This window comes from Pinus tabuliformis, chromosome J (assembly GCF_031772625.1).
Source record: "Pinus tabuliformis cultivar Carrire ecotype Pingquan chromosome J, CPIR1, whole genome shotgun sequence".
Classification (NCBI taxonomy): domain Eukaryota; kingdom Viridiplantae; phylum Streptophyta; class Pinopsida; order Pinales; family Pinaceae; genus Pinus; species Pinus tabuliformis.
The window spans coordinates 138811066-138883154 of NC_142295.1; positions in this window are offsets into that span (position 1 = coordinate 138811066).

Sequence of the window (72089 nt, forward strand, 5' to 3'; positions counted from 1 at the left end):
TGGGTACTCCTTAGATGAGGAATTAAATTTTTCATCCAACGAGTGCTTCCACACGAGATTTGAGTAACACCATCAGGAGATAAGTTGAAAATTCAAGTTGAAAAAGTAGTTTTTTCTTTTTTACCTGTAAAATTTGATAATGTAATGTAATCTTATTTTATTATTACCACTATTATTTTATAATATTCCTTAGGAGGCCCATTTTAGACCTCAAATTTTTGTAATGAAACCACTTGTTTACATGAAATCAATATTTCTAGGTGTAATAAAATTTTCTACTTAAATAAAATAAGGGTACTTCATATAAGATGCTAACCTTTCATTTCTAGAGAGATCACTCTTCTTGAGACTAATGGATGATGCATGATTCTTTTAATAAAGCAACTCCCCTTCATCCAATGCTCTCTTATTTTTTTTGATCTCCTGAATCTGACTTCTTTCTTTTGTTTAGGGACTAATCCTATAGACCTGATTTAACTTTGTGCCTCTTATTACTCCATATTTATGTTGCAACTCCTCTTCTTCTCACAACATAAAATGTTCTTATGTACTCCCTCTGGCACCATGATGCCTGCACTTTAATCTCTCTTGTAATGATGATACATTAGAAATAAATAAATTCATTGTTTGAATTGACAAGGGGACTCATTATTACCTCCATCATTCAGATGCATCTTTCTATATAATATTTCTTGATACCTACATATGATTTATTCGGCTTCACTTGAAGCCATTATCTTCTTTAATGAAGAGAAAAGGAGGATATAGCCCCCCTAAGTATATTGTTTTCCTTTTTATTCCAAATATTCATAGTTTGAGCCTTGATAGGAACATTTCTTTTGAACTTGTTATTTACCCTTGTTAGGGATTTATCTTGGCTACACACAGTGAGAAGGAACTTCTCCTTTCTTTCCTCTTTCTTCACCCAAATCTTCTTGCTGCCTTTTCCCTTTTATTTTAAAGGGAGAATTACCTGGGATATCATTGTTTTTTCTTGCCTAAATATTATGATTAATACAATCGATACTTGTATAGGGTCTACCACGGGGTTAAGAGGATCATTCTTGTTTATTCTCTTCTGATTTTTCTTAACTGAAAAATAAGACCTCATCTGATTTATTTCTTATGTTTTTAGCATGTCACCTTTATACAAAGTGTTGAAGACAAAATCACATTCCTTTTCTCTATTATTTATTTTCATCTTCAAAGGCCGAGTTGCTACATATATTCCAAGAAGCATGCTTTTCCCTGCTATGCTTATAATTTGCATACTTGTGCCTACAATTGGCACAATTTTAGCATTCAATATGGCTTAGGAATGGGGAAAATGATTACTATACTTGAAAACATTCTTTTCAAAACTTTATTGCTGCCAACATACTTATTCCAAGGAATCTCATGCATTCTTGGATTATAGCTACTCAACATATATTTCTTTCTTACATTCCATTTACATTCTATGTCTTTATGCCCATAATTGTTGCAAGAAAAGTAGCGACCATGGAACCAACTTCCACACCTAGGAAGGTTTCGCATTTGATGACCATGTCCTTGAGGGATCAAGGACTTTTGTTGGTTATTCATTCTCTTATTGTGGTTGTTTGAATTGCCACCTTGAGAAGTTCTATGTTGTTTCTGCCTCTTCTTACCATTCATCCTTTTTTCTCATTATTGTTGCTCCTTAGGGATGTTACCCTCTTGCCTTTGTTGTTGTTTAAAATTTTGCTGCTTCTTTTTCTTCAAAAAATGCATGTGAACATCTAGAATATAAGTGACCTATTTATTTACATTTGCAGCAACATAATAGCTTACCTTCTGAACTACATGGCATTTCTTTTGAATCTTCTTCTTCACCTTCGGAGTGAAGTTTAGGATCTTTCACCTTGGGAATAAGTTCTTCAATATTTCGAGTATCTTTTTCTCTGGGATGCCTTCTTCTTTATCCTTCTTCTTTTCTTGTCTTTATCCACAACAACAAATTCTACAATGTATGGTTCACTACTTGAGTAGCAAGGTACATCAACCTTCCCTTGAGCCTCATTGCTCTTACCTCCATATATATAATGGAGCTTCTCCCACATTTCTCTAGACTTGCAATTATTCACTTTATTAGAGTATGAATCTGATAGACCCTTCAAGATAATCCTTCTTTCTTCACTATCATTCTCATTATTTACTCCATTCACTATATAGCGCTATGCATCCAAATCAACATCCATCCATTAGGCTTCCATTCTAAACTTTAGCAACACATAATTTGATCCATTAAAAAATGGTACTCCTTATGGTGTTAGCCAACTCTGGTTAGCCATGTTTCCTTTTGATCTAACTTGAAGTGTTCAAGTTGTTCCTGACGGATCCAACTCTGATACTAATTATTCAAAACAATGTTTATTTCGAGAGGGAGGTGAATGAATATTGGGCTAATATTAATTTTAAGGAAAATTTATATTTTCATTTAATATTGGAAATAATTCATGTGACCCATTAACAATGTAACTTGTAGAAACAATAGAAATCAACACATGAACACACATAAACCATAAGCACCATACACATGAGACACACAGGTTTAACATGGAAACCCTTATGGGAGAAAAACCACCAAAGCTTTGTTTGTATTATGATGTAAAATATGAGCTCCTACTCTATTTACATCATATGTCTTTGTGAGAACCCACTCACGTGAAGCACCAAATCCCTTATATTTTTTGGTATAACCCACTAGCAGGAAGCAACAACTCCCTCTTCTGTAGACACCTAATTATCTTACCAAAAGCACCAACTTCTTGGATTTATTGGTAGCATCTACTTGTAGGAGGCACCAATATCTAAGCTATCTCAGACATCACCTAAGATGGAAGTACCAAGTCCCTAATTTTCAGGATCCAACCCACAGTCCATAAGGAATTAATACTCTATGTTATTAGCTCTCACTCAACATAATTTCAGATCCTTGTATTTTCCAAATCTTTTTCCTATGTTTTCCTTAGCAACATACTATTTTACACAACCCAATTTCTCTCTTCCTTCTCCTCTACAACATCATGATCATACATATCTCACTCTTCAGGAGCATATACTTAGTTCTTAGCCCTCATACACTCTTCATACCATCTCATGACCTTAGCTAATCCATAGGATCTCTTAGCCTTTCTCAACAGTGTGCTCTCACACATATCTCTCCACACTCAATTTTGTCGCATTCCTGCACCTATATAATTGAAATCCTCAGTTGTGCTCAACTGTTACATAGGGATCGATGTTGGAACTATCAACTCCTAACTCTCCAAAGTATTACTTCTAGCATAGTTGATTGTCTCATTCACTACCTAAGTATGGTATCCATTACCAACTAGTATGGAACTACAAGGTCTTTTGAACATGCCTTCAACATTCATGAATTATTTGGAACGACATCTCATGCCTGGCATCTTATTTACTGTACAAAGACTATGTTGAGGGATGGTTCACCATATTGTGGACATAGTCTCCATTCCTATTCAGGTTCTCATTTAACTCTTCATGGTGTAAGGGACACTTAGGTATGAATTCATTTTTTTGAGCCAGGAAGTTCAATTCTATGTCTTTCGTTTTGTTCTAGATTCAATTTCTACCTTTGCAAATCGCAGTCCTCACACTATTAATTTCCCTATTTGTTGGGTGCAACCCAGCTTGGCCTATATTTTAGCAAAAAACTCTGCATTTTGTGGGGAGAAGCGCGTAGTAGAATGCATAGTGGAGTAGTAGAGCACATTTTGAGGAATTAAATATACCATGCGGTGTCGTAAGGGCTTTGCGGTGGGTCAAATCCCCTCCTTTTTGTAAAAATACATGATTTTATAAGGGATCTGGGTTTTGGGAGCCATAGTTGCCTATTTTAGGGGGTCCATGGTATTTGGACCATGATATTTTTCTAATGTAACTCTACAATGTAAGAATATATATAGGGTAAAATAACAAGAAAATAAAATAGGAGAAACAATCATTGTTATGGATGAATTATTGCAATCTATAATTTAGCAACAAAGGAGAGGCTCTGAAACTAAGTGCGCAGAGGCCTGGGGAAGACTCTGCATATGAGTACATAGATAGCCTACAACTTAGTGCACAAACCAAGAAATATTTGGTTTTCAAAGATTCATTATATGTAGCAAATATACACATGTTTTGATGTGTATATTTTCTTATTATCTGTTGGAGAGTAGCAATTATTGCAGTTGCATTTTTCTTGAGCACAGTGATGGATTATGGTTTTATTTGGAATGTTTAAGTCATTAATATAATGCAGTGAAGTGGTTTATAAATGCTAAGAATAAGATAACATAATAATACCACATCTCATAATCCTTCAAGGCTGCAGAAACCTGGTTTTGCATCCTCCCATAGTCATTTCAGGTGAGACTGCGATCTACTTGGATATCATTACCACAAGGGCCAGTGATAAAGGGTTTTGTTGGCGGGCAGTATAGATTGAACCTAGGTCAGCCCAAATCATCCCAAAAAATGGTTCCATTGATAGGACCAAGATCTGTTTGAGGGATATGTGGATGTGGTACCCGTCCAAGAAGGAAATTCAAGAATGGATAGACCTGAAAGAGACATATTTATGGATCAGGAAAATAGAAACCCTCATCTAACATCCCAAGCTTGGTTACAGAAGTATATTTTTATAGATTCATACGAGATTTTCTTCACTCCTTTTATTGTTGAGCTGTATGAGTGCATATCGAGGTTGATTGAAAGGAAGAAATGTTTTAAGGGTGCAGAACCTACGTGGACTCTTCGACTAATACAATGATTTAAAAGCACCGACAATAGGATTTCAAGGGCTATCAATTTCTGGATTGATAACATCTTGGGAGGATTCATTACTAAGTTCTATATAAATTCGATCATGTCCTACAAAAAAGTGAAATCACAATGAGAACGCAAGATAAATACCTAAAATCTATGAAACTTTGAATTAAGATGCTTCTATTTGAAAAGGGAGTTTTATGGATGCAATCAAATTGCTAGTTTACTTATGTTTGAAAGAAGAGAGAATAAATCAAAGATTGTTGTAACATGAAATGGAAAGAGATATAGGTTAGATACCATAAATATATATTGGGGAGAAGACCCAAAGACCTTTGTAGAGACTAAGTATAGTCCTCTTTTGAGTGGATCTGAAAGTGAAAGAAAAGAAAGCCACCCTGATAACTCCCAAGTAACTTCACAGTATTCACCCTCCCAACCAAAGAGTTTGAAGAATCTAGAGTTCAGTAATAGCCGAGGTGTTTTTGGCTTTCCCCCTCCCCCTACCCCTCCTACCCCCCATCCCCACCCCCCAAGAAGAAGTATGGTTGAAAATATTAAGCTACCTATTTTTAAATGAACTAGATTGGAGGATCCAAAACAATTTTAGTTTTTATGTGAGGCTGTATGGACGACGAAGAAGATCAACGATGAAAATATAAAGAAATTGCATCTTGTTACGATGCTTCAAGATAGAGCATTGACATGGTATATGAAGTATTCAAATAATCATAACAGAATGTTTGCAGGTATTAAAATAGCTCTGATAAGAGAGTTTAAGAAGCCAAAGTCTGAGTCGTAGTGCATCACCAAGTTGAGAGAGATCAAACATAAACCTACTGAGTTTGTTTTGGAGTTCGATCAGAGATTTAAGGTGTTATTGGATCAAGTAAGCTTCAACATAGCTCTGTAGCAGCATCACCACCCGCATCAACATCATCACGCATGTAGGAGAGATCTGCACATAAGAAAATGACTAGAGAGGTGAAAACAAAGAAGAAACAGGAAATTCGACCTATTGAGCCTTATAAAGAGCCCGAACAGGTGAGAGATATTGAGGAAGAAGTGAAAATGGAAACAGATGGTGCAACGTTTCTATCACCTCTACCACCATATATTTAAGCAAGGAAACTAGATGCAAAACCAGTGAACGAGTTGAAGGACGCAAAGTATGACACCTTCACACCTTTATTGTTGGAGTAAGCGCAATTTACTAGAGAAAACCTTGGAAAGATACCACAGTTGAAGTTCACGGACAATGATTTCAATGAAAGAAATAAATAGATCCACAGTTCACACCAGACAAGTATTATAAAAATGTACTATCTTGAGAGTGGTATGACAAGGTTAGAATTGTAGCACTGGGTGACTATATTGGTGTAGTCCGGCTTGTTGAATATGTCAAATGTGTTGCACTTCGGCAAAAGTCTAGGAAGCATAGCTTGTGTGAGACAACTGCTCATGTTGGTGCATGACGGGTGCTTGTATATGGGCAAGAGGATCCCTATCAACCCAGTGTTAATAACAATGTAAACTTTGAAACGGGAACTATAAACTAAAAACGAGAACTCTGTCCAAAAAACCCCAAAAAAGCATGAAATACAGTGCTAAAAATGAAAAGTGTGTATACTAGAACGATGGTTTTTTTTAGGGTCAATTTTGAACATGTTTTAAAAATGGCAGTGAGAACGAATTTTTTGTGCACAAATTGTGCAAAAACCAGCCTGAAAAATGAAAAGTGCTAATAATGGGATGATGGCTTTTTTTTTTAAGGGATAATTTTCAACATTTTAAAAAAATGCCAGTAAAACCGAATTTTTACGTGCAAAAATTGTGCAAAAAACACCCTCAAAACGAAAAGTGTTGATGCTCCAATAAAACCTTTTTTTTTTTTGGGTAAATTTTCAATATTTTGAAATAATGGTGTAAAAGATTTTGTTATGACTCCCAAAAACATTAAAATTTCAAAAAAAACAATGAAAACATAAAATTAAAAATAAAAACAATGAAAAAAAAACAAAAAAAAAGTTAAAAAAAAAAATACTAAAACGTAAATAAAAATATATATATTAAAAAAGAAAAATAAAAAGAAAAAAACAATCACAAAAATGTGAAAAAAAAAATACAAAATTAACCTATCATATATAAGAATTAAAAAATTAAAAAAAATTTAAAGAAATAAATAATAAGGAAAACATATTTTCAAAAAAAAAACATTTTTTTTTAATGTGGTAAACCATAAAAAAATTTGGAAAGAAAAAAATAAATAAAAGCTATAAAATTAAGTAAAAATAGGAAATTTTAAAAAATCATTAATAAAACTAAAAATATAAAATAAAATAAAAAATGAACTAGATTAAAAAAAAAATAGAAAAATAACCAAAAACGAAAAAAAAAAATACAAAAATACAAAAATTAAGATTAAAAACATTTTCAAAAAACCCTAAAAAACAAAAATATGCAGAAATTAAAAATAAAATAAAAACCTGAAAAACAATTAAAATTAAAAAAATACACATTTTAAGATTAAACATCATTTTCAAAAAACATTAAAATTAAGAAAAGATAAATATATTTTTGATATTTTTTTAAAAACCATTTAAAATATTTAAAATATATATATTTTACAAATATATATAAAGTTTAAAAAAAATAATTAAAATATATCTATATATATATACAATAAACATATTTAACAAAATTTATTTTTTATTACAAAAAAAAACAATTTTATCGACCACCACCCCCATGGGCGGCCGGGCAGTGGCTATTCGATTCTCTACAGTGGCTATTCGATTCCAAGTGGCTATTCGATTCCAAGAATCGAATAGCCACTTCCCGGCTACCCCCAAAGGCGGTTGGGCGGTGGCTATACGATTTTCGAAATCGAATAGCCAACACTCAACCACCTGTGGGGGTGGCCGGGTGGTGGTTATCTGATTCTCAAAATCGGATGGCCACCCGGGGGCGGTCGAGTGGTGGCTATCCGATTCTGAGACTCAGATAACCACCACCTGGCCACCCCCACAGGCGGCTAAGAGGTGGCTAGGGGCGGCCGAGCGGTGGATATCCGATTCTGAGAATCGGATATCCACTTCAAGTGCGGTCAGCGGGTGGTTATCTGATTTTGAGAATCGGATAGCCACCGACTGACCACCGGTGGGGGTGGTTATCTAATTCTCAGAATCGAATAGCCATCTCTCGACCACTCGTGGGGGTAGCTATTCGATTCTCGGAATTGAATAGCCATCACCGAATGCCCATGGGGTTGGCTATCCAATTTTCAGAATCGAATAGCCATTACCCAGTTGCCCATGGGGGTGGCTATCCGATTCTCAGAATTGGATAGTGACCGCCCAGCCACCCGTGGGGGTGGTTGGGCATTGGCTATCTGATTCTCAGAATTAGATGGCCACCGCTTGGCCGTCCATGGGGGTGGTCGGGCAGTGGCTATCCGATTCCAAGAATCGCATAACCACCCCCATGGGCAATCGGGCAGTGGTTATTCGATTCTAATTACGGGAACTGATACTGCTATGCATTCAATATTTGTAATATGTGTTTTTCGCATTAATTTTTAAGTTAATCATTATTTTTTTAGAAAAAAGTGGTTATTATTATTTTTTTGACATGAAATTCATAAAAAAACTATTATTTAGCAATTTTTAGTTAAAATTTTCGTATAAAAATTGTGATTTTGACATGTCAATTCTAGCAAAAAATTATCAAAATGTATAGTTTTTAAATTATATTTATGTTAAAAATGGTTATTTTTATGTCCATTGTTAAAAAATATTGTTTTTAGAAACAATTATTTGATGTGGATTGAAAAATTAAGTAATGATGTATAAATATGTAGAATATCGAAAATTCAAAATATCGACCTTCTAATTTAAAAATGCAAAACAATAAAAACTTCACTACAAAAAAATTAAAATTAAAATAAAAACAAGAAAATATGAAGAAAACGGCCACTTCAAAAATTGTTAAATTTACAAAATAATTATTTACATTTCATACATTAGAAAATTTAAAGTCAAAAAATTGGTCTTTTAAAAAAAGGGTCTGATGCAGAATTACCACTTTTTTAAATCAACATGAAAATCACTACCATTCTAAAACACAATGTACATAAAAAAAATTAAAGTGCCAAAAACTATGCTCTAAAAAAAACATGTGTGTTCTGCATCACCCCTTTTCAAAATCAAGTCACTTTTTTGCTATCTCTACGAAACGGGTAACATTATCAGTTCCCGTTTCAAAGTTTACATTGTTTAATATGGAGAATCACAATACTTCCTTGTTAAGGGTTCAATCCCGCGGACGATTTTGTTGGGAAAGATCAGGAAAAATCCATAATAGACAACATGGAGAAGAGGTTTGGACTAACGAAAGGGAAGCAAGGTTATGATATGAAATAGATCAATGACCAGGGAGTTTGCTTTGTAACGCATATATTGGCTGGAAAAATCATGAGGAAGTGTCGGGCTAATGAAGTCCCTGCACCACTGGTTTAATTAGTTGAGCAGTGCGCTAATGGGTTTTAGTACAATTGGGCCACATATCTATGCCAAGAGTTTCTGGATGATTACTGTGACGCTCAGGAGAAAGGTACTTTGTTACACTACGCATGGTTAATTTTGATAATTTCTAAGCTTGCATGGAGAGAGTCAAAAGATTCACAGTTACCTTTGATAGCCTCATATGTTTGTGAAGTCGCATGATATGTCTCACTGTGTTATACCACTAAACCGACGTGATAACAGGATAATAAAATGTTTTTTGTTTGCTACCATATGGACTTACACATGTTGGTGAACTAGCACCCCCTCCTTTCACGAAGCCTATACAAGCAGTATAGCTCTATCACAAATTTTAAGGCTGACTTCCAGAATATTTACATATAGGCACGCAGGGACAGAAAGAAGACATGGCATCCCCTGATGTATCTAGTGGCAGAAGACAATCTCCTAGCACAGATATAATAGTGGCTTGCAGAGTGGATCACTATGCTAGAGACACAAATAGAGGATACTCTGACAGAGGAGGACACAATATATGCTGGGGGAAGTGAGTGGGAAGGATAACGATGAGAAACAGTTAGAATAAGAGGAGAAGTCTGACAAGGGTCACTAGGATCCTCCAGAAGGTGATGAGCATAAAAGAGAGTCTGAAAAGACAGAGACAAACCCAATTGTCATAGAGAAGAGGAGGGCACACGCTGAAGCTGCCACAAGAATAAAAAATAAGCAGAAGGCAAGCATTAAAAATGACATAATGCCATTGGTCCTCACTTATGCGGACTTAGACCAGATTGGTGACAAAATTTAGGAAGCAACAACAAAATTATGGAAAAAGCTATAAGATCACTATGCCACACTTTTAACCAGTGTCATGGAGCGTATTTCATAACTGAAGACATTGGCACAAATAGTTAGACAACCAGTGCACGTAGAGGAGAAGCATGGAGAGGAAAGACTAGTAGAGGCTACACTTGGGGTGTGGAGAACACTGATACCTATTGGAGCCCTGTAGTTTGACTCTGTTGAGATACAACAACATGACAAAGATTGGAGGCATGTGAATATGAACATCTCAATAGTGCCACTACAAATATTACACAAGATGCATCAAAAAATCATAGATGAGTTGAAGCAGCGCGAACAACTCATTTCGAAGTTAAACATTCAGGTAGAGAGAGAGCGAGATTCACTAAAGTAGAAGCTCAACCATGTGATCTGGGAGAGGGGTCAGGAAGTACAACAACAACAGAAGCTGAAGGAGGTGTTTGAAGCAACATGCCGCGAGGTTCTAGAAATTGAATTTTTCGAGAAGAGGAACCAGTGGAGGACAAGGTCGTGAAGCTCGACCTTCTAGTAAAAGGATACAATGGTAAGACCACAGACATTCAATTTACATATGATATGAATATCAACAAGCTAAAGATGAAGCTACAACCAACCAAACCAAAGGAATTGTGAGAGCAGAGGGAGGCCGACATGAAGGTTGCAGTGGCCAGCATCTCTGCGACAGTGGCAAATTATGGGAAGCTATTGGATGAGAGCTTATAGATTTAGATTTCACTATAGGGAGATCTAAATACGTAGAAACTACAAGAGGATATTCAACAAAAGCAGCATTAGCACGAAGGTTAGAGGCAAATCAGCTGAGTGACTCGGTACGAGTCACATGTGAGTGTTGGGGACCTACTGGGCGCAACCCAACTTGGCCTAGATTTTGGAAAAGGATCCTCATTTTGTGGGGTGGAGCACACAGTGGAGCACATTTTGAGGAATTAAATATACCGCACGGTGTCGTAAGGGATTCATGTGGGTCAAAACCCCTCCTTTTTGTAAAAACATGTGATTTTGTAAGGGATCAAGGGTTTTTCGGGCCATAGTTGCTTGTTTTATGGAGTCCATAGTATTTTGATGATTTAACCCTACAATGTAATAGTATATATAGGGAAAAATAATAAGAAGATAAAATAGGAGAAACAATCAGTGTTATGGATGAATTATTGTGATTTGTAATTTGGTAACAAAGGAGAGGTTCTACAACTGAGTGCACAGAGGCCTGATGAAGAGTGTACAGCTGAGTGCGAAAAGAATTAGCAATTTAGTGCGCAAGCCAAAAACTGTTTGGTTTTCAAAGATTCAATATATTAAGCAACTATTCTTGTGGACGTAGCCTACACTAGGGTGAACCACGTTAATTTTTTGCTTTGATGTGTATAATTTCTTATTATGTGTTGTAGAGTAGCAGTTATTACAATTGCATTTTTCTTTAGCACAATGATCGTTTATGGTTTTATATGGCATCTTTAAGTGATTAATTTAATGCACAGAAGTGATTTATAAATGCTAAGAGTAAGATAGCATAATAATACCACATATCCTAATCCATCAAGGCTGCAAAAACCTAGTTCTGCATCCTCCCATAGTCACTTAAGGTGAGACTTTAATATTCTTGTAGGTTGTTGCCGAAGGGAAAAAAATTAAGTGTTTTGTTGGTGCGTAATATAGATTGAACCTAGTTCAATCCAAATCAACCCAACACTATTATGGATAAACTGCATTAACTACAACTATGCCTCTAGTTAACTAACTTATTTAGTGAAACCACCAAATATAACACATAGTGCTAAAATGGTTATTGACCCATTTATGTTGTTTTAACTCAAGATATAGTGAACTCCATAAATGGAATAATAGCCAAATATGGTGCATTATATGCTAAACAACTACCAACCCATTCATGTCCACAAGTACTAAGTTGGTTTGAATCTCATTCAGTCCATGTTAGACATATGTTTGTAGTGTTACAATATGCCTGCAACCCTTTTGAATCAAGGCTATAGATCAGTCTAGGCCCTCGATCACTTAACACATAAAAATGCCACATAACCTATCCCTAGGCGCACCTTTTGTCACTTGAAAAAGGAATTAAATCCTATCAAATTTTGTGTCATGTACTCTTTATCCTCATTGATTTCTTATGGTTTTCCTTCAATAACTTCAGAGGTATAACAATCGAGGTGATGTTCCCTATGGGGTCCTCACTCTAATGACTTGTGCCAATTCAAAATATCTTGGGGTTAGTGTTCCCTTGCCACCATGTCCCACTAGGTCCCTTGCTCTCTTCCTAGACCAATGAGAAAATCATTGGGGTGATGTGTCTTATGGGATCCCTTGCTCTGATGACTTGCGCTAATGAATTGTTGTGGTTCTCTACCACTGCACTTTTGATGTCATCTTGATGGCTCGTCACCCTAGAAATTTAAGTTGAGTCCCCTTCGAAAGTTTTAAGAAATAATTTTTAGGGTGATGTGTCACTGTGTGACTAGCCACTACATTCACGTGTCATCGTCCTAGTGTGCCACATGTCTCAGAGGATTCAGATGTTGACATCACGGTTTCATCATCCTAAATATTTGAGTTGCATACATCATGATGATGTCATTAAACCACCTTGGTTTCCACCTATGATCAATGTCATCTTAATCATAAAATAACAATGCACCAAGTTTCATCCCATGGTTGGTGTGTGTTATCAAATGTCGTAGTCCAGGATAGGAAATATGGTTGTAGTTAACGAGAATTTTCCTGTTTCCGTGACCTTGTTACCCCGAAAACAAAATTTGTGCCTCCTTTGGAAACTATCGGGGTTAGGTGTCCCATGTGGAACCATGTGTCATATTTCTTAAGCTTCCAATTAGTCCACTTTTGTGCCCACGTGGCTCATTTGACCACTTGCATGCCACATCCTTCCACTATAATTGTCCCTAACAATTTTAAACTTGGGTGCACTTGAAAAGTATTGATGTCGATCCACTAGGGTGATGTGTCCCTGGTGGACCCATGTGTTGTCTCTCCCGCTCTCCTGATTGATCCACCTCTGCACCACTTATATGTTGCCGATGTTGTGAGGTTTTTCCACCAAATTTAGGGAGACTCCAAACTACTGCTAGTTTTGGAGACCACCCAAACTATCACCAATCTCAGTTTGAACCTTTAACCCTTTTGGCTTGAAAACTTTAACTGGAAATGACTTCTGATCCAAGGGTTATTTTTTATACTTTATCATACTATTATAAATATCTTTCCAAGCAATATCTAACTGTTCCATTTCCAAGAGCATTTGAGCTAATATCCTAATGTAGAAATTCTTTCAAAGATATAACTCCCCCTTTGGATCTTGTCAAGGATCCAACTCCAAATGAACATGAAACACACCACATCAATGCATAAATTTTACCTCAATGGCAACACATTGATGCCATCTAGTATCTTATCAATTCTGGCAATCTAACAAATCCATTGACATAGATGATATTGGGATTTGAACATTTAGTGCACTTGATTGTGCCATTGCACTCTAGTGCCTATTTTTAAGTAATTTTTTCATTCCATTAGGGTTTCTCACTTTAGAGGTTTTACCTTTGCTACCTCTAATCTCAATTTCCTTCCCTTATGAGGTAAATATTATGAAGAGATCCTGAAAATTAAAGGTCATTGTTCCTAATGATTGTAACCTTTGGACCCCTAATACAACATCAACACCACCTATTTGTATTGAAATTATTGGATTTCCCAAAAAATACTTCCCCATATTTAGCTTAATAATATGGCACTTCCATGAAAAAATTATGATGCCTCCATTTGCAATTGTTACTTGAAACCGTGGTGCTGGATATATGAAACAACTAAAAAGTTTTGCTAATTTATAATTGATGAATTTATGGGTACTACCCGAATCAATCAACACTATTACATTTTTATTTTTTTATATATCCTTCTATATTGAGGTTTTGTACTTGTTTTCATAATTGAAACATATTCCCCTTTTTCTTCTTTCATCCATTTCTAGGGATTTAGCCTAGCTGGTTTAGGAGAGGGAGCATGATCTTTGTTGTTGTCATAGTTGAAACATAGCCCCTTTTCTCTTCTTTCATCCATTTCTAAGGATTCAACCTGGTTGGTTTAGGAGAGGGAGCATGATCTTTGCTATAGTTATTGGTTACCGACGTTAATGGCCATATTTTTACTTTCAACTTTCCTTGGTACACTAAAAGCATACTCTAGAGATTTAGGTTCAAAGAGATACACCTTATGTTAGATTATTTCCTTTAAAGTTCCAATAAACAGGTCTAAAAAATTATCCTTTAAAATATTCTTTACTCTGGCACTCAACTTTTGGAATTGTTGAATATGCTCTGTAACTAGACCTTTTTGTCAAATATTTACAAATTGACCAAAGAATTTGTTGCTGTTAATCTCCCCATAATGTTCTATCAATTCATCTATAAAAATGGACTAATATATAACAAAATCCTTTTTTCTTTCACAAAACCATTCATACCATATATGCTGGTCTTGTTTTAAAAACACAGATGCAATATTTACCTCTTGTAAGAATGTACTAGCTGTAAATCAAAGTAATTTTCCATTAGAAATATCCCTGTAATGGGATTAATACCATCAAATTTCCCAATATCAATATTCGGAAGGTAGTATTTCCTTGGTGTTGACTTGAATCCCTCATGATGTGGATTTTGGATTAAAAATTCATGTGTATGATTTTGTGATTCAATATTTCTGCTTTCCAATTGCGATTGAATACTCCCCATATGAAATTGATTCTCAACAACATGCTTCTCCTTACGTTCATGATTTCCTTGGGTCTCCACATCCCTTTTAGGAAGCCTCTCCAAGATAAAATATTTCATGGAAATCATGGGTTTTCACATTTCTTCCTTATTTTCATTCATCTTCTTTTCTATTCCTTCCTAATTTTCATTTATATTCTTTTTTATTCCTTCCTTATTTTCAATCACCTTCTTTTCCATTTCTCTTTTAAGTTTTTGTTGAGAACCTGATAAATCCACCTTTTTCAGCATACTACAATTCATTTCATTAACTTTCTTCTCTAATTGAGGTAACCTAAATTCCATGTTTTCACTTTCTTCATGATCTAAGGCTGATATTTCAATATGTTTAATTGGTATTAGCTTTCTTTCTAGACATGTTGGAAAATAATAATAGTACTCCACAACTTCTAGCAACCCCAAAAATAGGGATCTCCTAATCAAGAGTTATCTCACTAGTAAGTTGCATACCTTAATTTGGAGAAAAATAGAATGATTGAAGTTTTATTGATATATCTATGAGGTTTGAGCCTTTCTGGATCTGACCCTTTTTTTGTAATATGTATTTTCTAGAATTCAACAAGTGCGAATGGAAATTGATCCGTCAAGTGAAATTTAAGGTAACTTTCCCAAAACTTGCTTATTTTTGGCCTCTTTCCATGAGCACACTTGTATAGCATCCCACATGTCCAATTATTCAAATATAATTCTAATATTTGTAAAGGAGGTGCTTCTATATGTCTCCTAAATTTTCAAAATATTTCACAGTATGAAAATTCCTAGACAGGAAGATACAACAAAAACACCAAGTTGGCCTATTTAAAATTTATTTCAAGATTGTTCACAAACCCTAACTTCCATAAGGTATAAATATGAAAGTATAGTGAACCAAATTATAAAAATTGAACTAGATGTTCCCTATTACTTTATTTAATATGGTCAAAGTTACACTATCTAAAACATCAAAGAAAAAAGTTTATTGTGAAAATGGAAAATTGGCCTATTGGAAATTGATTTTAAAAGCATACAGGAACCTAGACTTATTTAGAGAATATATTTAAAATTTTAGTGAACCAATATTTAAAATTTCAACTAGATGTTCACCAAATTTTTTTCTCAATGGCATCTTAGTTTCACAATATCAAACCTCACCGAGAAAAAATTATAGTAAAAATTTTAAATTGACCTGTTTGAGAGAGATTTCAAGAACATTCAGAAACTGCAAACATTAGGGGAATTTTGAGGTCTCAAATGGGCCTCCTAAGAAAAATGTACAGCCAAAATAAACTTTATAAGAACCAATAGGATTCAAGATGATGATGTCAACCATGGGGGATGATTCACCATTTTTGGAGTAAAAAAGTAAAAAGATAAAAAAATTATAAAAACTACTTTTTCAACTCGTATTTTCAACTTATCTACCTAATGTTTTACTCAAATTTTGAGAGGGAATACTCATTGGATGAAAAATTTAATTCCTCATCCAATGAGTACCCATGTTGCATACTTTTGATGGACCCTGCTACGCAAAAAATTAGAAATACATGAAAAAAAGTGATTGCAATCACATTTTTCATGTATTTCTCATTTTTCGTGTAGCAAGGTCCATCAAAAGTATGCAACATGGGTAATCCTTAGATGATAAATCAAATTCTTCATCCAACGAATGTTTCTGCTTGAAATTGGAGTAAAACCATAATAAGGTAAGTTGAAAATACTAGTTGAAAAAATAATTTTTTTCTTTTTTCCCTCTAAACTTTGATCTTGTAATCTAATCTTATTTTATTATTTCCACTATTATTTTATAATTTCCTTAGGAGGCCCATTTTAGACCTCAAAATTCCCCTAATTTTCCTTCTAACAAATATATGAAAATATATCAAACCAATATTTGAAATTTGAATGAGATATTTCCTGAGATCCCTTCTTAGTATTCTCCAACTTTCATTATTTTAAACATCTCAAAAAAACTTATAACGAAAATTCCATGATGACCTATTTGAAGCAAAAAAACCCTAGGATCATGAGCTATGATACAAAATGTTATGATCCTTGCACCTTAAAAGTGATAAGAAAAAAATAATTATAGTCCTCTTCAAGGGGAAAACTATATTTTACAATGAATACAATTTATAAGACAATGTTTGATGATTCTACAATTAGGGGTCCTCAATATATATATAAGAGATAAGGGGTACAATTATAATAAAATTGGACCATAAGGGGTTCTATCCTACATAACAATATAACAATATAAATGTAATCACTCAATCTATATGGATTAAGAAAGGGTTTTAGGGTTAACATGGGCTTATATAGGGCTTAACATGTAATTATTAAACTTATTCATGAAGCTATTTCTAGGAACTCCTTACAAGGAATTGAAATAGCCAAAAACCAACACCTCTCTCACCTTCCTTTTGTAGATGACATCCTAATTTTCACAAAATGGCTCATTTGCATGCCTTACCAAACTGAAATCCATCCATAACCTTTTTTGTAGGGCCACTAATATATAGATTAACCCTGAAAAATATTGTTTAATTCCTCACGTCCTCGAAAATTTGGTCTCTTCCAATATTGACCCTCACTTCCCTTTCCCCCTTGCCCTATGGATTTTTGGTTTAAATACCTATTTTTATTCTCAAACCTATAGGATATCAATATTTTGATTGGATTTGGCTGTTACAAAAAAAAAAATCATGAATAAATTCCTAGGGAAACAAACTACTCTCTAAAGGTGGGAGGGTCATTTTGATCAGAGCAATATTGGAAATCATTCCTATTTATAGGTGATCCATTACTTTTATCCCAAAATGAATACTTACCAAAATTAACAATACATGCTTCAATTTTCTTTGGTAGGGCACAAAACACTTCGAAGGTATTCTGTTGATCAAATGGGAAAACAAATCTCTCCCCAAGTCTCTGGGAGGTTGGGGTTGGGGTTTCAAAAACATATATCTCTTCAGTAAATCACTTTTAGGCTGAAACATCTAGCACCTAGTTCACAACACATCCTTCTAGGATAGGTCCCTCAAAGAAAAATACCTCCTATCCATCTCTTTCATGGAATGGTCCCATCTCCTCAGGAAATCCCACAATCACTCTAATCTTTGGAAAGCACTCATCCTCGCCTTCCCCATTATAGGAGAATGAATAGTTTGGTGCATTGGAAATAGAAAATACGTGAAATTATGTTGAGACCCTTGATAGGATTTGGAAATGGATACACACCATCCAAAATTCTTTTAAAGCACCTGCACCAATTAGGTATGTACACACTTGTTAATGCTAAGGCACAAAATCCATAAGAATGGGGGTTAGTCGATTGGAAATCAACTACAAATTTAGGGCTTGAAGGGAAATACACTGATGATTGGGAAAACTATACTAATCTCCTAGCCACAAACTTCATAATATTTAAGGATGACAATGAAGATGACCTGGTATGGTCAAAAAATCCTTGCAATAGAGACTTTACAACAAAGTTATGATACGAATCACACTTAGAGTCACTCTTCCATGGAAGAAAAAATGGTGGTTTTGTTTCATCTGGAAATTGTACGCCCTTCTTGAATGCAAACTTACCTTTTATCTAGATATTAAAAATAAACTCTTAACATGGGACAATCTTATAAAAGGGGCTAGCATGGATCTAGCTTCTTCCCTTTATGCAAATCCTTTAATGAAAATGTCTCACACATTTTCATTTCTTTTCCATATACAATGCAGGACATATCATCCATGCTGACATAATTGAACCTAAGAGGCTCAAGGTCACACCAAGATTTGGAGGAAGCCTTCAAAACATGGAAAAAGAAAAAAATTATAGACTCTTGTAATGATTTGTTTTATGTATTCTTATTAACATCCTTTGATGGTCCATGAATACAAGCATTTTCTATTCAAAAAACATGCCTATTGAGGTCACTTCAGTTCTGGTAAAAATTTCATTTTGAACACAAAGTAGATCCAAATCCATAAAAATGGTCGATACCAATCATGCCCCCCCGACTCTAGGTTATATGTGGGGATTTTTCAATAGTGCAACATAAGGAGATCTGCCATGTTGTGGGATTATTGTTGTCTTGTTTCTATATCAGTCTCTTAGTATACATTAGAGTAATTTTAAGGTAAAAAATAGGCTTCAAAATGAAAAATGTACTAACAAAAACAACTTTAAGAGAACCAATAGGATTCAAGATGATATGCCATCCACAGGAGAGAATAATTTTGAAGGGAAGATAACAAAACTACTTTTTTAGCCATATGTTTTACTTGTCTCCTTGTAGGTTTAGTCAAATTTCAAGTGTGTACACTCATTATATACAAAATTAGATTTCACATCCAACAAGTACCCACTCTACCTACTTTTAAGTACATCCACACCAAGAAATATTCAAGATACATGAAAAAACACATTTGAAACATGTCTTTTCATGTATCTTGATTTTTTCTCACTCTAGATTTACTAAAAGTTATGTAGAGTGGGTACTTGTTGGACGTGAAATCTAATTCCACATCCAACAAGTGTTCATACTTGTAATTTGAGTAAGCCTACAAGGAGATAAGTTGACAATACAATAAAAATGTAGTTTTTTTCTTTTATTTTAAAAATTCATAAATCTTATTTTATTATTTTTACTATTATTTTATTATTTTCCTTAGGATGCCCATTTTAGACTTGAAAATCCCCCTAATGCAGGTAAAACATGCCCCTGGACAAGGCACTAACAATTAAGTAGAGTTTCTTTCTTTGTGCACACTCCTCGCCATTACTTCACAAGAAAAGGTAAAAATACATTAGGTTATTGGACACTCAAAATTCATAATCGATTGGGCCAATAACAAGATCAATTTAGAGAACATTTATATTTAGCCCATACTTCAAGATATCAAAGAAGCACTCTCATCCTTTGATTGGTTATCTTTTACCCACATCCTCAGAGAACTCAAAATCCACTACCAACAATAGACTCTCCATAGATGCACTAGATCTACCAACAAGGACCTTTGTTATATCTGACTTCATATATGGTGAGGAACACAATCAAATGGTCATACATGTTTAACATGTGCATAACTCTAATTATACTCTACTATCAGTTTATTGCTATAATGATTTTAACAAGCTAAAAAAATTCTTCTATAGGTCGACATCCTAATTAGGGGAATTTTGAGGTCTAAAATGGGCCTGCTAATGAAACTATAAAATAATAGTCGAAATAATAAAAAAATATTATATTACATCATCAAATTTTAGAGGGATAAAAGAAAAACTAAATTTTTTCAACTCGTATTTTTAACTTATCTCCCTATCGGTTCACTCAAATTTCAAACAACAACTGTCATTGGATGCAAAATTTCATTCCTCATCCAAGGAGTACCCAGGTTTCATACTTTTGATGAACCCTCCTACATGAAAAATCAGAAATAAATGAAAAATGTAATTGAAATCATATTTTTTCATGTATTTATCATTTTCCTTGTCGGAGGGTTCATCAAAAGTATGCAACATGGGTACTCCTTGGATGAGGAATCAAATTTTGCATCCAACGAGTACTCCCACTCAAAATTTGAGTAAAACCTTATGGAGTAAGATGAAAATACGCGTTGAAAAAGTAGTTTTATCATTTTATTATTTTTTATTTTTTATTTTTATTTTTTTACTCCAAAAATGGTGAATCATCCTCCATGGTTGACATCATCATCTTGAATCCTTTTGGTTATTATAAAGTTTATTTTGGTTGTAAATTTTTCTTAGGAGACCCATTTTAGACCTCAAAATTTCCCTAATTGGCATATTTATACGAGGGATGAATAATCAAAACCTAATTTTCTTTTATGATTTTTAGGTATTAGATGGAGAGATGTAGTCTTCTAAAACAATATCCCTTTTCATATAGTTACTTTGAAGCAAAGAAAATGTATATTCATACTTGTGAATATAATTTTTTTGTTTCCATCTAATAAAATTTTGTTCTATAAAAAATGGCAGTTGCCTTGAAATTTACCAAAGAAACCTACATCCACAGATATTCAAGATAGATTTGGAATCCTTATGTAGAAATCTAATGCATGTCATGGGATTTCCAATAAGCACAAAATGCATGAAAATAGTACGTGGTTCTTGGTAATCTCATGTATGTGTGTGCTAGATATAGTTGCAAAATATTTGCGATACTTCTAGTTTAGTATTAGGGGAGGAAAAATATGAACAAGAATGTTTGAAAAATGATGTTCTCAATAATGTTACCATATGAACTTGGTTTGTTTTATGAAAAAAAGAACAATATTAATGCATTGTCAATGCATATGGAAAATGGTGCCACTTTTGTTTGCCTTTATTTTTAGCAACCTCCTTTCAATACTTGTTTAGGATGTAATAATTGTTTATCTTGTTCTTGTCGATGCTACTAGAATGACACATATCCCTTGTAGCTTTCGGAATGTTTCCACTTTTTATAGTTTCAACAGTTGCATAAGAATCCAATTAGAAGTTTCGTGAAACTTACATGTAAACTGCAATTTTCCATTAATGAGAAGGGATATTAGAAAGATTAGAAATTGTATGGAAACCATTCAAAGGGTGTTGGTTATATGTTATATTCTTTCCATGACTAGCTGCAGGTGGACACAAGGATGGGGGGCAGACCTAATGATGGTGGGTGGACTTATCCATGGTTTTTCACATGGTTTTCATGCATGGTTTTGGGAATGATGGGTGTTTTCCCATGGTATTTTATAGATTCGGTCAAGGGAACTATGATTATGTTCTAATCCAGGGTTAATGGATTGGGGTTTATGAATGCTTCAACATGTATATAATGTATTGTAACATTGAAAGAAATATAATGAAAAATCAATATAGTTTTCTTGATTTTGGTTCCAGGAGAAAATATCTATGTATATTTTATGTTCTCGCCATTGTATATTTTTCTATTTTAAGAATCGGTTTGCAGGTAATTTCTATATAGGGTTAAAACCTACAAGGGGCCCATTGAAATAAGTCAAATGTTTACTTTCTTAAGAATGTTGAGCAGTAAGGATAATATATACATCAACCTCCAAGAGAGAGAAAATAAAGCTAGTTTATATAATTTTAGTGGACCAAAAACTTTTTTAGTGGAGAGATATGGTCCAAGATGATATTCACTTTCAAAATTTGAAGGAGGTCCCAATTTCTACTTGGAATTTATCATAATGAAGAGCTTGCAGGAATTTTTCCCACACAATTTGAACATTGTCAAATGAACTTTGTATGCAAAAGATTTGGCTCATTGAAGTTTAGAGAAAAAAATAAAAGTAAAAATAATAATAATAATACTTAACTTATATGCTTTGTAATGATAATAGGAAAGATCACATGGCATTGGTGTCAGAGCTACGTGACATTGTAGTTTTCTTGTAAGAAATGATTTTTGAAATATTCATAACATAGTTGATATCTTTTCTCAATATGTCTCTTTAATTGTGCCCATATCCCGATTTATTAAATCTATGGAGTTAATATTTGATTGGTACATTGAGGTAGTTTTCAATAATAAAATTACTAAATTCCATTTTTCCTTGGAAGAGAACAAATAAGGAGGCTTGCTTTTGAATTGTTAACCTTTTTTGGTAAGAAATAGATAAACCCATTTTTGGGGGATATTTATAAGCGTCTTACTAGGAGAACTTTGTAAGCCCCTAAATAGAAAATAAACCCCTTACTATGAGAACTTTGTATGCCCCTCAATGGGAGAATAAGCCCCTTATTGGGAGAATAATATCCTTACTATAACAATGAACCACTTATTGTGAGAATATTTTACCCTTTGTAAAGGAGAGAACCTGCCCCTTATTGGAAAAACATTTCAACCTTTTTTGTAAATGGAGAATCCCTTTACAAAAAAGAATTAATTAAGTGGTTCATTGATTGAGCGTACATTTTCCAATCAAAAAATGGAAATGGGAGGTATCACCTACTAATTTTATTATTAGTTTACCAACTACATCAAGGAAATGTGATTCTAAGATGGTTATCATCAATCAGTTATCCAATCTAGCACAATTTATCCCTATTAAATCCATCATAAGGCTAATAACTTTATAAACATATTTATGCGGTAAATATTTAGATTGCATGAGTTACTTAAAGCAATTGTATTTGATAGGAATACCAAATTTACAACTAACTTTCGGAAGAGTCTTTTTGAAGACACACAAACCTATATGAATTTTATTACTAGTGCCATACACAGACAAATGCACAAATTGAGAGACTAAATGAAATAATTGAAGACATGCTTCACATATATTGATCTAAGAGGATATTTGTATCAACAAGTTTAAGTCAACTCTATTTTCCTCTATGATTTTCAACACAAGAAATAACTCATAGAGAGCTTTGTAATGCACTTTGAATTGCGTCAGGAGGATTTCATGTGTGAATGATATGACTTGTCGATGTTTTGGGAAAAATGGAAAATGGATAAAATGAAATGATTTATACTTATTTGAGCTTTGGTGCTTATGTATTATTGTATATGCCATTTTTATTTGTAACAAGAAACTAATGTAAAATGTGAGAACTATGTAGCTTTGTTGCAAAATCTACATAACATTATAATCATTAGGGAAACTTTGAGGTTTAAAATAATAGTTAAAACAATAAAATAAGAGCTATGAATTTTTAAAGGAAATGAGAGAAAATTATTTTTTCTTATTGTATTTTAAGCTTATCTACTTATAGATTTACTAAAAGGTCAAGTGTAGGCACCCGTTGGATGCGAAATTAAATTTCACATCCAATGAGTACCCACTCTACATACTTTTAAGTAGTAACAATTTTGTACACTTTTGAGTAGATGCACATGGAAAGAAATTGAAAATACATGAAAAAAACATGTTTTGACCCGCACTGAAAGAAATTGAAAATACATAATAATAAAAATGTTTATACTTGAGAAACAAGCTTTTTCATGTATTTTCAATTTGTTTCCATGTGGGTCTACTCAAAGGTATACAAAGCGGGTTTAATCTACATAATTTTGAGTAGTATATTTTCAATTTCCTTTGATATGGGTCTACTCAAAAGTATGCAAAGTGAGTATTCATTGGATGTGCAACTTAATTCTGCATCCAAAGAGTGCCTATTCTTGACATTTGAATAAACTGATAAAGAGACGAGTCAAAAATACAATTAAAAAAAAGTAATTTTCTTCTTTTTCCTCCAAAATTATTTACCCCTAGAGATGACATCATCATCTTGAATCTTATTGGTTCTTTTAAAATTGATTTTTTAGTACATTTCATTTTTTGAGGTCTATTTTTGACCTCAAAATTCCCTTAATATTCCTAATGTCAAGGGAAAGATGAAAGATTCATGGAGAATTAAGATCTTCATGGAGAGCTGATATTTTCATGAGCATTGTTGAGAGATTTACTCAAACCAATCCTTTGAATGGTTCTAGATACTAAATTGTGGGATATTGAGAGTTTTCTCTCCTTGATATGATGAGGTAGTTCTCAAATTCAGAATTATTTAAACCCTTTCTCGAGAGAAAGGGCTGGAATGATTAAATCCTTTGAATAAGAGAGAAAGAAAGTTTTATTCTTTCCTATGGATTCATTGTCCCAATGTAAAGGATAGGAAATATGTTGAATGCTTTCTCATGAATCAATTTTCCCTTTGGAAAGGGGAGAAAGTAAGTTGTAGGATTGATTGTGAATCTTCATCCCTTTTTTGAAAAGGAAAATCCTTATTTTGAAGGAGAATCATTATAGTTGGTTAGTGGATTGATGTAGGCCCAGAAACATAGCCCATGCCGATGAACTCCATTATCAATTAGTTGAGTATTGTGTCTATTTCATTGCTTGTTTATTGTTCTTAAACATCTAATTTATGTAAGTGTGATAAATTGAGAGACTTTTTAAATGTAATGAATTAGTATTGAAGGTTGAAGAACTAATTTTAGATCATGTATGTGATGCACAACCCATCTACATAGGAAGACTATCTACACTTGGTAGAGTTCTCATATAAAAATGGGCATCATACATCATTGAAAATAAGCCCATTTTAATCTTTATATGGTAGAAGATATAGGACATCAATGATCTAGGATAATTCAATAATTAGTGCTTAGGCTAGAAATTCTTAAGGAAGTTGCTAAAACTAGGTAAAATTTAAAGGAAGACCAAGAAAGACATAAAATATATGCAAATCAAAATACAATACATAGATAATTCCATGTTAAGGATAATTTTTTTCTCTAATTGAAGCCAAAGAGGACTTCCTTAAAACTTGGAAATTGTGACAATCTAACACTAAGATATTGTAGGTAATTTGAAGTGATTAATAGGATAGGGCCTATTCCATAAAATTGCATTGCCTGCTAACATAAATATAATGATGTTTTCCATGTTTCCTTGCTTAAAATATGTTAATGATGACCCCAACCATATGATTTATTGATATGTGATCTAGATGAAACCATAAGAGAGTTTTATATAAAATTGTCACAATCAAAAAAATTCTTAAACCATCTACAACCATTTATATAAGTGGTTTTTCATAAAGTTATTATAATTTATCGTTGTTTTTAATTAGTTTTTTTGGAATTTTTTCTGATAGATTTTTCTTGTGACATTAAAAACAATTCCTTAAAATTTTACAGAAAAATAACATTCTACTAACTATATATTTTTATTAAAAATAATGTTATAATAAAAAACTAAATTAATATTAATTTATTGTAAAACTAAAATAAAATATAAACTAGTTCTTTTAACCTAGAATTGAGTGTCCATCAAATTTACTAAGAAAACTATTTTAAAGTGGGAGCAAGTTACACTCTTTTAAATTACTCAACATATCTCTTGGGTCAATTTTAGTGGATGGAATTCTCAAGTAGATGAGAAGGTGAAAGCACAAGACATTGGATTTGAAGTTTGAACTCACTCAGAGAAACTCACATCACTGTAGTGGACTGCAAGCTTTTACACATTTTCATAGAATTGCTAATTTTATCTGAGACAGTGCAATCTATGAGAAAGGTGCATGCATTGTTTACCTGAGGGCCTTGATGGACCCCTATCTTAAAAGGGTCTCCGACCACTTTCTTCTTTTCTATTTCCATTGCTTTCTTCACAAATTCATCATAAATGCTTTCTTGAACAAACACCCTTGAACTTGCCAAACAGATTGTTTGTATAGTCACCATTTTGGTAACTACTGCCAGATGGGCAGGAAATATTCACAACTTCATCAATATCAACGTCCTCCATAACAATGAGAGGTGATTTTCCAACCAATTATAATGTCACAGGCTTCAATTTTCTCTTTGCAGTGACCTCCGTAATAAGTCGCCCAACTTGAGTTGACCCTATAAATGATATTTGAGTACAATCCAACACGGAGTTACAAACCCTTCATACTCTTTCACCATATTCAATTCAATGAACCAATGATCCCTAAATGAAAAAAAGATATCATTTTCCATTAATGTTTCAGCTTACCTTATCAATATCCATGTGGTTTCTCATGGTAGCACCAATAGTTTCACCAAAGCCAAAGAGCACATTAAGTGCCCCAAGGGGTATTCTTGCCAGCAATTACAAATTATGGAGAGACCACCTTCGATTAAATAGTTATTGGATTGGATCTGCAATACATTGACCCTATTAAAATGATAATATAAATACCTCGCTGGCTAATTGTGCACAATAAATTGCAATTAAGGGAGTTTGCTTTGTAGATTTGTTAACCACTGTACATTCGTAGGTGAATGCACGAGTGACCTTAGTGAAAAACATCATCAATGGAAAGTTCCATGGTATTATCTGACCAACAAATCCAATGGGCTCATGCAAAGTATGGGCCTGATAAGGTCCATTCATCTTCAACGTTAGTCGATGGATCTTGTCAGCTGATCCTGCAGATATTCATAGATACAAAATTAACAAGATCTTTAAAAGGAAAATGCATCATTTGGCTTAGAACATGATCCAAATCTAGATGTGTGAACGCCAAATTCCATTAAATTATTTAATTTATTACCATTAAATTATTCAAATTTAGGTTATAAAACTTCAAAATACTAAGAAGAGAAGAGAAGAGAAGGGGAGAGGAGAGGAGAGGAGATTTAAGAAGGGTTTTCCAACTATACTCCTTGGAAGGAAAGGATCAAGTTGGACTTGCAGGTCAACAAGATTTGGGATTTTGTCAAGAAAGAGATAAAGAAGCCAACCAACCCTAAGGAGATGGAAATATGGGATGATTTGGATGCGAGGGCGAGATTGATCATCCTAGATAGTGTGAAGGATGCCTTAATACCTCATTTGTCCAAGAAGAACAATGCACATGAGATGTGGATGGCTCTTCAGAATTTGTTCCAGAATGAGAACAAGAATCAGGTACTAGTATTGGAGGATAAGTTGAAGTACACCAAGATGATAGAAGGTGAAAGCGTGACCGCGCATCTAACTAGATTGTCTCAGGTCGAAGATGGGCTTCCTGCCATCGGTATGACTATCTTAGATGGAGATATTGTAATTATTGCCTTGAAAGGGTTCACCGAGGAATGGAAACCCTTCATCAAATGAATCATTACTAGGGATAAGATGCCAGACTGGGATAGGCTATGGGATGACTTCATTTAGTAAGAGTTGCGAGATGAGAATCTTCATCCAAAGAAGAAGTCTTTCGATGATGATGTGGCACTTGCAGAACAAATGAAGGGTAAGAAAAGGAAGGACTTGAGTAAAGTCAAGTGTTTCAACTATGGCGAGACAGGTCATTATTCATCAAGTTGTCCAATGAAGAAAAAGGGAGATGATGAGAAAATGAAAGGAAAGTAGGTCGTCAGTGTTGCCACTTCAGCTGAGATACATGATCTCTCTAGGAGATTAGAAGAGGAGGACTTTGCTATGATTTCTCATTTCTCACATGGTACTTTCAATGAGGATGGATGGTACATGGATAGTGGTGTGATGAAGCATATGATAGAGTCATAGGAGGTTTTTGAGACTCTAGTTGAATGGGAGTCGAAGTTGCACATGGTGTTTCGTGACAAGAGTCAGTTGGAGACCTGAGGATCAAGTGTTGTACCATTCAGGATAGAGACAAGACGTGTGATGTGGGTCCAAGATGTACTATTTGTACCAAGACTTAGATATAGCATGATTTCCATCTCGATGATCGAGAGGAAGGGGTTTGAGGTCTTGTTCTAGGATGAGAAAGCAAGACTCAAGTAGAGAGGCTCTAAGTCTGATGGGTTTGTACTTGGAGTTAGATAGCATGGTCTCTACAGATTGATGAGAAAGTTCGTGGATCATGGAAAGAAAGGTGGAGCAGGCTTAGGTGCAGATGCAAGCTTCAAAGTAGTAGGTATAGGTTCCCGAGAGGAAGGTACACCTTCCCGAGAAGGTCCAGGTTCCAAAGACTCAAAGGGAATCTAGTTCGAGAGGGAGCTTGCAGATTTAGAGGGAGACTCTGCAGTCCAAGAAGAGTGCATGGTCAGTGGGGAGAAAAGGTTCTCCTACAATTGCCAACAAGGAATCATGGAGAGAGTGGAAGACGTTACAGGATAAGAAGAAGATGCATGGTGCTTCCAACAGTGACAACGACACTTCCAAGAAGGGCATAGTTCACCATATAAGGGTTGCTACGATTGTGAGTGCCAAGAGCTAGGAAGTGTTGCAAGGAGTGATAACGAAGATAAAGTACTTCCTAGTCTTCTAAGTACCTCCCTTACTAAGAGGGAGTGTTGATTTGTGTAGCTTGGGAGGTACTCCAAACCCTACGATTTGGGGATTGGAGGGCAAAGCACCACAAAGGTCACTTATGGGCTTGGAACCCAAGGATGGGGTTTTGCACCCAATCATGTTTGGGAAATTCAGGAAGCACATTTCTACATGTGATAACATGAGAGGGCAGAGTGTGAAAAGGATAATCCAATGCTTCAAGAATGGTCAAATTCCAAGTTGTAGAAGTGGAGAAATGAATTTTTGAAGTTAACAAGTAATTATTGGTTTTCAAGTCATGTAGGCTTGAAATAAATCAGTCCATAGATGTGTCTCTTCATCGATTCGTTGGAGCCCCTCTTTTGGCTCTAAATAGAGGGTGATGTGATGTGTTGAGAACATCCATTTGTGCAACATCCTCCCAATGATCTGGATTTAAACAGGAATGAAACAAACTAAATATATAACCATAAATACAAAGATGCAGCAAAAATAATACTTCATTTCATTAATGTAAAATAGTAAAATATGCTTACAAATAGAAATGGAAATAAACTAGCTAGGGCAATGGTAGCTTATCTCGAAGAAGATATGTGGCGCCTACATGCCTCTAAACTGTGTTACAATGAGGCTCGAAGGCCTATTTATTTCTTAGAAACAATGGAAAACCCTAAAAATCCCAAAACCTGACCCTAGGAGATGAAATGCCAAACTGTGGGCCTCATTTGGGTAAATTGGTACATCAACTTCCCGGGGTCATAACTTTGGCATACGATCTCTGTTTGACACGCACAATACCTCGTTAGAAAGATCTATCTGAGGAATACAACTTTGGAAAGAGAAACATTAGTCCTTGGACCCATGTTGCTCCCTGTTTTCCCAAAATATGTCATTTAGGGCCTTAAAACGGCTCCAGAAGTTCAGGACCTAAAAAACTGCTAAAAATAGTAAATTGTGCTACAAATAAGGAAACTGAAAAACTGAAAGAGACAGTTATGGGGGTCTAGGTGGGATAGGTGGGTGGCCACCAACATCCACCTGGATCATTCCTCCCCCCTTAGGAAGCAATGGTCCCTATTGCATTGAGTTCCTCCATGAGATGAGGAAGTTTCTGTTGAACTTGGTTCCTAGTGTGTTGTTGTTCTGCAACCTCTAATTTGTCCAGTAATGGTGGGAAGCATGATCGAGGGTGGTCCACATTGAACACTCACTGCAAGCGAAGTAATGGAGGAATGCCATGCTTCAAAGTTTTTTTTTCCACAGCCTTGGTAATGGTGTAAGGACCATGTCGGAGTGGTCTGAGCTTCTAATGGGATCTTGTAAGGTGTTATTTCTGCAGATGCAACCAAACTTTATCGTCCACTCAAAACTTACGTGGTAGTTGATGTTGATCATGTCACTGCTTGTACTTGGAATTTTCTAGAATGGAGTGGTGATAGATCAGCCCGTTGGGTAGAGGTGCTCCGGAACTCAGATCGAACAAATTCTTGACCTGATGGTACCCCTGTGGGTGAGGAGAAAATGTCCCTATCTTACTTCATGACCGTATCCATATATTGTTGTTGTTGCATGGAGGAACCCTTTGCAGGGGTCATGGATGTGGCGATGGTCATCCCCTTACTTTAGGTGTGAACCAGACAGAAAATGAATTTCCTATTCTAGAAGATGATCTTGCTGCATTTCTTAGAACATATCAAAGAGGTGGCAGTAAGTGGGGCTACCTTCGATATCCTGTATAATGAATTACACAAAGAAATGATAACAGAGCGAGGCCTTGACTGATACACAACATGTGGCCTCCATAATTATGGTTGGCCTAATAATACATCACAAACATCTAAAGGTGAAACATCACACAATACCTTGTCTGTGAAGGGTTTGATGTTGTAGGGAAGGCGACATTACTAGTGAACTCAGAAATCTAACCCTTGGTGAAGCCACCCGATACTGTATCACTATGGGTGTGGTGTAGTTGGTGGGCCCAACTGCTTCATGACCTCTGCTGAAATGAGGTTATTTTGGCTCCCACTATTAACAATGAATTGCAATGGCAAACCCTTCACCCACATCTGTGAGTGGAAAAGACGTTCTCCCTCCTCTGGATCTTCGGGCTCATTCTTTTGGACCTTGACGGTGGCAACAGTGGTTTTGGGCTCCACATCAATGATCTACTTCACTTTGTCATTCCTCTTATCGAGTTCTGAATCAGGGTCAGAACATGCATCTGACTCTAAAGCCTTCAACTTAGCCACTAACGACTGCTTGGTCCGACACTCCCTTGTGTTATGACTGGGGCTATTATGGTACCCCCACTACTTTCCCGTGTCCTTATTTGACTTCGTGGTGTTGTTCTTTTATTACGGCTTCAATGAGTTGCCTTGGGTCACACCATATTGGCTTTGTCCTTAGTGCTACAGTTTGGGCAAGCCTTTCCCTTGCTTTGGATTTGCAAATCCAAAGTATCACTTTTTCAGTTTAAACTTCTACTCAATTTTGACAGTGTATCGGTACACTGTGCCAAGCGAGGAGATGTCCAGGAAATCCATCTCATCCTGGATGTGCCTGTGTAGGCAGTCGCGGTATTTGAGTACCAAATGCAGCTTAGAATCCTTGATACCCAACTTTGTGCGAAGGGTATGAAAATTATTTGTGAACTCCGGCACATCTTGGTCCCTTCCCTATCGCAGCATGGTCCACTATCTGTATTTATCCTCATAACTTTTAACATGGTAGTATTGCTCCCTAATGGAATCCTAGAACGAATTCCAGGTGGGAGCAACTGAAAACAGTGAGTTCATACTTTCATCCTTCTGCTTGCAGTAGGTTTCCCACCAATCCTTGATGTGGGGGGCTGCTTTGAGAAGAGCGAAAGTAATCTTTTCCCGGCTACAAAAATCATGAACAGAAAAATACCCTTCTAACAAATTTAACCATTTATCTATGACATTTGCATCTATCTGACCCTCAAATATGGGGATTTCAAAGTTAACTTGTACCTTAAAAGGATTGGTGCTTCCAGAGTAGCTGTTGGAAGTAGATACGTTTCCCATGGGTAGACGCTGAAGGATATGGGCAAAGTTTTCCATCATCGCATTCCTCTGCTGCTCAAGGGCTTCTTCGAGCAATATTTTGATAGGATATTCTACCTCCTTGTCTTTCTTTTCATCCGCCATGGGAGGCCATTGGGGTTTGCGAGGTTGGTCATGCAAAGGTTTGACTAGTTCAAGCCCTAACTCCTTATATCTCGACCTCATTGTAGACATGAAAAGAGAGAGAGAGAAAGATCATGTTGGAATTATGACACAGGTTTGGCACTATGGCACAGGTGTTGTCCTTTATGGCAACTCACTCAAAAGGCAGATCACAGTTCAGGCTCTCAGAATGAAAGAAAATGAGGTATACACAGGTTCATGTTCATAAAATCGTGTATACACGCGGGTGTACTGATCAAAAGGCACGTATATGTATGCACGCAATTTCATGCAACGAAAAGAGCGTACGTGTGGGAAAAATATGGTTGGTCCATGGTATTTAGTCCAACATATTTGAACGTATGGTTTTGGTCCTTGGCATTGAAACCAAAGTGTTGATCCCTAGTATTGAGTCCCTAGTATTGGATCTCTATGGTTTTGGACCATGGTTTGAGTAAAGCCTAAGTCTATAAAATGGGAAGGAGATAATTTGGCAAGGTATCAACTGAAGCATTGAATATCTTATGAAGAGCAAGATCTAGAATACTGTCATTGGGTTATGGTGCATAACTAGATCTGAATTAAGGAGGAACCTGAACACAACGAGAAGGATAAGTCCTATTGGGTCAATATCTTAAGGCGGTTTGAAAAGAAGTATCTTTGTGTAACCTTTTGATCTGTTATATTTGGTGCATGACATGATCTATAAATATGATAATCTAGGTATAACTAATGTCTGATTAAGTAAAAAGGATAAATTATCTTTTATAGATCTGTACACAGGTTCAGTGTAGCAGAGGTGCATATACACGCTGGTTCAGTAAGTCAAAACAGCGTATACGCTGGTTGGCCTTAATTCAGAAGTGTATGCACGCAGGTTGTATACATTGAAATAGCGTACGACTCTTGAAATATCTTTTAGCTACTTCTGTTTATTACTGTAATGTTCTGGGTTCAGAATTGGTGTCTGGTTACTGTTACTGTTTTCTGGGTACAACATCAGAGAAGTGATTATTTGATTCAGTTTTTTTGGTGCAAAGGAGTTTGGTTAATGTAGATATACTTGATGTTTGACTGATATACGTTGATCCACTCTGAAAATTTATGAAATGTGGTCCCTGGAAGAAAAGAGAAGGTTGTAGCCTTCTGTAGGTTAGTACATATGTATTAGTAGCTCAGTTAGTACAAGAGCTAAGGGGGTTGTAGCTCCCTTCCTGGAGAAGCTAGAGAACGAGAGAAGGTTGTAGCCATTTGCAGGTAGCAGCCTGCATACTGGTATAAGACTACAACAGTACAGAAACAATGTAAAAAGAAGTTTCTAATTGAAAGAAGATAGAGACGAATTGCAGCGGTGGTTTTCACCCACATTGGGTTTCCACCTTATATCTTGTGTTCTTATGTGTGATTTCCTGTTCTTTTTTACTGTTCCTAGTTATTGGTCATATGGTTTGATACACAGATTAATGGCCAACATCTGAAGAATAAGTTAAATTACAAGTCTACTTATATATGCTTGTTTCCTTAACTAAAGTTGCGTACATACGTGGTATTTACTAACTAAAGTAGTGTATACAAATCTGATTGTGAAATGAAAAATAATTGACCTGATAATACTGATTCACCCTGCCTCTCAGTATTAGAAGCTTGATCGCTTGGAGGAAGACCTATCGTCATGAGCAACTACGAAAGATAAGCATCAATCAGGCCACCAATTTTTGATGGAAGCAACTTCGTCTATTGGAATGTAAGAATCACTGCCTATCTTCAATCTCTTGGTACAAAAGTTTGGGATATTGTGGAAACAGGATAAACCTTTCCATCAACAACTCCTACAGATACGGCTGGTAATGAGCAGTATGAAACAAATGCAAGGGCGGTCAATACTATATTAGGGAGCCTATCTCAATAAAAATTCATCAAGGTTATGCAGATCAAAACCGCAAAAGAAATATGGGACAAGATCGTTCTGAGCTATGAAGGAGATGAACATGTAAAATGAGCAAAACTACAAACTCTCAGAATTCAATATGAAAATCTCAGAATGTACAATGATGAAAGTGTGGCTAACTATTTCTTATGTATAGATGAGATTGTTAATTGTATGAAAAATTTGGGTGAAGAAATAAAAGAAGTTGCTTTGGTTGAAAAGGTTCTAAGATCTTTGTCTTCTAAGTTTGAAACAAAAGTTTCCACCATAGAAGAAAAATAGAATCTATAGAGCCTTACCATGTCACAGCTACACGGAATTCCAACCACTTACAAAATGAGAAAAGGGGGACCATCACACAGGAGCGAAGCTGCTTTCAAAGCCTCAGGAAAACAAGATTACAATGACTCAGGACATATGTCGGAAGAAGAGGAAGAATCAAATTTTGTCAAGAACCTTCAAAGAGGTTATGGAAGATTCAGATGTAAGCTACCTTTCAAATGCTTTGCTTGTGGAAGAGTTGGTCACTATGCTACCAAGTGTCCTCATAAAGATAAGCTTGACAAAGGTAAGGAACCAGTTAGATGGAATAGAAAACAGAATGTAAGTAAGAAGAGCTATTACACTCATGAAGACGGTGATGGACTTTCAAACAGTGATGAAGATAAACAAGGTAATGATTATAGACTTTTGATGGCTTTTGAAGATGATGATTTCTTGGATGATGTAGATGAAGAAGGTCTTTATGAAGAAATTTCTAAACTCAAGATTTGCTTAGAAGAAAAGAACATGATTATAGATACTCTGACATTCCAACTTGCTGAAAGAGAAAAACACAATGAAAAGTTAGAATGTGAAATTGTGGGACTTAGAAAGGATATTGAGAAATAAAAAGCTCTTAATTTTAAATTTGATAAAGGATCTGAAACTTTAGATGAGATTATCAAAGTGTTGCATTCTCCTCTAATCAAGACAGGTCTTGGATATACTGAAGAAGCATCTCAAGCTCAGAAGCAAGCACAGAAGCCATCTACCTCCAAAAGTTATCTTGAAGCAGCTAAGATAAGTGAACAGGTTGACATCGACAACAAAGGCACAATGAAGATCACCAGGTAAATCAGGAACAATTTAGTTCAAGAGTGAACAGAAATCACGAAGTAAATCAAGGGGAATCTAATTCAAGAATGAACAGAAGCTACAACCAACCACAGGTAAATCATTCTCAATTTTCCCCAAGAATGGATGTAAATAGAAACTACAATAATTTGGTTGGTAGATTTGATAATCGCAGGAGTTTCTTCAATGGCTAATGTTTCTCTTGTCATAACTTTGGTCACAAAGCAACTCAATGTGTTTCCTACAAGACAATCATGACTAGAGAAGCTCAAAAATGAGGGAGTATGACTAGGATCATGAAAAGGACCTACAATAACTTTTCTGCTCTTGAAAATGAAATAGAATTTCCTATTTGTAACAACTTCGGTCATGAAGATTCTGAATGAAAGAGTAGGTTTCGACAAACAATTCAGAAGGAGAAAGCTTCATTAAGTCCCAAAACATGGAGAAAGAAAGAACCGCTACCAGAAAGATGTGGGATAGCCTTATATGCAGAAGGATAGGAAAATCAGTGGTACATCGACAGTGGATGCTCAAAACATATGACAGGTGATAAAGAAAAACTTCAGTCATATAGTTCCTTAGCAAAGGAAAAGAAGGTCTCATTTGGAAATGACACCCTTGCACTCATAAAAGGTAAAGGTTCTGTTCTTTTGAAAGGAAAGGTCAAGGCTAGAAATGTTATGTATGTTGATGGCTTAAAGCATAATCTATTAAGTGTCAGTCAAATGTGTGATCAAGGAAATGAGGTAATATTTCGATCAAATGGATGTATTGTTTGTGAGCTTGATACAGGTGAAACAGTGATCAAAGGCATAAGAACTCCAAATAATCTATACATACACAAGGGAGGACAACAACAATGCTATCTTAGCAAGAATGATGAACACTGGCTATGGCATAGAAGATTGGGGCATCTAGGCTTCTCTCAGATAAGGAAAGCATGTAAATATAAGGCAGTTTGTGATGTCCCTGACATCAGAATTCTAGACAATACAATATGAAAATCATGTCAGTTTGGTAAGAAAACCAGAATTAATTTCCCTGAGAATGAAGGATCAGCTAGTAGGCCACTTGAACTTGTCCATACTGATGTATGTGGTCCATCTAGGAAAAGGTCACCTCAAGGAGAAGAATACTTTATATTGTTCATTGATGACTTCTCCAGGATGTGTTGGTTAGGACTTATGAAGCATAAAGATGAAGCTTTCGAAAAGTTCAAATCATTCAAAGCCTTGGTTGAAAACGAATCAGATCGCAAAATCAAATGTCTCAGGTCTGATCGAGGTGGGGAATTTACCTCACATGAATTTTTCAATTTTTGTGAAGAACATGGAATAATAAGGGAATTCTCTACTGCAAGGAATCCTCAACAAAATCGAGTAGTGAAAAGGATGAACAAAACGGTTCAACAAATGGCTCGTTCTATGCTTAATGAATCTGGAACTCCCGCAACCTTCTAGGGTGAAGCCACATTTGCTGCAATTACTATTATCAATAAGACAAATGTCTAGGTAAAAAGCACTCAGACTCCTCATGAACTTTGGTATGTAAGACTCCCATGGTAAAATACTTCAAAATTTTTTGAAGCAAATGCTGCATCAAGAAGACTGATGAAAATCTTGGCAAGTATGAACCTAGAGCAGATGAAGGCATTCTCCTTGGTTACTCTCCCCACAGCAAATCATACAAGTGTTACAATAAAAGACTTGGAAAAATTGTTGAAAGTATTGATGTAGTGGTTGATGAAGAAGGGAACACTCCTAGGCAAATAAAGTCTGAAGATTTCGAAGATGATGAAGACTATCCTTCAACATCGAATCAGATTCATGATGAAGAACAAACCCATGAGGCACCAGAAGAACATATAAGAATTGAAGAAAAGACTCCATCCAGGTACGTTCAGAAGAATCATCCAGAAACCCAAATTTTGGGGCAAAAGGAGGTAGGTGTACAAACAATAAGAACCATTTCAGAAGCTTCAAGTCATCTAGCACTACTCTCCTCCACTGAACCACAAAATGTAAGACAGGCATGTAAGGATGAATGTTGGGTAAAGGCCATGGAAGAAGAACTTGAGCAGATTGAAAATAATAACACTTGGGAGTTGGTTCCTAGACCAAAATATAAGAATGTCATAGGAACAAAATGGATATTCAAAAATAAGCTGAATGAAAATGGATATGTGATTAGAAACAAGGCCAGACTTGTTTGTAAAGGGTATGCTCAACAAGAGGGTATAGACTTTGAAGAAACTTTTGCACCATTTGCTAGACTTGAGACCATAAGAATGTTCCTTGCTCTTTCTAGCTTTCAGAAGTTCAAAGTATTTCTAATGGATGTGAAGTCTACCTTCCTGAATGGAGACTTGGATGAAGAAGTATATATTGAACAACCAGATGAGTTTATTCTTGGAAATGATCCAAAACTTGTATGTAGAATCAAAAAGGCTCTCTATGGACTTAAACGGGCTCCAAGGGCTTGGTATTATTGATTGGATAAGTACCTCCGTCAACAAGGTTTTATAAAAGGATCAACAGATAGCAATCTATATATAAAAATTGACAATGATAAGTTGCTAATACTTGTTGTGTATGTTGATGATATCATCTTTGGTAGCAATGAAGAAGACATGAGTCAAAATTTTTCCTTGGTGATGCAGAAAGAGTTTTAAATTTCCATGCTTGGTGAGATCACATATTTTCTTGGCTTACAAGTCCAACAAAACAAAGACGACATTTTTCTATCACAAACCAAGTATCTCAAGAAGATCTTGAAGAAATATGCGATGGAGGATTTGAAACCAGTGTGTACCCCTATGGTAACAGGATGCAGCCTTAGCACAAGTGATGAATCAGTAGCAGTACATCAACCAACATATAAATCCATGATTGGTAGTCTGCTCTATCTAACAAGTACCCGACCAGACATTATACATGCAGTGGGAATAGTTGGAAGGTTTCAGGCAAATCCAAACGAAACTCATCTTTAGGCAGTTAAGAGAATTTTCGAATATCTTCAAGGAACTCAAAACTATGGCTTATGGTATCCTAAAGGTACATATCTCACACTTCATGCATATACAGATGCAGATTGGGCAGGAAGCATGGATGACAGAAAAAACACTAGTGGTGGTGCATTCTTCATGGGTCCTAGATTAGTATCTTGGTTCAGCAAGAAACATAGTTCAATTGCATTATCTACAGCTGAAGCAGAATATGTAGTTGTTGCATCTTGCTGCACAGAACTCCTTTGGATGATGCAAACATTGCAAGACATGCAAATCACTTATACTCCACCTATCTCCATTTTTTGTGACAATACAAGTGCAATCAGTATCTCAAAGAATCCTGTCATGCATTCAAAGACTAAGCACATACCTATCAAGTATCATTTTCTCTGGGAACAAGTGCTTGAACAAAAGGTTAAATTGGAGTATGTTCCCTCTAAGGAACAAGTTGCTGACATACTCACCAAACCACTGCCCAGGGAGACATTTGAATACCTCAGGTAAGAGCTGGGGGTAGTTGATGCATCATCTTACTATTGAAACTTGTTTGTTTCAGAGAAAAATGGTTGTACATGAGTTTCATAAGGAGGATAGGCATACATACGCTGGTTTATGTGGGTACAATCAGGTATATGTTGTTTGAAGACAATCAGTGGGCCAGGCTCTAGTTGAAATGAGTCTGATATGGGTCTGACAGAGACCTTTTGGCACAGGTTCAGGGAGAGCATATATTCTTCTAATAATGCATTGTTGGCATTACCTTAGAAGATCTTGGTTCAATTTCACAGTTGTTTTGGTTTCAGGTGGAACAGGTGCAAAGGGAGAACATGGGTACTGGTCTGAATGATGATTGACAGATGCTGCTAATGTTAGTTGTTGATAACTATCATAGTCTTGTTGTAGATATTTTATCTCTATGTCATGTATTTCTTTTCTCATCAAGGTCATGTAACGGCCTATTTTGGTTTCCCCACTATGCCTGGGATGAATGTACTTATTTTTCATGTGTAAACTTCTGGTGTATCCCCACTTGGTTGGGTGATGGATGTATGTATGTGTCTTTGGTGATAGGAAGGTCTTTTATAATGTATAAAGTTGTGTTTCTTTTAGTAGATCATCTTCTTGCAGACCTTGCCTACATTGAGGGGGAGTTTGGATAGCACAACAGAGCAGAGGATTCAGCATGTATTCAGGGGGAGCATAACACTTTGCCCTCGATGTCAAAGGGGCAGAATATTTTTTAGTGACTTGGGATTTCCATCATGTCCAGAGTGGGAGATTGTTGATATTATGGCACAAGTTTGGCACTATGGCACAGGTGTTGTCCTTGATGGAAACTCACTCAAAAGGCAGATCATAGTTCAGGCTCTCAAAATGAAAGAAAATGAGGTATACACAGGTTCATGTTAAGAAAATCGCGTATACACACGGGTGTGCCAATCAAAAGGTGTGTATATGTATGCATGCACTTTCATGCAACGAAAAGCGCACATGTGTGGGAAAAATTATGGTTGGTCCATGGTATTTAGTCTGACATATTTGAACCTATGGTTTTGGTCCCTGGTATTGCAACCAAAGTGTTGATCCCTGGTATTGAGTCCCTAGTATTGGATCTCTATGGTTTTGGACCATGGTTTGAGTAAAGCCTAAGTCTATAAAAAGGGAAGGAGATCATTTGGCAAGGTATCAACTGAAGCATTGAATATCTTATGAAGAGCAAGATCTACAATACTGTCATTGGGTTATGGTGCATAACTGGATCTAAATTAAGGAGGAACCTGAACACAAGGAGAAGGATAAGTCCAATTGGGTCAAGATCTTAAGGCAGTTTGAAGAGAAGTATCTTTTTGTAACCTTTTGATCTATTATATTTGGCACATGACGTGATCTATAAATATGATAATCTGGGTATAACTAATGTCTAATTAAGTAAAAAGGATAAATTATCTTTTATAGATCTGTACAGCTTCAGTGCAGTAGAGGCGCATATACACACTGGTTCAGTAAGTCAAAACAGCGTATATGCTGGTTGGCCTTAATTCAGAAGCGTATGCACGCAGGTTGTATACATTGAAGTAGTGTATGACTCTTGAAATATGTTTTAGCTAGTTCTGTTTATTACTGCAGTGTTCTAGGTTCAGAATTGGTGTCTGGTTACTGTTACTATTTTCTAGGTACAACATTCAGAGAAGTGATTATTTGATTTAGTTTGCTTGGTGCAAAGGAGTTTGGTTAATGCAGATATACTTGATGTTTGATTGATATATGTGGATCCAATCTGAAAATTTATGAAATGTGGTCCCTGGAAGAAAAGAGAAGGTTGTAGCCTTTTGTAGGTCAGCACCTAAGTATTAGTACCTCAGCTAGTACAAGAGCTAAGGGGGTTGTAGCTCCCTTCCAAGAGAAGCTGGGGAATGAGAGAAGGTTGTAGCCTTCTGCAGGTAGCAGCTTGCGTACTGGTATAAGACTGCACCAGTACAGAAACATTGTAAAAAGAAGTTTCTAATTGAAAGAAGATAGAGACGAATTGCAGCAGGTGGTTTTCACCCACATTGGGTTTCCACCTTATATCTTGTGTTCTTATGTGTGATTGCCTGTTCTATTTTACTGTTCCTAGTTATTGGTCATATGGTTTGCTGCACAAATTAATGATCAACATCTGAAGAATAAGTTAAAGTACAAGTCTGTTTATATATGATTATTTCCTTAACTGAAGTTGTGTACATATGGGGTATTTACTAACTGAAGTAGCGTATACAAATCTGATTGTGAAATGAAAAATAATTGATCTGATAATACTGATTCACCCCCCCTCTCAGTATTATTTCCAACAGATCACACTGCTCTAATACCACTGATCTGGATTTAAACAGGAATGCAAAAAACTACAGATATAACCATAAATATAGAGATGCAACAAAAATAATACTTCATTTTATTAATGTAAAATACTTAAATATGCTTACAAATAGAAATGGAAATAAACCAGCTAGGGCGATGGTAGCTTATCTCTGAGAAGATATGTGGTAGCTACATGCCTCTGAACTATGTTACAATGAGGCTCAAAGGCCTATTTATTGTTGAGAAACAATGGAAAACCCTAAACATCCAAAAAAATCTAACCCTAGGAGATGAAATGCCAAACTATGGGCCCCATTTGGGTAAATTGGTACATCAACTTCCCGGGGTCGTAACTTTGGCATACGATCTCTGTTTGATGCACACAATACCTCGTTAGAAAGATTTATCTAAGGACTACAACTTAAGGAAGAGTAGCATCAGTCCATGGACTCATGATGATCCCAGGTTTCCCAAAAAACATTGTTTAGGGCCTCAAAGCGTCTCTAGAAGTTCAGGACCCGAAAAAACTACTAAAAATAGTAAATTGTGCTACAAATAAGGAAATTGAAAAACTGAAAGAGAAAGTTGTGGGGGTCCAGGTGGGATAGGTGGGTGGCAACCAACATCCACCTTGATCATTCCTCCCCCCTTAGGAAGCAATGGTCCCCATTCCATTGAGTTCCTCCATGAGATGAGGAAGCTTCTGCTGAACTTGGTCCCTGGTGAGTTGTTTTGCAACCTTTGATGTGTCCAATAATGGTGGGAAGCATGGTCAAGGGCGGTCCATATTAAACACTCGTTGCAAGCGAAGGAATGGAGGAATGTTGTGCTCCAAAGCATTATATCCCATAGCCTTGGTAATGGTGTAAGGACCATGTCAGAGTGGTCTAAGCTTCTGATGGGCTCTTGTAAGGTGTTCTTTCTACAGATGCAACCAGAATTTGTCGCCCACTTGAAACTTATGTGGTAGATGATGTTGATCATGTCACTGCTTGCACTCAGAATTTTCCAGAATGGAGTGGCGATAGATCGGCCTGTTGGGTAGAGGTGCTCTAGAAGTCATATCGGACAAATGCTTGACCTTACAGTGCAACAGTACCTTGTGGGTGAGGAGAAGATGTCCTTGTCTTCTTTCATGACCATATCCATCTACTGATGCTACTGCGTGGAGGAACCCTTTGCGGGGGTCATGGATGTGGCAACGGTCTTCCCCTTACTTTGGGAGTGAACCAAACAGAAAATTAATTTCCTAGTCTGGGAGATGATCTTGCTGCATTTCTTAGCAGAGATCAAAGAGGTGGAGGTAGGTGGGGCTACCTCTTGTATCCTGTATAATGAATTACACAAAGAAATAATAACAGGGTGAGGCCTTGACTCATACACAACATGTCACCTCCACAAGTATGGCTGACCTAATAATACATCACAAACATCCAGAGCTGCAACATCACACAATACCTCATCTGTGAAGGGTTTGATGCTATAGGGAAGGTGGCACTACTGGCGAACTCGGAGATTTCATCCTTGGTTAAGCCACCCGATAGTGTACGGTTGTGGGTGTGGTGTAGTCGGTTGGCCCAACCACTTCACGACCTCTACTGAAATCACGTTTGTTGGGTGTGGTATCCCCCAAGGAAATTTTTGGGGCTTAGAGCCCAGATTTTGGTCATAAATTGTATCTTTGATGTAAAAGCTCTACATTTTGTGGGAGTGGAGAACGTAGCTTGTAAATGAGCCATAGGGTTGTTTGCCCTTAATTTTGTAATTTAATGTTGGCTATAGAGATCTACCCATGGTCCGTAGTCCATGGGATTGTATAAAGAGAGTGAGGCTCTAAGTAGTTAAGTGGTGATCAAAGGATGAAGAATTGAGTCATATCTGTGAAGTGTAAAGTCAAGTCTTTGGATCGTAGAGTAGGAAAAGGCTCTGTAGCTGAGTGTGCAGAGGCCTAGTAGTCCACAGCTAAGTGCGTGAACCCCTGTAGCTAAATGTGCAGGGTGAGTCGAGTCTGTAACAATAATAAAGAGAAGTTTTCATATCCATTCTGCATATTGCATATTTATTTCCTGTTTTATGCATCTGTTACATTGAATATATTGGGTATAAATTGTATTTTTACTGTTATATGATGCATGAACATATGTGACTGTGATAATTAAGTAAATTTGAGATAAAGTATTTGTTTACGTGAAGTTAACTAAGATCCTTAAGAAGATAAGCAAGATCTATGGTATAATTTGGGGAAATAGCACATATCGGTGCCATAGTGGCGTGAAAGCACCTCAGCCCCTGGTTAGGGCTACGTAAAGGTGATTATAATAGATTGTGGGTCTCACAGGTTAGCACAATGTGTGAAGTGACTTGCGTGAAGGTAGGCACAATTGGACTAAATCGACACCTCAGACATCTCAAGGGTGCGGAAACTTGGTTCGAGCATCCCCCCACACTGCTTCAGGTGAGACTTCAGTCTGTGCTCCATGAGCTGATGCCAAAAGGGCCAGTAGTGTAGAGACTTGTTTGGTTAATTAAAGCCAAACCTGGGTTATGCCCCATCAAGCCAAAAAATGGTTCTGTTGCCAGGACCGAAATCTACATAGAGATGTCTGATGTCGTATCATTAGAATCCAACTAAGAAGGAAATTGAAGGCCGGTTGGATAGAAGAATTCACGATTTCACGGTGTAGGAGAATAGGAACCCACAACTGACAAAAGAGGAGCGCTTAGACTACTACTTGTACACGGAGATCCATGAAATATTCTTCGCGTCTTTCCATATTGAGCTGTATGAGTGGATCGCGAAGCTAGCAGATAGCGAAGAAAGGTGGAAACATAACGGTACTATTGTGTGGACCCCAAAGTTAGTGCAAATATTAGAAGCGTTAGAGGATAAGATTGCATGTGCTATCGATCATTGGCTCGATCAGATTATAGGAGGATTCATTACTGAGTTTGCAGTAGACACCTCAATCAGCTATAGCATGGCAGAGAGACACTTTCTCAAAGGGCTGTGAGGTAAGTACGTAAAGTCTTTGAATACTTAGATTAAAATGTTATTGTGTGAAAAAATGGTTATGCAATTACCTTGATGTTCGGGGAGCCTACGCAATGTGGAAAAACCTATAGGAACAAAGGAAGTAAGGGACCAGAAAATAGCTCCTTGATTTCACCTTCGTGAAGGGACGAGGAAGAGCTCGCGAAGGTCTCGCCGTGAAGTGTGATCCATTTGATAAGGAAAAGAATTCTGCGAATACCACCCCCACCCACACTGCCACCAGCTTCGCCACCATCACCTCCATCTTCACCTGTACCACCTCCACCACCACCGCGAGTCAATATGGCAAGCATGATAAAGTTTCCTGTGTTCAAGGGATTGGGAAATGATGATCTAGACCAATTTTGGTTCATTGTAAGAGCCATATGGGAAGCACAATGAGTTATAGATGAAAATATAAAGAAAGTGACACTGGTTAGTGCCCTGTAAGACCACGCGCTGACCTGGTATATCAAACACTCCAATGATAATCCAAATGCGGGAATCACAGATATTCAAGCAACACTAAACAAAGAATTTAGAAGGTCGAAGTATGAAGCTCAATCAATCATTGGATTCAAAGAGATCACGATGCTACCAAGCGAGACTCCTTGGGAGCTAGATCAGAGACTAAAATGCATGATTCACGAAGCTAATATGAATCTGACGGATGGGCAACATCATGGATTGTTTATAGCATTGCTAATGCCAAATTTAAGGAGTGCGCTATCACAGCAGAAGTTAACGACTCAAACAAAGGCCTTAGAGATCGTGATGAGGCTGCATGAGACCCCAATGTAGGATCCCAACTTGGGAGTTCAACAAATCCATGTGTAGATGAAGAATTTATGCCTTGAGATGTAGAGTTTGTAACAGGATAGGACAGCTCAACCAGAAGTGCGCGAAGAGGTTTGGTGCGTAAAATGCAAAGGTCAAGGTCACGACAAGGACCACCGCCTGGTGTTTGCAAATTACCTCATGGGAGGAGGACCAATGTCATTAAGGCTAGAAGCACAACTAGGACCTAGTGCGATGCTTGCTTTGTGTTGCGTGATTTGTTAAATAGGAGGTAAGCACGCTACAGACAACTACCATTTGTTACAAAAGTATACACAAAATTCACAGTAATTGTTTTGTAACTTTTGTAGGTTGGTGGGACATGATGAGCGCACTTGTAGAAGCTATGATTTGATGATGGATAGAACTCTCACCTACAGATTTCCAGCCAAAACACGGCCCCTAGACCCATATATAGGAGTGGCGCGAATATGGTTTCAAGGGTGTGGACGAGGCCGAGGCAGAGGAGGACCTAGAAGAGGTCGCGGTCAGTTGATATGCTACAATTGCAGAGGGTCAGGACATTATGCCCATGATTGTACAAACCCAATGCATCCGTCATGTTTGTATTGCAACTTGTTTGATCATGAAACTGAAGATTGTCCTACGCTGATAGCTAAGATACACAACAAAGGAGCACTACCGCCTCCCCCAACTCAGATACTGCAGATGATGAGGTCTGAGTTGTGCGAGGAAGATCCAAATGTGAACATTGTGCTCTGAAGTGGAATCACGATGGGAGATGACAAAGGAAAACAACCAGAATACAATATTTGGGTTTGCAAAGCTCCAGTGAAAGAAGCAGAGTTTTATTTGGAACGCACTCAGGAAACCTTCATGGAAGCTAAGAAGAGCTTCGTTGATGCCTCCACTTCAGGAAGCAAAGATAAATCAGAGCTAGAGATGGACCCATCTATGCTCACAACATTCCTAGAAACATGCATGAGGTTACTACTTGATAGTAAAGCTATAAAAGGACTACAAGAACTCATTAACATATGTGTTGGGACCGTTCCAGGAGAACCGTGAGTAGTCCAAAAGATTGGAAAGCATAAGATGAAGACAGGAAGAGAAATGAGGTTAACTGCACAGATTGGAGAATATGAAATGGAACAAGTAATTCTGGATTTAGAATCAAATGCGAATGTTCTGCCAAAGCAAACATGGGAGCAAATGGGGAGACCTACGCTACAATGGTCTCCTATTTAGTTGCGAATGGCGAACCAACAAAAGATAATACTCATGGGACGATTGCAGGGAATCACTGTGGATATTAAGGGAGTGAGCATGCTAGCAGACTTTGAAGTGGTAGATATTGTTGATGACAGCAATCCCTACCCTACGCTCTTAGGAATTGATTGGGCCATTGACATGAATGGGGTGATTAATCTAAAAAAGTGCAAGATGGTTTTGGAGAAGAAGTCACTACGCGTAGTTATACCCCTGGACCCTGTTGAAGGATCACACTATACAGAGCCAGTGTGCGACTATGAAAGTGATGATGACTTTGCCTGCATCTATAATATAACAACGCAAAACCAGGACTGGGTGAATCCCACCGCGGATGGGCAGCTTGCATGGGAGCATGAAAGCTCCTCTACTTCAGATTCTAATGAGGAAATGGAGCGATGGTAGAATCAGTTACATGAGGTAACTACACTGAATTGTAATGATGACAAGGTCGTTGCACTGCGTATCAACAAAAGTAAGAGACCTGCCTACTTATGATGGCCTATGTGAGGTAGATACCTTCTTGAATAAATTTGAAAGGGAGGTGTCGGCAAAGCAACATTTCCAGGCCTTGGATTGGGTACTGTGCACTATGCCTGCGAGATGGTGGTGTATGCACAAAGGGAGCTTTGACGACTAGCGTGAATGTAGAAGGATGATGTGCACGCAATTTGGGAAGCCTAGGGTGCGATTGATAGACAAATATAATGGAAAATATGATCCGCGTGTGAGTCTGGCCAGGTGGATGCAGGCATATGGAAAACAACCTGCATGGATGCACATGAACTTCGCACTGAAAGGTATGGTCAATAAGCATGTGTTGGGGGGGAAAATGTGCAAATGGCTCTTCATGTTAAAAAGAGAGTATGTAGGAAGAACAATCATGTAGAAGTTTATCCACATGGAAGCATTCAATAAGGTATGCAATGCGTTGAGCAAGGTATGCAATGCGTTGAACAAGGTATGCAATGCACAGTGAAGTGATTGGGACTTGTGCGTACCTGCAATATTATGGGCTTATAGGACAACATGCAAGAAGTTGACGGGACAAACACCTTTCAGGCTAGTCTATGGAGTAGAAGCCATAATGCCGATGGAATACATCATGCCTAGTCTGCGCATAGCAGTGCTGATAGGTATGATGGACTGCGAAGCCTTGGAGGAGAGGCTCACGTAGTTGGAAGAGCTCGAAGAAGAATGGTTTTTGGCTGGATTCCACGAGCATGTACAAAAGCAGTGCGAAAACGCTTGGCATCATCGACATATTAAGTTGTGCACCTTCAAGGTGAATGATTTGGTGTTGTTATATGATAGTAAGTTTGATAAATTCCTAGGGAAGCTCAAAATGGTTTGGAAATCACAGATGGTGGCGTGGTGCAGTTGATGAAATTAAATGGTGAACTCTTCCCTAGAAAAGTAAATGGTAGTCATTTGAAGCCATACATAGGTGGCGTGACCATCTGACTAGTTGTAGGAAGCACAATCTTAGCGCTCTAGGCAGTTGAAAGGAGGTGTGGGACTATAAACTACTTTGCGTGATGTCAGAGCTATGCACAGTAGCGAAGTGTCACAGGGTCCGTGACAGCATGAGGGTAGTTGTGCTGCCATGCGGGTTGGCTGGGAAGTGACCACTACAATCACTATTCATGATGTGATGCTTGGTTTGAGACCAAATGGAGTGGGTGACAAGCATTTAAGGTGAACTTTATGGGCTAGCTTTGGGAAAATCTATTGCGAAGGGAGTATTAATGGACCAAATGTGGGGAGAATGATTGAATTCAAATTCAAAAGGAACTATAAATTGCAAAGGGCTCCCCAGCAAACAACACTTGGCAATTTGAGAAATAAGTTGTTGTGTGCCCAGAGATTCATGAACCCAGATTTGTTTGATCTTTTGAAGTCAAAGGAATTGTTTGATCACTTACTCGAGCCGTTGAGAGAATTTTGGAATAACAGTATGGTAGCGCCTGAGGAAGCCATGGATACCAGAGAAATGTCCACTAAGGAGGCTGTGTAGGCCCTGAAAGTAGGCGAAGCCCCAGAAAGTGTTGGGATAGTTGCATAAATCCCTAAATTGCCACGCACGTTGAGACCTAAGAAATACAAGCAGCCTATGGCACTACTGCGCATGTCCCCTAGAAACCTGCTGAGAACTAAGCTTACCATGGAAGAAAATGGGAAGGCAATCAATTTGGAAGTCGATGAGGAGGAGAAAGACTTTGAAGAAGTCTGGTAGAAGAGGAAGAGGATGTAGAGATCGAGGTGGAAACCTAGGATGTGGACCCTCTGACCAGGCTACCTACATATGTTCCTCCACGGAAGGAGAAAGTAAGGGTGCCCAAGGACCTAGATGAGAGAAAGAGCTCTCTGTAGACCCCGCTGCTCCTTGACGACATCATTTTTTATAGAGCACACTTGGGGCGGGTGCTGGTATTAAAATTTGAAGACTGAGATCTCGTGGACCACGAGAAATTCCCACATTTGGCAACCGCGCAGCTCATGCACCAGAAGAAAAACACACCGCTGGGAGTTATAGGGTTGGAGTCATGCCAATGGCTGCGAGGTGTGGAGAAGGCATGAATGTTAAGCTTGTTGTGGGTGGTGCATTACCATCATGACCCTGTGACTATTTTTGTCATCAGGTGGCTGCTCTACCTGGTGCATGATGGGTGCCTATGGCTGGAGGAGTCCATCCCCATCACGGGTTATCTGATTCACAGAATTACCCAGCTCCCTTGCAAAGGGGAGGATCCAGTGAGAATATTCGAGGGTAAAAGTGATGATTTGGCCATCGTGGAGGCCATGAAGAAGAATTTTAAGCTGGAGAAGAAAAATAGAGGGTACGCGATCTCTAGTATCAATAACATTGTGGTCAAATTCATGATGTAGATATTGGCCAAGAAAGTTATGTGGAAGTGTCGTGTGGATGAGGTGCCCACGTTGATGGTTGCACTTGCCACACAGTGCGTAGAGGGGGTCCATTTTAATTGGGAAAATTACTTGTGCAGAGAGTTCCTGGAGAACTGTCGTGAGGGACAAGAGAAGGGGAAGACTTTCCACTATGCATGGCTTCTACTATTCATAGTGCTGGGGCTTGGGAATTTCCTCAGGACAACTATTTCCCAATGGTTTCACAGGATCTTCTGGAGGTAGCAAAGTACGCTTTGATGTGGGTGACTAAAGATGCGTAGAGGATCAGAGACAACAAAATATTCTGGGTGTTCATTGATATGAACATTAGAATGCAGATTAACAACAAGCCATGGTTATTTCCCACAATTTATAATAGTCTGCAGAGCTTCAAAGAGTTCAAGGTAGGCTTTCATCACGTATACATCAGGGCACACAAGGAACCCGTGAAGACTTGGAATGAGCTCCCTTATTTGGCGACATATGATGTCATATTCATCATCCTTGAGTCATAGCCATCAGAGTAGCGCACTCCAGCCTGCTCTGTGTTAGAAGCAGAGAACTCCACTACACAAAGGAAGAAGGAGGAGGAAAAATTGCGGATGGTGAAGTTGGACAAGAAGAGAAGGAATGAAGCAGTAGCAGCCAAGGCACAGGAGGCGTGGGATGTTGTGAAGGCAACAAAAGATTAGCAGAAGGTAGTTGAGAAAGAGCACGAGGGCAAAATTCTCCATTGCCCAAACAGGAGACAAAAATAGAGGAAGGTGGCGCAGACCCATAAACAACATCGACATAACTAAAGCAACAACACCTGAGAGAGAAGGTGGGGTCGCAAAAGAAGTTGAAGGCCTCAAAGACTTCTTTTGACCTGATCACCCTAACTAAGGGGGATCTCCATGACATTGGGGAGACTATGCGTGATGTCACCACGGAGGCCCTCCAGCAGTTCGTGGAGGAAAACCAGATGGTTTTGGGGGCCCTCTAGGTGCAAATACAGGAATTGCAGGTGCACACTCCACAGGCTGGTACTCTGTCAACCAACCTCGCAGTAGGTACGGCCGCAGCTGAGGAAATGCTACGTGCCCGCATGACCAACACTATAGTGCTTCTAGAAGGAGCACTAGTTATAGAAAATGAGGCCGATAGGCCTATGGTCAGTGTGTTGAAGGGAGTTGGGATAAACATGGTTGCACTCCTAAGGGAGACGTCCTATGTTTTGCAGGACGGAGTGACTGCAGAAATGCAAGCCAGGGAGGGTCTCACGCTCCAGGTCATGAGTGAGCAGCGCATCAACATTGAATAGTTGAGCCTACAACGCGATGATGTAGTGGCACAAAATCGACAGATTGTGTAGGTGGTCGATGAAGCCTTCCAGATGGTCTCGGAGCTGGCCATCCAAGTAGAGGAACTAGTGGAGGCACGCATCTGGAAACTGGCAGCAGGGGTGCGTGAGGCTAAGGAAGAGATGGCCAAGGTTCAACTGGAGCTGAACCTTCAGATAGCTTAGTTATAACTGAAGGCGTGGCCTTTAACTCCACCAGAGATTAAAGAAAAACATGCCAACATGATCACAGTAGTGATAACAGAGGTCAACAACGTAGTGAAAGACTGCACCAAGCTATTTGAAGAGTTTTTTGAGGTGCTCACCACTCTACAAGAGGACCCAAACATACATTGCTTAGAAACAGAGGCATCTGAACTGTAGCAAAAATATGATGAGATAAAAGGGACCGCGCAAACAGTTTCCCTTACACAAAGGCTTGCATGGATGTAGCAGGAAAAAGCGCTCAAGGAGCAGGTGGAAGCTGCTCGACACAAGGAAGCCATTTTGAAGGTGCGCGTACAACCATGGATTGATGAGGCATTCGTCATTATAGACTCTATTGAAGTAAAGCTCATGCAAATGTAGGGAACACAGGAATAGATTCAGGAAAGCAGTTCAGCTACAATGCATCTAGGAAGCACAACAGGCAACTGCTCAGTGCGTTGCTGACCTTGCAGCAGTCTAGGCAGAGTTGGGAGGTCTTTGCGCAAAGATCTCCGTACCAATAGAGTAACTCGAGGGCGAGTCATGATGTTTGTGTTGGGGGCTTGTTGGGCGCAGGATCCCCCAAGGAAAGTTTTGGGGCTTAGAGCCCAAATTTTGGTCATAAATTGTATCTTTGATGTATAAGCTCCACATTTTGTGGGCACGGAGCACGTAGCTTGTAAATGAGTCATAGGGTTGTCTTCCCTTAATTTTGTAATGTAATGTCGGCTATAGAGATCTACACATGGTCCTCGGACCATGGGATTGTATAAATAGAGCGAGCCTCTAAGTAGTTAAGTGGTGATCTAAGGATGAAGAATTGAGTCGTATCTGTGAAGTGTAAAGTCGAGTCTTTGGATTATAGAGTAGGAGAAGGCTCTAAAGTTGAGTGCACAGAGGCCTAGTAGTCTGCAGCTCAGTGTGCAAGCTCCTACATCTGAGTGCGTAGGGTGAGTCAAGTCTGTAACAATTGGAGCATTAATAAAGATAAGTTTTCATATCCATTATGGGTATTGTGTATTTATTTCCTGTTTTATGCATTAGTTACATTGAAAATATTGGGTATAAATTGCATTTCTACTATTATATGATGCGCGAACATATGTGACTGTGGTAATTAAGTAAATGTGAGATAAAGTATCTGTTTATGCGAAGTTAACTAAGATCCTTAAGAAGATAAGCAAGATCCACAGTATAGTTTGGGGAAATAGCGCAGATCGCTGCCATAGTAGCGCAAAAGAACCTCAGCCCCTGGTTAGGGCTACATGGAAGGTGATTATAACAGATCGCGAAGGTCTTGCAGGTCAGCACAGTGCGTGAAGTGACCTGCGCGAAGGTAGGCACAGTTGGACTAAATCGACACCTCAGACATCTCAAGGGTTTAGAAACTTGGTTCCAACATCCCCCCATACTGCTTCGGGTAAGACTTCAGTCTACGCTCCGCGAGCTGATATCGAAAGGGCCAATAGTCTAGCGATTTGTTTGGCTAATTAACTCCGAACCTGGGTCAAGCCCCATCAAGCCAACAAGGTTCTTTTGGCTCCCACTATCAACAATGAATTACAGCGACAAACCATTCACCCACATCTATGAGTGGAAAAGACGCTCTCCCTCCTCTGGATCTTCGGGCTCATTCTTCTGGATCTTGGCAGTGGCAACAATGGAACTAGGCTCTGCGTCAATGATCTGCTTCCCTTTTTCATTCCTCTTATTGGGTTCCAACTCAGGGTTAGAATATACATATGATTCTGAAGCCTTCAACTCGGCCACTAGCGACTGCTTGGTCCGACACTCGTGTTGTGAGTGGGGTTCTTATGGAACTTACACCACTTTCCTGTGTCCTTCTTTGACTTCATGGTGTTGTTATTTTCTTGTGGCTTCGACGAGTTGTCTTGGGTCACACCATCTTAGCTTTTTCCTTGGTGCTGCAGTTTGGGGAAGCCTTTCTCTTGCTTTGGATTCGTGGATCCAAAGTATCGCTTTTTATGTTTAAACTTTTGCTTGATTTTGAGAGTGTATCGGTATGGCGTGCCAAGCGAGGAGATGTCTAGGAACTCTATCTCATCTTGGATTTACCTATGTAGGAATCTGCGATATTTGAGTACCAAATGCAGCTTAGAACCCTTAATACCCAACTTTGTGCGAAGGGTATGAAAAATATTTGTGAACTCTGGCACATCTTGGTCCCTTCCCTACCGCAGCATGGTCCACTTTATGTATTTATCCTCATAGCTTTTGACAGGGTAGTAGTGCTCCTTAATGGCATCCCAGAATGAATTCTAAGTGGGAGAGGCTGAAAACATTGAGTTCATACTTTCATCCTTCTACTTGCAGTAGGTTTCCCACCAGTCCTTGATGTGGGGGGCTGCTTTGAGAAGAGAAAACGTAATCTTTTCCTGGCTGGAAAAATCATGAACGGAAAAATACCCTTCTAACATATTTAACCATTTATCTACAACATCTACATCTATCTGACCCTCGAATATGGGGATTTCAAAGTTAACTTATACCTTAAATGGTGTGGCGCTTCCAGAGTAGTTGATCCGAAAATGTAAGAAGGTATTATAGACTTTATGTGAAGTTTTCTTATGTTACTTAGTGCAATGGATCGAAAAGATTGTGAATAACATAAACACATAAGCAAATTGAAACATAAACATACGCATCAACATAGTGACAATTTGATAACGGAGTTCACTAGACTTCCTGGCTACCTCTCAGGGTCCTTAGCTTCCAATGCAATCACCTTATTAGTCCTCAAAATGATTTTATAGACATGAGCTCAAAAACAGAGACTCAAATGAGAAAAATGATCTCACTATTGCGTTCAGCTCAAAATTTCGAGTCAAATGAGTGTAAACTTGCTTGTATTTGGCCTCTGTGCCCTCCAAACCCCTGGAATGTGCAAAACCATCTCTGCCTTCTGCAAAACCACTTTCCGCTAACAAAAACTGCCTTATGTGTTGTGGAAATCACTTCGATTTGCGCACCCTAGATTCGGCGGGTTCGGCTCTACAACAGGTTAAAAGGATTTTGGTTCGGCTATGTTTCAAGTTCGAACATATGGGCATATTTCTTAGCTCGAAGGTGTGAAGTCGTGGTATATATTACAATTTTGGAGGTCGGCAGGTCGAAATCCCTGCCCGAAACTCCGACATTTTGATATGGATTGATATACATATATAGTAACATATATCCGCATTAAAATTTGGGTGACATGTATCTCCGCGCTCCGTTGGCCTATGCATTAGATATATGGTAATATATACCATATATGGTTGTCTATTGCAGTGGATGTGGGATAATTCTGTAACCAAATAAGGGGTTCGGCGGCCGTGGGGTTGACCTCGGCTGTCAGCCCTTTTTTTTTTATGCCTTCAATCCCACAATAATAAATATATAATAAACAAATATGTTAACAAGCACCTCGGTAGCTTGACCAGTGAGCAAATTCTGGAGAAGTTTTGGTAGTTCTGCGAGGTCAGGGGTTTGACTCCCTTTGGCCCCAAATCTTTGGGATTTCATGCCAACATTGGGCAAATCGGGGCTGCCATGTGTCTGTACCAGATTGGCCCATTCTATCCAATCACGTGTTGCCACATCATTGCTCCTACTAACATCATCTAGGATGGGTGGTGTGTTCCCGAGATGCCACATGTCCTTCTGATGTCCCCCTTCTTTGACTGTTGACTTTGACTTTTTGACTTTTTTGTCATTTTCCCTAATTTTTCCCAAAAACTTTCACTGGCCATAACTTCTTCATCTGAACTCGGATTTACATGTCATTGACACCGTTGGAATCGTATCGATGAGCACTTCGATTTGATTCAACTTTCAACTACATTTGAAGACTTTGATCCAGAGGCAAAATTGAATCCATTTTGGATTCACTCCTCCCTACTGGAAGATTTTGGACCCCCAAAAGTTTGGTTTTAGCTATCGAGTAAGTGAGGATAAATTTCCTTCACTTTTCCAATCTCGATCCATCATGCTTTACTTGGATTTGTACCTTTGAGTCCAACATGAAGTTACTCAACATTTCCTCGCCGCAAATTCATTATCCTCCTTTCAAGAACTATGTCCTCCTGTAGTTCATTAAGGTACTTAGGTGAAAAATCTTTGATGGAAGGTAATTGACTTTTCTCTTCGAGATATTCAATCAATGAAGGCTCATACAATCTCAAGTTTTCAACATTTACGATGCAATAGATCTGCATATAAGCTGGTAGATCTAGGCGGAAAGCATTTTCACCAATTTTATCAAGTATTTTGAAAGGACCATATCTAATTGGTTTCAATTTCTTACCTTCTCCTTGTAGTCTTTCTTTGTTGATGTACAACTCGACTTGATCACCAACTTGAAAATTATGCTCAACTCGATGTTTGTCATGCCACGCTTTATACTTTGCTTGGCTTCTTTCCAGTTGTTCTTGTACTGCCTGGTGAATGTCTTGGATTTGTTCAATGAACTTTGTTTCCTTCTCCACATCATTGTGTCCATCAACTACTATGTCTTTACCAAGACAAAATCCAAGGGAGACTTTGGTACCCAAACAAGTCTCAAAAGGAGATCTCTTAATAGAAGAATGTTTTGCATGGTTGTAAGCATGTTGCACATAACACAAATGTTCATCCCAAAGCTTAGGATGCTTGCTGCAATATCCTCGAAGCAACTATATCACTATCCTATTGACCACTTCTATCTAACCATCTATTTGCGGATGAAATTTCGTGCTCTTCTTTAACCTAGAATCCATTAACTCCCATATACTTGACCAAAATTTCCCGACAAACCAAGAATCTTGATCAAATATAATAGAAGTAGGTAACCCAAAATGAACCCATACATTTTGAAAGAACAACTTTGCAGTTTGTTCAGTTGTGACTTGCTTATTACATGGTATCAAAATACACATCTTACTGAACCTATCCACCACTACATACAAATAGTCATGACCCTTTCTAGACATTGGCAATCCCCCAACAAAATCCATGGAAACACTTTCCCAAGGACGAGAAGGAATTGCTAATGGAGTATACAAGCCTAATTTTCTATTACTTGGCTTGCTTGTAGCACACATAGTACATCCTTTAATGTATCTAGAAATTTTTTCATTCATTCGTGGCCAATAGTAGTATCTTTGTAATTGTGCAACTATTTTACTTACACCAAAATGACCTGATATGAGAGAAGTGTGTGCTTCTCGAATTATATTAAATCTTTCAGTTTGTGGAATGCATAACTTTCCCAAATGATATAAGAGTTTGTCCTTTATGAAATAATCCAATTCTTCTACCTGCTTACCATGACTTAATGTTGCATATATATCCTTAAAATCTATATCTTGAGAATATTTCTCAATGTAACTTTCATGAGTTACTAAATTATGGTTAAGTATAGTGGATGCATTTATGATTGGTCTTGATAACATGTCTGTAATATTATTATGTATTCCCTTCTTATATCTAATAACAAGATGAAATTGTTGTAGAAACCCCATCCATCTATGGTGTCATGATTGTTGCAATTTAGTTTGTGAGTGTAAGTATTATAGTGGCTAATGATCTATATGTATTATTGTTTCTTCACCCATTATGTAATGTTTCCACTTTTTAACACTCTATACTAATGCATATATTTCTTTATCATATGTGGGATAGTTGACAACTGCTAATGTAAATGTCTCATAATGAAAGCATGTGGGTTTTCTGTGCTGCATCAACATTGCCCCCATGGAATATTCACTTGCATCTGTCTTGGCCTCAAATGGATGTTGAAGATCTGGTAGTGCTAGTACTGGCGCTATGTTTATCCTTTCTTTAAGTGTATCGAAGGCGTTCTTATGATTTCCTACCCACTGAAACACCTGTTTCACAGTTGTCAAAGCATGTAGAGGTGCTGCAATCAAAGAAAAGTTAGAAATAAACTTCCTCTAATATTGTGTTTCCCCTAAGAAACTTCTGACTTCTATAGAAGCATTGGGCTTAGGCCAATTTTCAATGACTTCAACCTTAGAGGGATCTATCTTCAATTCACCAGCCCCTACAATACAACAGAAATAATTTAAAGATATCCTACCAAATTCACATTTTGACAACTTTACATAGATATTTTCTCTTTTCCAAACATCTGAAACCTACTTTACATGTTTTAAGTGTTCTTCTCATGCCCTACTATAAAAAATAATATCATCTAAATAGACTATTACAAATTCATCAATGAATGGTTTAAATATATCATCCATGACTCACATGAATGTAGTTGGAGCATTAGTTAAGCCAAATGGCATAACCATCCATTCAAAGAGTCCTTGCTTCATTTTAAAGGCAGTCTTCCATACATCCTCTTCTAAAACTCTGACCTGATGGTAGCCACTTCGCAAGTCCAATTTAGAGAAGTAAACTGCATCTTTTAATTGATCTAATAAATCATCAATGCGAGTAAGAGGATAACAATTATTTATTGTGATTTTATTTAGTGCTATAAAAACAATGCACATTCTCCACGAACCATATTTCTTTCACACTAACACAATCGGTGAACCACACAGTGATGTGCTTGGTCGAATAAACCCTTGATCAAGCAACTCCTTTACCTGCTTCTTTATCTATGCATTCTCTAGAGTTGATAACCTGTACATTCCAATGTTAGGTAGTGGAGCATCTTGCTATAAATAAATTTCATGTTCTATCTCTCGCTTGGGTGGAAGCCCTTTAGGCTCTTGAAATAGAATATCATAATCGGAAACAACTTTAACTAGATATGCGTTCTGTTTAGGATTACAGCCTTGGAAAGCATTGGATTTATCAATATCCTTTGCTTTTACAATCATAAGTAAAAATTGTTTACTTGCATTTACAATTCTTTTCATCTGTCCAGAATTTATGAGAGAGAAGTTATCTTTGAGTTTATGAGCTCTTACAATATATTCAATTCCATCTTTAGTGATTTGATACTTATTTTTAGTTTAAGAAGATAACATTTCTATTGTACAATTATGGACTTCCTAACACAATTCCACATATGTCAAATGGGACTATGTCTAACTCTACCTCATCTACAAACTTCGACCGAATAGAAAAATGAATTTTATATTGTTTTGTAACTTGTAGCTTAGTTTTATCACACACCCAACCTAATAGATATGTATTTTTATGAGGTTTAGTTTCTATACCCAATTTCTTTACAATTGCTTCATAAATCAAATTAACTTGTGAACCACTATCAAATAAGGTATCAATTTTAGTATGCTTGGAAATGACTCTAATGTGAAATAGCTCATTTCTTTTCCTCTCATCATTATGATTATCAACATAATGTGAAGAAGTACTTGTAGATGGTTTAGAATCTTTACCTTTTATACCTGTAGTTGTAATCGTTGCCTTGTCACCTAAATGTGATCCCAAGTCCATTTGAATAGTAGCAAAATCCTTCTGCTCCTTACTCCCAAACTTCTTAGGCTTCAATTCTGGATTCAATGACCAACAATGTGCCTCATCATGGCCCTCCTTTCTACAATGAGTACACAAAGGTGTATCTTTCTTCACAGTGTTTTCTTTCTTCTCCTTCCACTTAAGTTTCTTCTTGTCTTTATTCTTGCTTTCAATAAGTTTGGATGATTTCCCAACATCTTGGGTTACATTTTTGCCTCTAGCTTCTAGATGAGTTGCTTGGACTGATACATCATCTAAGCTAGTTGGATTAAACATAAGTATAATATGCCTCAAATAACAATGAAGACCAGCTATGTATTTTAACAATGTCTCTGGTGAGTCCAATGATATGCCTCATGTTAAAGCTCTCTTATGGAATTCTTGAGTATAAATTTGAACACTTTGACCTTTTAATTAACACAATGTTTGCCAACTCATGATTTCTTGTTGCCTATAAGCCAATAGATAAAATTTCTTTTTAATAGCATAAATAAATTCATACCAGGTCGAGATAATTTCACCATGTTTCTTAATATTTACTTGTGTCTTTCCTTCCCACCAAACAAGTGATGTTCCTCCAAGTCGAAGGCTAGCAAGTTGGATCTTCTTCCTTTTAGAAACCAGTTTCTATACCCTGAAATAAAATAGATATCCTACACTTCTACCCTGAGCGGCATCTGATCGATCATAAAGGCTTCCTCCTCGACGTCCCAATAATCAATGAGCATCTCAAGCAGACGCGTGTTCGCTTTCATATTTGGCAGTTTGAAAAATTTAAGCAAACCGCATCCCCGTAGGGCATCTAATGCTTCTCGACTATTCATAACTTCATTATCTAACGCTGCGTGCTCTCTTTCATGCCACGTGACAGGCATCCTGAGAAAAAATCGATTTATAATCGTTAGTTTTTGTGTAAAACTGGTTCACGGCGTATACGCGGGTCCCTGTGCACACAGTCACGTATAGGACCCGCGTGTATGCGGGTTCAATATTACCAACCCGTGTATACGCCGTGGAGAAATTTTTGACAAAAGTTCAACGGTGAAACATTAATCAAAACTCTTAAAACTTGTCACAATCAATTGCAAGCTAAGTATAAGAGTTACCTGGAGGTCTGTGACGAATTTGAATGGTTGAATCAGGCTGTGGGAATTTTGCTCCTTTTGCTCCAAATCCTTTGCTCTCAAACTCAAATGGTAAAAATGGTGAGTCCAAAATGCTTTTTATAAGTTTTGAAAATGCAAAATTTTTTAAAAATTTTATTTTGTTTTCCCTCATGTGACTTTTAACTTGGGAGACTGGAATGTCGAGAATGGTTTGTTTTTCAGGGCATTTTGGACGTTTTTTAGTTTCGAGAAGGTTCCATGACTGCTGACCCGTCATGGCAGGTATCATTTTTTCAATGGCATATAGGTTAGGGACACCATTTTTTCGTTGAATTATTCATACTAGCCTCCATTTACCGATGCATCTGCCATAGGGTCGATCCCATCTTGTTATGGTGCGTAAGCCATCTTCACTCGTCGATTCTTTAAATCATGACACGATGGTAGAACCATCCTTTACATGGGCATCGTAGTCAGCACCTCACTGACATTTGTTGTCCATGTTGCTCCATTGAGTAGGCTCGGGAGTCCTCTGTAGTCCCGCCATGACTTATGCGTTGAAGACTCATTCCTCTTAGCTTCTCCGATTTGTTTTGGCCTTATACCCTAGAGGCTCCTTTGTGTTGAGTTGTACTACTGCATTGCATGTTGACCACTTGCACCTTTTGGCCTAGAGCCGGCTTCACTTGGACTCATGTTTAAGCCAAATTTTGACCATGACGACTCCAAAATCAACCTTGCATACCTTTGACTTCTGCAGCTTGACACACCTTGACCCGTGGAAGGAACACACCTTGCAGTGTTACTGACCAGTTTTCACCTCCCTGCATTGAGCATAGGAACGTTCCATTCCCAGGAACTAGATCATCTGTTTCACCGACACTCGTTCTTTCCACTGTATGATAGCATTCTTTTATTCTTTTTCCGGCTTAACAGAAAAAGACAAAAAAATTAAATATTCCAAAAAGAGCAGGAACAGGAGAGTATTTCTATTTATTGTTGGTAGCTAGAGTCAGTCATGTCGCCCTTGAACAAAGCACTCAAAACAAAGTCTCCTCCGCATGGGTGGGATTTAGTTTGACTTAGGTACGCCATAACCTTGTTATTGAGTCAGTTCTCCCTCGATTGGTTATATCTTCCAATCATATGGAGGGTTCGTTCGTGCCTCCTTCGTGGCGAACTTATGCTGCCACATAGTCACATTGAGTCGTGCTTTTGTTCAATGGAAGTTAACCTGAGTCAACCTCTCTGCGGTGTCTCTAGACTCATTTTTCAGTCAGCCATCCCTAGTTGTCAGTGTCGTGTCTATCATCACATCAGCTATATTGGTCCTTTACTCGTGCTGGTTTGAGAAGGTCCCCATTGACTTCTTGCTTGCAGGTCTTGTCCTTATCGACAACGACATCTTGCTCTGAGGATAGGCCTAGAGCTGCACCCTGGCCCTATTTTCATTATTGATAGGTCACCTTGTGCTCAGCATTGATCAGTATCATGGGTCTTTGACTGAGTGGTTTCCCTTGTGTTCGACATCAGCTTACATTATCACACATTGGGATTCATGCAATACCTGGGTTTCCATTTGACCCTATTGGTGGATCCCTCGCCTTTGTGTCAGCTTTCATTATTGGTTGGTTCAGAGGGTTTCCGTTGTGTGCTAGCCACATCTTGTGTACGCCGGAAACGTACATTGGTTAGGTTACTACATCTTTTTCGTCCGATTCCTTCCACATTATTGGCCTACGGGTTACACTCGGACTAGATTAATGAAGGATGCCTTAATGCCTTCCTTCTAGCGGATCTTTCCCTATCGACTCCGACTCATTGCTCTGCGGCAAAGATCTAGAGTCCATTTGGCAGTACCTTGGGGTTTGTAGTCATTAGTGGCAGATCCTTCGCTATCGACAATGGGAAACCATCATTGTCTCCTGATCGATAGATTCTTATAGGTGTTCGACTCCAACTCATCTATTCACACTTGTTAGATTTTACTGGGTACCTTGATGATCATTATCATTATTGGTGAGTAGTCTCGTGTTTGCTAATGGTATACATTAATGACTTGTAATTAAACGATTTCTCACATGGTCGACTTCAGATCATTTATTCCCATGGTGTAGAAATGTACCATGGCAGTCGGTGAAGACCTCAGGTTGTATCAGCATTCATTGGTTCACTTGACAGTTGCTCCTGTTGCTGCTAGTTGATACCACTCCACCTTATATGTTACAGTCAGTCATGGCGACATTCTATATGCTGGCACCTGAGTTTGCAGTGTAGTACCATCCTATTCCATCATGTTCAGTTGGTAGCTTTTGGGATCAGTCTCTGATATCAGTGATTCGTTGCATCTTTCAGCATCATTGACAGTCTTATATGTGATATTCAGACATGTACTTGTTCATTATGATCAAATGATCCATTATGTATCTTTCAGTCATTTATACTTGTATACTTAGTGGATCTGCTTGTACTTGATATCTGGACATGCTTTACTTTTTCTGAGCATGGGTATGCCTGCCTCAGACAATGTTTCTTTCTGATCTCCTTTGGTGGCTTGGTAGGCTGAATTCTGGTGAAGTCCTCCTCGATTTTTTACAGACTTCCTTTCCATGTACTTGCATAATATATTTCAGCCATCATGTACCCCTTCTGACCTCATATATTAGGGGGCATCTATTATAGCTCCAAATCTCACTCTTATGGTTTGTGATGTTGTACACATGGCCTAGGGCAACCCCTCCTTCCAGACCTGGTCCTAAAAATTTAAAAAACAGTGTTTTATTCCTTATACGCGACATTGCCCTGAGTTAAACGCGTGTATACGTGGGTCTGTGTATACCCAACCCACGTATATGTATTAAAACACTTAAAAAATATAAAATTCCTTATTTTCAGGCGGAGATCGCGGGTTTCACCTGCTGATCACCTGTTAGTGCCCGTGGCCCAACTGTTCCCAACCAACTCCCAACTAAAAACTACTTTGGGAGAGGTATAAAAAGACCTCAAAGGGAAGGCCTAAAGGAGGAGAGAGGAGAGAGAAAGGTTATTATGCAGAGATATTTCCCCTGACAAGGTCTGAAGTCCCTTGTGCCTTCTGCACTTCCCCCATTTGTACAGGAAACTCTTGTTTCCTTGTGTGTTGATGTTCATCCATTACTTGTGACATCATGGAGAGAGTCATGGAAGGAGTTTGTTAGAGGCTTGAGGCTAGAACAGATCCGGAAGGAAGCTTTGCTTGGAGCCTGCTGAAGGTGACTCAGGTGAAAATATTCCTTTTTATGTACTTTATTTGTCTATAATAAAAGAAACACATTTCTTGGTTGCCGAAATGAATCCTCTTTATGTTAATGATATTCATGTTTAGAATTCATATGTAATTGGTTGTTTGGATTTCATAACTAACTACCTTTATTTATAACATAAAGATGGTTTTTTTATAAGTTTTGTCCATATAGTGCTGTGTTCTTTGGAATTGGTTGTTTTGCAGGACAAAAGAGAAGAAGGGAACTCCAAGAAGGGTTTAGACCCTAAGGGCCTTCTCGAACGTAGGACCTATGGTATGTACCCTTTACAATAGAATTTTCTTATAATAGTATAATGGTTGTGTGAGTGTGTGCTTCTTTGAATAGACAACTTTCAATCTACTAGAGTTTCAACCCAGAAAGCCCTAGGGGAACATTTCCCTCCAACACTTGTGTAGTATACCTAGGGGGGATAATATGGGGTACAAAGGGAGGTACGCAAGGGAATAATGTAATAATGGAATGAGCCATAGTAATAAATAAGGTGGTTAACGCGCATCATGTAAGGGACCACAAGTAGGTAGCAATAATGTAATAAGCCCATGGTATTAGATAGATGGTATTGAGGAAACCATGGTAATGACCCATGGTATTGTATGTATGAGGCCTATATAGAGGCTAGAGACTCCACATTGAGGGATTTCAAGGAATATTGTATGAACATGCATATGGCTTGTGGAGTGTTCTCCTTCCTTAAGGAGTGAATGTATGGTGTTGCCCTACCTTAAGGGTTTGATCAATAAAGAAGAATTTTTATCTATTTTTATCTTGTTATTTCTATTATCATATATTTTCAGATTAGATCTATAACAAGTGGTATTGGAGCAATTTCTTCGGCAAAAGTGGAGATTTTTTTTTAATTTGTTGTAGGAACTTTCTGGGGTGGCGAGTTTGCAGATCAAATCTATACATTTTGGGGAAAATATACAAAATCTAATTGTATATCTAGATTCTTTGTGAAAAAATACCCAAGTTCAAAAAAAAAATCGGCCAAATCGGAGTCCGGATGAAGGAGATATTGCTGATCTAGAAATTAGTGGTGTTGCAGACATTTTTCAGGGCAACGAATTTGCAGATCAGATCTATATGATTTGGGGCAAAATCTAAATATATAAATACTTCACTTTATTGATCGAACCCTTAATATAGGGAAACACCATACATTCACTCCTTAAGGAAGGAGAACACTCCACAAGCGATATGCATGTTCATACAATATTCCTTGACATCTCTCAATGGGGAGTCTCTAGCCTCTATATAGGCCTCATACATACAATACCATGGGTCATTACCATGGTTCCCTCAATACCATCTATCTAATACCATGGGATTATTACATTATTGCTAACTACTTGTGGTCCCTTACATGATACAGGTTAACCACCTTATTTATTACTATGGCCCATTCCATTATTACATTATTCCCTTGGGTACCTCCCTTTGTACTCTATATTATCCCCCCTAGGTATAATAATGGGATGGGCTATAGTAGTAAATAAGGTGGTTAACCCGTATCATGTAAGGGACCACAAGTAGTTAGCAGTAATGTAATAAGCCCATGGTATTAGATAGATGGTATTGAGGGAACAATGGTAATGACCCATGGTATTATATGTATGAGGCCTATATAGAGGTAAAAGACTCCCCATTGAGAGATGTCAAAGAATATTGTATGAATAGGCATATGGCTTGTGGAGTGTTCTCCTTCCTTAAGGAGTGAATGTATGGTGTTGCCCTACCTTAAGGGTTTGATCAATAAAGTGAACCATTTCTATATTTAGGGTTGTCAAGAGGTGATAAGTGCCTTAAGGAGGCAACATCGCAAAGGAGGGAGCCTACCAAGGTGTGCTACCACCCTTAAAGGGCTTGCTTGATGACTGCTCGGTGGAGTTAGGGCTGCAACACATGCCCTAACTAGGACTGTCACAAAGATCGAAGTCGAAACATAATTTACAACAATGTTTTGTGGAAGAATATTGTGTCAAGAGGTGACCGGTTTGGATCAGATTGACTTGCAACCTATTGGCATCATGTGGAGGACTTTCCGAGGGGGTGAAAATTCTTCCTAGGAGTATAATCGACAGTGTAGGATTGGTTTCCATTGATATGATTGGAGTTTAGTGTGTTAGCTACCCAAAGTCGCCCTAGAGAAGCATACAATAAGAACATTATTTGGTGCATGATTGGGTGAAGATTGCAGCCTAATTATTAGCTCTTTGATGGACGAAAGAGGCTACTAGAAGGAAAATTGGAGCTCAGGAATTAGGCATACCAATAGAGTATATTAATGAGCCCGTGTACTTGCAATAGAAGTGACATGAAACATTGTTAGGTGGCAACCCTCCTGGAGTCTCGATGTGTTGTCCTTTAAAGGAATAAGTGGCAACTAGTGAGCAGTACGGAAGCGAAGGACCGACAGGAAAAGATACGACATAAAAGTTGCAGTGACGTTTGTCATTGTATTTTGTATACCATAAACTATTGTATTACTCAGATTTGGTTTAATATAATGAATACTGAGATTGTATAGTATTGTAAAATTTTGTTAAAAAGTTTGTATATTTGTGCATATGTGATTTACTGCTTTATATTTCCATTGTGCAAAGTCTTTTACGATTGAGATTCTTGTTTTGGTAGCGTCAGTGATTCCAAGACTCTAACTTAGACCCAAGGTCGTGGAAATTCAACATTTATCTGGTTATATGTTGGTTATAAGCCTGGTTTTATGACATATCTCATTCATGGCTCTTTTCATCTTATCACTCATAACTGAATAAACAATGAATGCAAGACCTAATTGATGTTATGAAAACTAGTGTGAGAAGGTACAAAACCTTCTTTATAAACCTCAAACAATTTTTCACTCCCTTATGTTCATACTTGCATTCATGACCTGTAGGTGTGATCTGATTTAGAATATTAGTTTGCAGTGCTAAGATCCTCCTCAGATTATAAACAAAATGCTTTCATTGTGCTTAAGGATTCACCAATTTTTGCAAGTGAAATGAAGAGTTTTTATGTTAATTTTATGAAAAATTTAACATAAATAAAAAACTGAACAACAACATAAACATGTACAAAACATCATCAAAAATACATTACAACAAGCACATGATAAAGGAGTTCACCCCACCTCGGCTACGTCTCCTTGGTCCAGATTCCAATGGTTTGGGCCTCTATATTATGCTCAAAATTGTAAAAATCTATGTCTACAATGCTCAAATGCTTCTGAAACTTGCTCCAATGAGTCCAAAATGTTAAAAAATTTCCATTTAGCCTCTTTTTGCATCCAATTTGGTGGATAACTGAAGGAGTTATGGCTTCTCCTAGTTTTCCCACTATTTGCTCCACAAATTGCCCCATTTTCGGCATGATCCTACAAATTAACCCCTAAAACACGCTAACTAGGCGAAAATTTCACCGCGCGGCAGGCCATATTCTGTCGACCGACTGTTCATCGCAAATCGGAATCAGGAATCCCATCGTAAATCATAATCGGTGGAGTTCTATGGGCTTATCGTCTGTGAACAAAGCGGCAATGTGTGATTGCGATATCAGCAAACCCGATGGGACATTAAATTGTAGCTCATAGCCTATCGCATGCGAGATATCGCAATCAGCATAGTTTGGGTGGTCTTAAGGTATGCGAGAGTCTTCCCTGTTGTGATTTACGATTGTGACATCGCACCGCAACCTGAACCTATCAGGGCCAATTCTGTAGTGACGTGTGATATGTGATGTACGATTGCATCGCAACCCAATACCTATTGGGGGTTGATTATCTGTAAAGCCTTCCCTTTAATCTGTGATTATGATCCATCACATCACACCACCGAACAATTTCTTAATGCCTTTCTGCCTGCCTTATCACATCGCAACCTTTCCCAATTCGGAGGCCAATTTTTAATGTCAACCCACCTGCGATTGCGATTTGTGAAATGTGAGGGCCAATGCCAACTTGCCACTTAGCACCTCCTCATTCACTGAAGGACCTTGCCACATCATCTAATCCTGCCATGTGAGTAAGTCAATCCGGAACTTTGACCTACTCTAACTTCTGAATACAAGCTGGGATTTGAGTGTCATTGGCACCATTAGAATCAGAATGACGAGCTCTTAGATCTGAGGCTAAATTTAACAAGATTTTGGCACTTTGATTTTTGAGCATAATTTTGAGCACCTGATCACTCCTCCGCAATAGGAAGTCTTTGGACCCCAAAAATATCACTTTCAATTGACCTATAGGTGAGGGTACAATTCCCTCACCTTTTCAATATCGATCCATTTATCACTGAATTGGAACTCGTGATCTCCACGATTCTTGTTGTGCCTTTTTGTGTACTTGCCTTTAACCTTTTCAAGTTGTTCTTACACTGTTTGACGTACCATTTGGATTCATTCAATGAACTCTTTGGCCTTGTCCATGTTACTATCAGTAGCAACATCCTTCTTACCAATATGATACAATACATTATGATGCAAATGGTAAACAAATTCCTCGAATTGATTCCTTTGACTCAAGCTTGAATATACATCTTGAAAGTATGTATTTTTCTGAACATAATTTTCATGTAAAATGAAATGATGCTTGAGGAAAATAGTTATGCAAACTATAGGCCAAGAAAGTACATCAACAAACTTGTCACTTATACCTTTCTTATACCTTTTAACCAAGTGGAATACCCATCCAATGAAAGTTCCTTTGTCGCTACAACATAAACACTTTATCATTGAAAATTTATGAATGAAAAGAAATGGGCTTACCAAATTGAAAAAAGACTGTGCCCATGGCATAGTCACATACAACAACCTAAAAATTAAATGAATTTTTCAAGTTTAGAAAAGAAAGTGTAAAGGCTAAACCAATCTCTTGTCTTAAACCATCAAATGCCTCTTGTTGTTTGTCTCTCCACTGGAAGACCTTTTGCACAACTACCAATGAATGAAAATGAACTACAATAGAAGAAAAATTAACAAAATTTCTCCTCCAACATCATGCTGCTCCCAAAAAACCTCTTATCCAAATGAATATCTTGAGCCTACCTGCGTAAATTATGAGCAGAGCAAAGGCATCTGTGGCTTCGCAAGGATGTATGATTCCTTCACCTGTGTTTGCAAAAATTGAGCCAATACCACCACATACTGTTATGGCATCAATCTTGGAGAGGTCTAGCTTCATCTCACATTCTCCACGTCCCACCCTGACTACCAAAAATCCTTTTGGAACCTGAACATGCTTGGAAGAACCAATTTCATGGCTCAAGTACATCAAATAATTTTTATCCAACATATACTTTGACATCTTCAGAAACAAATGTTCTTGACATATGACATCAAGTATTTTTTTCTCACACATGACATGCTCAAATTTTCTGAAAATGAAAATGCCATCCAAATAGACTATCTTGTCTAGAAATGGCTTCAACACATCTTTCTTCATATGCATAAAAGTAGTAGGAGAACGGAAAAAACCAAAAATAATAACAATACATTCAAACAAATGTTCCCTGGATTTGAATGTCGTCTTCCCTATATCTCCTTCAATAAATATACTTTGATGAAAACCACCTCTTCAATACCATTCAAGGAAATGCTTACCATTCTTCTTGAGTGCCAAAAAAAGAGGTGCGCTACATGGTAAAGCAGTAGGCCGAGTGATCGTTTTATTCAAAAATCCCTGGATTTGTGTCTTAATTTATGTGCTTTCCATCACTGACATCCTGTACATGCCAATCTTAGGAAGAAGAAACTTTTTCTATAACAGAAACTAAGGTTGGATTCCCCTCTTAGGAAGTAATCCCTTTGATTCCTGAAACATTTCATCAGATTGGTTAACAGTGTCAACCAAATCAATTTTCAAATTCAAATTACAACCATAAAACGCTTCATAATCAATATCATTCTCGGGTTTGATCATGAGAAACACAAAATTCTTGCTCGAATTCACTAGTCTTTTCATTTGCCCTACATCAACAATCAAAAGATTTGTTTTTTTGGTGTGATCTCTCACAATATATTCTACTCCATTTTTGAATATGTGAGCCTCATCATGACCCTCTCTGGAATAATGTTTACATATTGTTTTCTCTCCTTCCTTTTTAATCAATGCATTTTTCTTTCCCTTAAAGCCCTTTCCTTTCTCTTTACCCTCAAATGGTTTTTTACTACCCTATTTTGGGGTGTTTTCCCTCCTCCCTCAAGATGAGTGGATTGCACACACACATAATCTATATTATTGGGATTAAACATTAAGATAGTATGCCTATGGTAACTGTGTAAATCCCCTATGTACTTTAGCAATGTGTCATGTGATTGCAGGTCTAGACCTAACATCAAAGACCTTTTTCTGAATTCTTGGGTGTAATATTGCACATTTTGACCTTTAAGATGTCTAAAGTTCTACCAATTCATGATGACTTTCTGCATATAAGCTAGAGGGTAAAATTACCTTTTAACTGCAGCAATGAAATCATTCCAGCAAATAGAGATCTTACCATGTTTTTTAATCTCCTCTTGGGTCTTTGATTCCCACCATACTAGTGTTGCACCCTCCATTCTCAAGGAAGCTAACTAAATCTTTATGTCATTATCTTGAAGTTTTTGAATCCTACAATAGACCTCCAACTGATAGGTCCAATTATCAAGATTCTCTGCATTCAATTCACCATTATAATTGGCAACATGAATTTAACATCAAGTTTTTAAAAAGTTGATTTACTAGTTGCTTTTGAAGAATGATGATGAGTATGAGTAAGGGTTGTATTAGTGGAAGAGTGTGAAGGTACTTGTGAAGAAGAAGATGAAGAAGATGAAGAAGATGGTGGACAGGGCGGAGGTTTGTCTTCATTCCCATTACCTCCTTTTTCATTACCTCCTCTTGAAGAACATTCTCCTTTAGGAGGTTTGGAACTTTCTCCTCGCAAGCTGCTATTCGTGTCTTCATAGAGGACCTTCACCATCTTTTTCATATCAAAGAAAGCCTTTCTGAAGGTCTTCTCATCTTCTGTCATGTTTGTAGGTTCTCCTTCATGATAAATTATCTATGGAGTGTCAACTGCAACATGAGGCTGAAGTGGTGTTGGAGATTGTGGCAACCTTGCTCTTCTTCCCCTTGACCCAACTTTAGGGCTTACAACTAGCTTTCCTTCACCTTTTTTGAGCTTCAACCTTCTAAGCATGACATAAAGTTGCAAACAATTAAATCCTTCTATCACAAAGAAAAACCTAGTGGTCTGATACCAAATTGATCTGATTTAGAATATTAGTTTGTAGTGCTAAGATCTTTTTCAGATTATAAACAAAATGCTTTCATTGTGCTTAAGGATTCATCATTTTTTGCAAGTGAAATGAAGATTTTTTATGTTAATTTTATGAGCAACTTAACATAAACCAGAAACTGAACAACAACATAAACATGTATAGAAGATCATCAAAAATGCATTACAACAAGTACATGATAAAGGAGTTCACCCCTCCTGGGCTACGTCTCCTTGGTCGAGCTTCCAATGGCTTGGGCCTCTCTATTATGCTCAAAAGCGTAAAAACTATATTTACAATGATCAAATGGTTATGAAACATACTCCAATGAGCCCAGAATGTTCAAAAATGGCCATCTAGCCTCTTTTTGCATCCAATTTGGTGGATAACTGAAGGAGTTATGACTTCTTCTAGTTTTCCCACTACTCACTCAACAAATTGCCCCATTTCTTGCATGATCCTACAAATTAGCCCCAAAAATGCGCTAACTGAGCAAAAATTTCACCACGTGGCTAGCCATATTGTGTCAGCCGACTGTACATCGCAAATTGCAATCGGGAATCCCATCACAAATCATAATCAACGGAGTTCTGTGGGCTTACGATCTATGAGAAAAGAGGCAATGCACGATTGCGATATCAGCAGACCCGACTACATGTTAATCTGTAGCTCATAACCTATCACATCAAGGATATCACAATCGGTGGAGTTCCGGTGGTCTTAAGGTCTACGAGACTTTGCCCTGTTGCGATTTGCAGCAACCCGAACCAGTCAGGACCAACTATGTAGTGTCATGCGATATGCGATGTGTGATGGCATATCAACCTAGTACCTGTTGGTGGCTGATTATCTGTAAAGTCTTCCCTTCGCAAATCTACGATTGTGATCCATTGCATCACACCTATGTCTGATATTTGAATGTCTTCCACCTACCTTATCGCATCGCAACCTTTCCCTCCTTCGGGGCTGATTTTTAACGTCGACTCGCATGCAATTGCGATTTGTGAAATGCGGGGGCCAATGGAGACCTGCCACTTGGTGCCTCCTCATTCGCTAAAGGACCTTGCCATGTCATCCAATCTTACCATGTGAGCAAGTCAAACCTGAACTTCGACTTGATCTAACATTTGCATACGAGCTCGGATTTGAGTGTCGTTCACACCGTTGGAATCAGAATGACTAGCTCTTTGATCTGAAGATAAATTTAACAAGATTCTGACACTTTGATTTTTGAGAATAATTTTGAGCACTTGATCAAGGTGGCATATCGACCAAGTGTTTGAAAAAATGACAGTCCTGGTTGGGGATGGTTAGGTCAAGTCCTAATTCTAGTTTTTGTTTGCAAGTATTGTCTTCATGTCTTTTATGAGTTCTGGAAGTTTCATATCTTTCTGGGCAGAGGCTAAGCCCCAACCTTAGAAAGTAGCCTTAATTCTCATAGTCGCTACCTCAATACTAGCAGAAAAAGGCTACAGTTGCACCAATGTAGGCCTATTGGAGCAAATGGGAACCCATAGTCAGATGGAGGCCTTGGAAATGGAGCGACTGGGGCTCTAGGTTAGGGAAAAGGTGAGTTTTCTAAGGGATTGGACACTTGGAGGGGATGGGTTACTCCTGGGGATCCTGTGGCACCCGAGGGGGGTTAGTAAGGTGTAGTTGTGTCAACTCCATTTCTTTAAGGTCATCTAGGAGGTTGAGTCATATCATAGTAACCCTGCATCTCATGTTTACTCTAGGTAAGCCTCTGAAAGTGGGTAGATGTGAGAGGAGGCAACGTTACAATAGGAGAGGAAGAAAATTTTATTCTTTCCTATGGATTCACTTTCCCAATGTAAAGGATAGGAAATATGTGGAATGCTTTCTCATGAATCCATTTTTGCTTTGGAAAGGGGGGAATGTACGTTGTAGGATTGATTGTGAATCTTCATCCCTTTTTGTAAAAGGAAAATCCTTTTTTTGAAGGAGAATCATTAAAGTTGGTTAGTGGATTGATGTAGACCCAAAAACATAGCCTTCTAGCGAATTCCGTTATCAATTGGTTGAGTATTGTGGTTATTTAATTCGTTTTTTATTGTTCTTGAACATTTGATTTATGCAAGTGTGATAAATTGAGAGACTTTTTAAATGTAATGAATTAGTATTGAAGCTTGAAGAACTAATTTTAGATCATGTATATGATGCACAAACCATATACATAGGAATACTATCTACACTTGGTAGAGTTCTCGTATAACAATGGGCGTCAATAATCATTGAAAATGAGCCCATTTTAATCTTTATATGGTAGAAGATATAGGACATCAATGATCTAGGATAATTCAATAATCAGTGCTTAGGCTAGAAATTGTTAAGGGAATGGATAAGGAAGTTGCTAAAGTTATGTAAAATTTAAAGGAATCCCAAGATATACATAAATATATCCAAATCAAAATAGAGTGCATAGATAATTCCATGTTAAGGATAATGTTTTTCTCTAACTAAAGCCAAAGAAGAGTTCCTTAAAACTTGGAAATTGTGACAATCGAACACTAAGATATTGTAGGCCATTTGAAGTAATTGAAAGGAAAAGGTGCATGCAAAAGGTTGGTGGGAAAATATTCTCACATAGTTATGAAAGCATGGGCTATGTAAAATCATTATAGGAATGGTAATAGGCCTAAATATATTTCACCAATAATCTCATTATCACCGATT